The sequence below is a fragment of the Ruditapes philippinarum genome, unplaced genomic scaffold, assembly GCF_026571515.1.
Source record: "Ruditapes philippinarum isolate M1 unplaced genomic scaffold, ASM2657151v2 ctg3605_1_1_1_1, whole genome shotgun sequence".
NCBI classification, from domain to species: Eukaryota; Metazoa; Mollusca; class Bivalvia; order Venerida; family Veneridae; genus Ruditapes; species Ruditapes philippinarum.
This window is the reverse complement of record NW_026862108.1, coordinates 115,001-180,114: the sequence shown is the minus strand read 5'-3', so window position 1 is coordinate 180,114 and position 65,114 is coordinate 115,001. Positions and strand designations below refer to the sequence as shown.

General features: G+C 33.0%; 1 protein-coding gene across 16 annotated transcripts; it reads left to right on the top strand.

Moving 5' to 3' along the window:
- The first annotated feature begins 19,916 nt into the window (after positions 1-19,916).
- Positions 19,917-53,465, top strand: LOC132717962 (uncharacterized). Of its 16 annotated transcripts, none has more exons than XM_060701558.1 (17): positions 19,917-20,698; positions 28,471-28,506; positions 30,596-30,692; positions 31,334-31,403; positions 32,815-32,898; positions 33,057-33,140; positions 33,299-33,382; positions 33,541-33,624; positions 35,738-35,821; positions 35,980-36,063; positions 36,222-36,305; positions 36,464-36,547; positions 38,456-38,515; positions 39,630-39,672; positions 48,063-48,083; positions 49,382-50,924; positions 52,723-53,457. In XM_060701558.1, exons 1-17 carry the CDS (start codon positions 20,666-20,668, stop codon positions 52,998-53,000), a joined length of 2,853 nt encoding a protein of 950 aa, XP_060557541.1. In that variant the 5' UTR covers positions 19,917-20,665; the 3' UTR covers positions 53,001-53,457. The 16 variants fall into 16 exon arrangements, with proteins under 16 accessions (XP_060557541.1, XP_060557547.1, XP_060557546.1 ...); XM_060701557.1 differs by lacking the exon at positions 19,917-20,698 and adding an exon at positions 21,704-23,280 and having other exon boundaries at positions 52,723-53,460; XM_060701564.1 differs by lacking the exons at positions 19,917-20,698; positions 33,057-33,140 and adding an exon at positions 21,702-23,280 and having other exon boundaries at positions 52,723-53,465.
- The last annotated feature ends 11,649 nt before the right edge of the window (positions 53,466-65,114 follow it).

Here is a 65,114-nt window from a genome sequence, read left to right as displayed (position 1 = left end):
TGGCGAATGTGAAGGCAGCTAGTACCGGCAAACTCCAGGAATGATACGGTGGCTGAACCATGTTCTGTTAAATTTACTGAGGCTTACTGCCGTGATCCGGGATAAAACTACCATCGCCACCATGATCCTTGACGTTAATGTGAAACTGTCAAAAACGTACAATCCTTATCAGCATATATATTAATTCTTACATTTCAAGCATTTATTTTATCTAATTCAGTTCTGGAAGTATATAATTAGAGGATATGTTATATGTATTTGACTTTCAATTTTGATATCAATTTAAAAGCTGCACGTTGTTTGGCTATATATACTGTAACGATCGCACCTAAATGTAAAACAAATATTTACATTACCCCACCCACTTTCTTTTCCTTAGAAATATTGTTATGTATTTTAAATGTACTATGTATAATATTGTAGTACTATAATACTGTTCATGATGTATATTTGTAATATGTGTTGACAATTCATGTTGTTTTCAGGAAATAATTACTGTGCACCCTAATCTACGCTTTAAAAGTGACGTATTTTTACGCTTGAATTCGCCGCTATTTATTTCAGCAGATAATCGTGTCTTATTCATATATTCTTAAATGGTATTAAAAATTATTGATAAATATCAATAATATAACTGTTATTTTCACAAAGTGTACCTTTCAAAACATTCAAAGTGCTTTTATAAGTTCAAAATCCAGAAAAGAATAGTGAATTTTGAGTTACTTCCTGGTTTATGTCCGCCATTACATTTCCTACTACGTCATCGCTGATGACGTCACATCTGACGAAATTTTCATATAAATACAGCGGCATTGTTATTTTTGTCGGAATACCATTGACGAGGGTATTCCGTGTGTCGCTCACCAACGAGAAAATAAATTCAATTGGTAAAATAACTATGGGCACAGAAGAGGTAAAGTTCCCTAAATCAACCAAATAAATAAAAATGTGGTAATTCCTAAGTGTCTCCATCTCCAGTGTTTCAAAGTGTTTAAGTCTTGTGTTTACCAATATAACCATTCTTTTTAAAGTGTAAAGTTCGTTAAATTTACCTTGTTAGTTGGTGAAAATTATAAACCATTGAACCAACGTGTACTTCTCATAACTAATCTCTATCATGCGTATATTTCAAGTGCTAATTTATTAATGTGTACAATTGGTCAAAGATGTTGATAAACTGTGACGAGGATTTTCGAAGTTGCTAACATTTACCAACTGGTAAAATTCACCAACTGGTAAAAGCTACAAAAGGGTAAATCTTACGGCGTAGTCTAACTAAATTTGATACTAGTTTCTTTATGGTATAAAACCACTAAATCGGTGAATATAATAGTTAAGTGTATTTGTTTCTCGGTGATAACATATTAAAGTGTGAACTTCCTTAGAAGACTCCTTACATTAAAAACTTGGAACAAATATCTTAGGAACAATTTGACATTTTGTGTTCGAAAAGTATTCGTTCTATTTAATTCAGATGAATTAAAAGAATTAGGAGTGCACAATTATTACTAATTTGTCGTAAATACAAATAAACATTTTTTAAAATAACTATATGATGTAATATATTAGCTGTTCGTTATAAAACTGTTAAAATTCCTTTAATAAAGTTAATCGTTAAACTTTATATTGCTTCCGTTTTTTCCTTACCAGACAGGCAGTAAATGTCAATTTACCAAAAAGCCGGGCCCAGGCGAACTCATGTAGTTTGCCCCCATGTGTTCTTTGTAACTCTTATAAATTATCGCTACCTAAACGGGGGGTAACGCTACAAATTATTTATTTATTTTTTTATTTATGAAAAATGATTTGCAATTAATTTGTTCGTAAAGCATATGAAATATCTCAATTCTGACTCACGTTCCTACTCAATGAGAAGAGATAAATAGAAAACGTAAAGTGCTATATATTATAATTTCCCTTGCATGATCATGACCTTGATATATAGCTATATATATGGGTTACAGTAGTACGTATTTAAAAATTAAATTGGTCGCACGGCCGAACCACACATGACCTATTTAATTTTGTTAATTTATACGTACTAATAACCTATATTAAGTCCCGCGGCCGCGCCGCACCTGACCAATTTATTAGTACGCATATTTACAAAATTAAATTGGTCTTTACAAAATTAAATTCAATTTTGTAAATACGTACTAATAAACTTATCATAACCTATACTTCGCAAGTGTGTTGGGGGATGTTGCACTTATTCATTGTCTCTCATGTACAGGCTCAATCAAACCGAGTCTGCAGTTCTTATGTAATTTTGTTGTGATTAATGCTTCCGAGAGATCACTTTGTTTTCAGAATTTTGTTTATTGATATGTTGATGACGTCATTTCATGACGTCAAACTTTTACAAAGACATAAACGTGTGAAGTTTTGAGGTCATAAATGTCATTAAACGATCAGAAGCGCTCTGACAATCATTGCGGTAAGCCGTTGTTTTTATTTCTCGGATTTTACCAATCTCTTTTTCCCACTTTATTAATTTTATATGTATGTTCTGTACATTAAACTATTTAAATGTAATGGCTCACTGTTAATAGTTAATACAATTAAACTAATAATCTAGTCTAGATAACATTTACATAGGTGTTTTTTTTTTTTTTTTTTTTTTTTGCATTTTAGTAATCAGTCAGTCATGCTTATGAAAAAAATACATTATGGAGAAATGTTTGAGGTAAAACAACTTAAAATTGTTTTTTATATTCAATAGTTTAGAATTATTCCACAGATTGGTTGTTTGCCGAGATATTAAACTTTTAATTATATTTTAATGCGTATAGTAGGCAATTATCAGTACTTATAAAACTTATATCCAACTGATCGGAATAGATAAGCAATGCTAAAAATGGAAATAGTCAGATAAAAGATATGTTATAAGCATGGTAAAAGTTTCTCTCCGGATCCTTGCAGCAACCTCATTGAATTTACCAGAGCACAGTTAAGCCGCCACAACGTTACTGGGCAGATTGTCAAGCAGTTACCAATACAAATTGTCTTCATATTCCTAGGAACTGATTACATCAGTACATGCAAGAGTTAAGGTAAACTGCGAATAACCGTAGAAAGGATTTCATGATCAAGCACAACGAAAATAACTTGCACTGTCCAATAGCCAAACAAGTACAAATAATAACCTTTTTTGTTCAATACTTTCCAAGAATCATTTTGTTTCCAGTCTCAACGAAAACTTCTTAATGATTTCAATCATTTGGAAAACAATGTTGTACTTTAAGGTCTTGAAAACAACATGATCCTTTTCAAACCTTTTCAAGACATGTTAAAAGATCAAAGGAAAAGTATTTTTGTTAAGTTATACCAAAGTCTGTCCAATTGTTAATTACCAGATGTTGTTAAAATGATAGTTTCAATTTGCAGGATCTTTAATTTAGCAGAACAAAACGACTATACCTATTTGTTGTAAACAAATCTCTAATGATATTTCCTTTTAAGCTTTATAAGACTGCCAAGTATTATAACAAAAACAACCTATGTCGGCTGGAGGTTTTTCTTATCATTATTTTGCTAATGCAGCCATCTTGTTTTTATTCTAATTATTTTGAGTATGATCCCCAATAATTATTCCTAATGAGTTTAAGTAAAACTAGAAGGGTTTCTGTCACAAAAACATATGCCAACCAAAACTATGTATGGTCACTCATGTGAAGTTTCATTGAAATCCCACTAGTATCTTGACCAGTGAAAGCCGGACAAGGTTTTTCTAGTTATAACTGTGATGGCCATTTTGTGCAGCGAAGCGTCACCTGATGGTGATGTGCACAACTTAGGATAGTACTGATAACACAAGTAATTTGACAGGTGAAGGCCGGACAAGATTTTTCTTTTTTTAGCTCTGGCGCCCATTTTGTGCAGCAAAGCGAATGTACGATAACAAGGGATGGTACTGATCACTCCTGTAAAGTTTGGTTGAAATCCCACAAGTAGTCTGACCTGTGAAGGGCGGACAAGCCTAATTTGGACGGACAGACACACGGCGAAGGCAAAAACAATATGTCTTCCAAAAATTTTGGGAGACATAATTAATTTAAGTATGACAAACAAATCATATTGTTTGTTTATAAGCTTAAAAGGAAAATTATTACACATTTAAGGAGAATTATTACAGAAAAGTTTATATAACATATTCCTTTTCGTGGTAAAACGTAGAGTTTAAATATAAAAATCGATTGAAAGCTTAAATATATTTTATATAATGTTAACTAATTTTATATCGTCCACTCAAAGATTGTTTCTTACTGAGTTCGATTAGATTCTACCAACTAGATTTGAGCGCAGATTAAGGTGTAAAACTTTAAGTCAGTTTTCTTGTTGCATGGTAAAAACAACTAGCTATGAATAAAGAAGCAAATAGAGTGATGATTTTTTTAGTTTGGTTACAAGTGTAAACAAGGCAGTTTGAAAATCTTAAAATAGAATGACCATACAGCTCCCATGACACCTGAACATGCGTTTTAGTCTTTTCTTCAAAACAGTGTACTTTGTCTTAACAACTTCATTGCATATCATTATTATATGTTTCAGGGGGAAAACATCATATAAGTAACTACAAAATTCAAATGGTCATTATAGCAGCAATATTCTCCTCATTATTTACATGAATTAACTTTCATGGTAAAATCTATACAGTAAATGAAATAGACAAATGCAAATCCTAAAGTAAATCATGTACACAAATATAGAAATCTTATTCATGTAGTAAAACTTATAGAATATGAAAAACAAGATCAACAAGGAAAGGCGGCGTTCAATGAACGCAACCCCCACACGACCCAGCAACAAGAACCAACGGCAAGGAGCCCAGGCGGACCCCAAACATAAAAAGGACAGGGCAACGACACGTTAATCATTAAATTATAAATAATTTGTAACTGATTAGGAATTCAAAGAAAAATAATAATAGGCCCACAAAGGGGAAGGTGACAGAGGACCGGGGAAGGGGGGGGGGGGGTAATCAAAGAAATAAAAACTAGAGGCAATGGGGAAGATACTTACCGTAGACGAGAAAACAACAAGGGACACAAGCAAGTGTCACCAAAACAGTATGAAACAACAAAAACACACATATAACTATTATAGATAGTCACGTAAACAAATACAAAACTGAGAGTTAATCATGTACATAATATAAAAGTTTTATAGTAAAAAATGTTTGTTTGCTTGTTTGGGTTTTACGGCACACCAACTCAGTATATGTCCAGTCTTACTGGTAGAGCATAAACATCAGGTGCCCCCTTCTATTAATTGAATCAGGCATAAACAGGCACCTGAGTAAGCTAGCTTGATACCTTTCTCATATAATGTAGAAAAAACTTATCTAATTGTAAGCTATGTACAAAAATACGAATCATATAGAAGATCAGAAATTCGAGCACAAAAACAAATCTTCTATAACTCATGTACTCAATAATCTTAAAAATTATGTACATTAATACAAATTTAACATTTATTTATGTACACAAATACAAATCTTAAATAAAATCAAGCAAACAAATACACATCTTCTTTAACTCGTGTACACAAATACAAATCTTATACAATGTGATAAATAATATGTACACAAATACAAATCTTGTTGAAAATTATGTACATAAATACAAATCTTACATTTATCTATGTACATGATGTACACAAATACAAATCTTAAAGAAAATCAAGCAAAGAAATACACATCTTCTATGACTCATGTACACAATACAAATCTTATACAATGTGATAAATAATATGTACACAAATACAAATCTTGTTGAAAGTTATGTACACAAATAATAATCTTACATTTATCTATGTACACAAATACAAATATTGCATTAAACTATGCCAACAAATATAAGTCTTGTAATAAATCATGTACCAAAATGCAAATCTTCTAAAACATAAATTTCTTTTTTTTTCTTAGTTCAAAAATGATAACTTATCGCATCAAATTAAAAAAATTAACTTGACTTGTATTTTCTTGTTTAATACCTGCACATGCGATTTCAACATTATAAATACAAACTTGACCTGCATTTCCTGTGATTATCTGTAAGTCAAATTTGAGTCGAATGTGACCAACTGTTTGGGAGAATTAATGAACGGAAATTAACAACTTCTTCCTTTTTCTTCAAAAGTTCAAGGGGCATAACTCTGTCAAAAACTATCGAACCATGACCAAATACGAAATTGACCTGAGTATACCTATGACATATCAATATGTTAAATTTAGGCTCAATGTGTACAAATTGGTAGATAATAAACAAAAACCGAAAATATGTTATTTTTTTCACAGTTTAAGGGGCATATCTTTTCCAAAAATCAACAAGGCATGACCAAATTCAAACTTCACCTGAGCATTCTCTTAACGTAACCGTATGGAAAATTTCATTTGAATTTGTAAAAATGTTGGGAAGATAATGAAGGGCAACTAAAATATCTTATTTTTACAAAGTTCAAGACAGATAACTCTGTCAAAAATCATCAAATCATGACCTATGTCGAACTTGACCTGAGTATTTCTATGACATATGGCAAATTTGAGTTAAGTGTGAACAACCATTAGAGAGATAATGAAAATAAAATTTAAAATTTATCGGGCCGGCATTACCCTGCAAAAAATTATTCAACAATAATAAACAGGGTAACACTATATGCCCGGCCATTTTGTGGCGGGGCATGAAAATCTATTTACAGCAACTTACCAGAGCCACTTCCGGGCAGGGACAACGCTCGACCTTTTTACTGTTTCTAAAAGCAAACAAATAAACGGCTTAAACTAATCTCGAGTCTTAAAGAAAAAAGTTTAGTTTTCCTTTTTATATTTTTATAGGTCTGTCTAGTCATGCTAAGTATGAATCCTTTCCAATAAAAATGACAATGTTAAGAATATATAACATTATAACCTAACATAACCTTAATGTCAAGGTCATATGTAAATCAATCAACTTAATAATCTAATAATATGTGGATTAATTACAAAAAAACAGGTAATTATAGCTATAATCAGTTAGCCTTAAAGGTCAATGTCATTAAAGACCCAAGGTCAATTTGAGTTTGATATACATGAAGGCCTTATCCTAAAAAAATGTTCTGTTATAATATGAAGTCATTCCATCCAATAGTAACAAAGTTGCAGCCAGTTACAGCAAAAAATAATTAATTTGACCTTCAAAGTCAAGGTCATTCATAAGTGATGGTCAGAGTATGTCTTGTTAACTTAAAGGGCTATCTTAAAAGATTATTATGTTCAAGTTTGAAGTTATAGCCACTATATATATCTAGCTAGCTTATAGCAAGATACAAGCAAAATTTTAACATTTGACCTTGAAGGTCAAGGTCATATATGAACGAAGGTCAAAGTCAGTCTAGTCTACTAAAAGGTCTTGTATCAAGGGTTGTTGTGGCAAAGTATGAAGACAATAAACTAAGAACTTAACAAGTTCTGTTCAAGGTACAAGTTTGAAGAAGGCAACGCCAACATGTTTGTAACAGTACCTCTCTTTTCTAAAAAAAAAGTTGAGTTAAAAACATATTAGAAAACAATACTTTTGTAACTTTGAAAAGAAACATAACTTGATAAGCTGTTGTGTAATACTACTCACAAATCTATATTAAAATCTTCAACATATGAATGAAAATAAATCTTAATTCACTTTTTCTAAACAATTTGATATACATAAATTATATATAAGTTATTTGTAATCATAACACTGATTTTTCCCCATTAACAAGTAATAATCCTACCACTTTTCCATACTAAAGAAAACTTTATAGCTGGTAAAATAGCAAAACATTACAATCAATGGTGCTCAATCACAAAAGATAAATTAAGCATTAGCTATTATTTCAAAAATAACACAAAAATATAATTTATCACATTAAGTGGACATTCATGTACATTTTTTCAGTGACAGTGACATAATATTTTTCATTGTCAATTTGAGCTGAAATGACTGTATATTTTTTAAAAATAAAACGTACTCATTAACTCACTACATACACTTGGTTGGGCAAAATGTTTTTTTTTAACAATCTAACTTAAAAATAAGACACTTTTAACATTTTTAATTTGTGATATCATATTTTTCACCATTCAGAGAAAAGCTATAACAGCAGATTCTAGGGAGAATTGTGACAGGTTTTGAAAAGTCAAATTCTATATTAGCCATATTATATGAAAATCAAGAGCCACCGCCGGGCGGGGGCAACGCTCGACTTTTTTCTTTCTCTAAAAGCAAACAAAGAAATGTTTGAACAAAATCTTAACGTTTCCTTTTTATAAAATTAATCATTCTGTCTTGTCAAATTAGGTTTGTCTATATATTTTTTATGTATAAGTATACTAATTAATATATATATAAATAGAAACACACAATTCTATAAATAGATACACGTGATGGAGTCACTTGGTGAAGTCACGTGTTGGATTCACGTGGTGAAGTCACGTGGTGATGTCAGGTGGTGGAGTCACGTCGTTAAAATCACGTGGTAAAGTCACGTGGTGGAGTCACGTGATAAAGTTACGTGGTAAAGTCACGTGGTGCAGTCACATGGTAGAATCACGATTTAAAGTCATGTGGTGCAGTCACATGGTGCAGTCACGTGGTAAAGTCATGTGGTGGAGTCACGTAGTGGTGTCATGTGGTAGAGTCATGTGGTGGAGTCACATGGTAAAGTAACGTGGTAGAGTCACGTGGTAAAATCACGTGGTAAAGTCACATGGTTGAGTCTCGTGGTAAAGTCACGTGGCGAGGTCACGTGGTAGAGTCACTTGGTATAGTCACGTGGTTAAGTCACGTGGTGGAGTCACGTGGTAAAATCATGTGGTGGAGTCATGTGGTGAAGTCAAGTGGTGGTGTCACGTGGTAGAGTAACGTGGTGGAGTCACGTGGTAAAGTCATGTGGTGGAGTCACGTGATAAAATCACATGGTGGAGTCACGTGGTGAAGTCACGTGGTGTATCACGTGGTAAAGTCACGTGGTGGAGTCACGTGGTAAAGTCACGTGGTGCAGTCATGTGGTGAAGTCACGTGGTGCATACACGTGGTAAAGTCATGTGGTGCAGTTACGTGGTAAAGTCACGTGGTGCAGTCACGTGGTGATGTCACAACAAGGTCTTGTCCTTAAGTTTGTTCTGTTATAATATGAAGTTGATCCCCTTCAATTATAGCAAAGTTACAGCCAGTTTCAGCCAAAACAATGAAAATTTCAATAATTTTAACTTCAAAGTCAAGGTCATTAATAAGTGAAAGTCAAGGTCTGTCTGGTTATTTTTAAGGTATATCCTTGAAGATTATTATGTTCAAGTTTGAAGACAATCCATTCAAAAATAACAAAGTTACAGCCAATAACAGCATGAACAAGCAAAATTTGGACTTTTAACCTTGAAGGTCAAGGTCATTTATGATTGAAGGTCAAGGTTAGTGTGATCTACTGAAAGGTCTTGTCCCAAGGGTTGTTGTGGCCAAGTATGAAGACAATACACCAAGAAATAAGAAGTTATGATCCAGGTACAAGTTTGTGGACGGCAACGCCGCCGCGACTATAACAATACCTCTACTTTTTTTTCAAAAAAAAAAAAAAAAAAAAAAAGGGGCATATCTTTGTCAAAATGCAATACAGAGTTATAAAACTTGACCTGCATATCTTATTTGTGACACCTCATATATCTTTTAAGTTTCAAGCAAATACCTTTTCTTGTTTCAGAAAAATTCAAGTACATGTGAAAATTTCAGTACATTTTCAAAGTCATTTTTTTCCCCTTCAAGTGTGACCTTGACCTTTAGCCGGCACATGACAAAGGTGACATTGATTCTGCACATAACCTTGTTGAGGTGAACATTTGAGTAAAGTTTGAAGAAAATTTTCAATTAGTATAGGATTTATAGAGTGATCACAACATATTGTCTAATATTTGATTGTATGTAAATTTAAGACGTAAAAAGGGGCATAACTTTGTTAAAATGCAATACAGAGTTATGAAACTTGACAAGCATATCTAAATTGTGACACTTCATATATATTTTAAGTTTCAAGCAAATACCTTTTCTAGTTTCAGATATATTCAAATAATTACATGTTAAAATTTAAGAATATTTTCTAAGTCAATTTTTGACCTTCAAGTGTGACCTTTTCCTTAAGCCGGCAATAGGGTGACATGGGTTCTGCATATAACCTTGTTGAGGTGAACATTTGAGCCAAGATTGAAGCAAACAATTTAATTACAGAGCGGACACGATATATTGTGTAATATTTGATTGTTTGATATTTGACCTTCAATTGTGACCTTGACCTTGAGCTGACACATAGGCAACATGGGTTCTGCACATCCCCTTGTTGAGGTGAACATTTGAGCCAAGTTTGAAGAAAAACTTTTAATTAGTGTAGGACTTACAGAGCGGACACGACATACTGTCTAATATTTGATTGTGTTTGATATAATTTGACCTTCAATTGTGACCTTGACCTTGAGCTGACACATGGGCAACATGGGTTCTGCACATCCCCTTGTTGAGGTGAACATTTGAGCCAAGTTTGAAGAAAATCCTTAAATTGGTATAGGATCTATAGAGCGGACACGAAAATGGAGACAGATGGAGTGACCGACCGACGCGACAAAGCGAATCCATTATAGCCCCCTCCCACATTTTGTGGTGAGGGTACAATTAGCTTATGACACTGAATCATAATGACATCTTTGGATTATGCTGCTTATATTCCACATTATTTTACTTAAAATTTCATCAAATCGATAAGCAATGATCTTATTTATCCAAACGTTTCAAAGTTCATTCAAATGTAAGATAACTGGAAGACAACTAACGCAATGCATCTTTTCATTGTGAAACGCAAAAAGTAAGAAACTCCGTAATTGTCAGGTATATTTCTACATTTTTCTCAAAATTTGTTCAATTATTATACATTTATTGTACTATACAAAGCATAATACTCTTAGAATTTTTATTACTTTATAATAAAACCAAAAGAAAGTATTAACTATCAGCTTTAAACATCTAGTGTAACATCCCCCCCCCAAAAAAAAAAAAAAATAATGTAACATCCACCCCCTGATACAATTCATTTCTGGATTATCTGGCAAGAAATATACATAAGAAAGTCCTATAATTTTAAATGTTTTAAAAAAATGTGTTTGCATTTTTAATTTAAGTATGGTTTGATGTACCTAGCCTTGTTGTTTTTACTACAAACATGTTTCTAACATGTTTGAAGATTTAATTTTGCGGGGGAAAAATGCTGACAATTTGAAAGCAAGTATTTTTATATCTAAGATGAATTTTCTGAAAAAATTTTGTGACAGACTTTTCAGAATACATACTATATTAATAAAATAAAGAGAAACAATACAATTTTTATTATAAATTTTAAGATATTCAGACTTTTTTAAGTTTTAGTATATATATTTGTAACATCCGTCCCCTACCAACACTGCATAAGATTTAATATTTTGAAAAAAGTATTTAAAAACTTATCCTTTCATCCAAAAATATTGTTACAGACATCCTAAGGTTCTTAAAAAGAGCAAATATTTCCTTGTATGTTTAACTTTATTTGTTGACTAAGATGCTTACACAATTGGCCCATTTACTGTGCAGCAGGCAATATGTTAATGGACTTTGAAATATTTGAGGTGGTACACAAACTTGGTGAAAATTATAAGTAGAAAAGGGAGCATTATTCTGTCAAAATACTTGATAGAGCTACCTCCTCTTATTTACAGGTTGGGACAGAATGGTGAACACGTGTGCAAACTTTAGCATAACTGGTTATGCCGACGCAGACCCCAAGCTATAGGTACTAGGATAACTCTTCTTCTTCAAATAATCATGCTACGAGTTGCCCAAAAGGTAACAACAAGTTGGTCACAGGATGAGCTGACCAAGGCTGATTTTGCATGACATGCTTTATAGTAATGCTAATTAATGCTTCCAGGCCCAGGAGCATCAATGTATATGCCACATATTACTGTTATAAAGTAGATGTAAAAAATAAACAACACTTACTTGGGTAAAGTACATCTAAAATTAATCCACATTTGTTGTCCCAGTAAGAAAATCCTCAGTTTCCATTCACATCACATTGTTATGAACTGCAAAGTATTGATTAAATCTCAGACTCAAAACAAAAAAAAATGATGTCTATTTCACCTGTCACTTAAATGTCTCATAATCTATTTATAGATTGTTTCTCACAAGTTCATGTAAGGTTACTCAGTACTTGTTGTTGTTTTTTTAAACTCAAACCCATACTCTCTAGACTTCCCGGTGTCATCACAGGTGACCACAAAATTGTCTGATTGTTTTATAAATGTTTTAAAGTTTTCAAATTCTGTTTCTGGTTTTATATCACAACCTGCTATACCTACTGTCACAGTATGTGGTAGTTTGTTTATAACAGTAATGAGATCATGTAACACTGAACAAGACATTGTTATACACAACAAGTAAACAAGTTCAATATTGATCATTTGAGGTGACAGTGTTAATGATCTTTCACCTAGATTGATATTATACAACATAACAACTTTCACATGATGTAACAATGATAATGTTTGTAACATTGTTTCTATGTCACTGGAAGATTCTAGATCACTACACCTAAATGTTTGTAGTTTACTGGCTGCTGGTAGTTGACTGAGATAAGATGACACAACACCAGGTTTATATAATTCACCTACAGCACAGTCCTCTAACAACGATACATCCATGTTTAATTGTGACACAGGTATCCTGACCAATCCTAAATATCTTAGTTGTGAATGTTGAGACAGGTCAAGGTTGAATCCCCTACATGAAGTATCATGATCACTACAGTATAAACCATACAATGATATTTCTTTCATTGATTTTTTACTAGTGAGGAAATTTAACAATGTCTCCATTACCTCGTGAGTCATAGTGAAACAGCCTATATGTAAACACTCCAGGTGTTGTAATTTTACCAGTCGTCCATTTATCTCTGCAGACAGCTGGCAAGTTTTATCTACAAATTGATGATTTTTCCATGTATTTGATCTCACAGTTAAACATTTTAATGGCTTCAATAACAAGCTCATTATTTCCTCTTCTACAATTTCACCTCTATAGAATAATTTCTCTATATGTGGAAGGTCAGAGAGTGTTAACAAATTGATAATTTCTTGTAGACTACAAATACCTTCATTTTTTATCATTATTGATTTTATGTTTTCTTTATTATGTTGACACAGATGTTGTAATTGTTTGAAGTAGTTTTCTTGTTGACATTTTTCATTAATGAAGAAATCTTGTAAACACAATTTGAGGTCTTTGTTTTCCTGGCTTGCTTTGGCACAAGAAATGTACATGTCTTGTATGTCTTGTATTGGATCAATGTACATGGGATCATAATCTGTCAAAGTTCTGTATTTGCTTGTTCTTTCATCATTGTTTATCACAGGCATCAAATCACGTGATATTGTAGACATTAATTTAGGGTTCATGTTACTAATAAAGACAAACACTTTTGACATGTCTAGAATATTTCGTACACAGTTGCACTCTTCAAAAATGATTTTTTGAACTTCATTAAATTTTGTATTTTGAAAACTTATAAATATTGCTGAAAAGTATTCCTGCACTGTTTTATGTGAAAATGAGATTTTAAAACTTTCATTTATTAATGTTTTCACTTTACTTTTTGATAATATTCCTGATAGACAGCTTGATTTCAAATCTTCTTGGCTAAGATATTTTTCTGCAACATTTTCATTAAAAACTAATGTGTGCTCTTTTTTCTTACTGAACAATGTATTAAAAGCTAGTTTCCCAATGGTCTTCAGAAACATGTAGTAACGACAGAAATGTTTATGTTTTCTGAAACATTCAGGAACATAACTAGGGGATATTTTACACAATGAATGAAACTTTCCATGTAACTCTTCTGTTCTAGATAGAAGGAGCTGAATAATACCTGTATATAATTCTGCTGCTGAATTTCCTTTTGGAATTTTATTAACCCATAAGCATATAAGATAGAGTAATAGGAGAGGGGTAGATTCCATATCCTCAAGGTCATGGTTTCTAATTTCCTCTTCAAATCTACAAACTTCATTGATCAGATTTTCTTCTCCAGTTGGGCCTTTCAATATTTTCAATGCGTTTAGGTTAAACTGCCTAACATTGTGTTTATCTAGTTTAACTAGCTCCACAGTTTTGTCTACTTGATTAGTCTTCAAGTTTGAGACTCCAAGCTTCCATGGCCGTGTCGTTGTTAGGATTACACACTTTTCACGTGCATACCGATGAGGAATACTTTTTGGAAGTCTTGAACAATCGTTTTCAGGATGGAACCATTCATCAAGTCCATCTAGTATTACAAGACATTTTTCATTGCGTAAAATGTCATTTAAAAAAGTTTTTGGTATTTCAGATTTACAAGGAAGATTATTTATGATTTGTTGTTCAATCATGTTGTCAACATCACATTCTGTATCTACGTCTCTCAATAGCACTAGAAATAAAAACTCAAAGCCAGATATCGCCTCCAATTCTTCTTTTTTAAAATGGTTATAATTTTCATCCATTTTATGAGCTTGACACCATGTTATAGCGAGATATTTTGAAAATGCTGTTTTCCCAAATCCAGCGACCGCTGATAAATATATTTCCCCTTGAAACTTTTCTACCCGATGTAAACAGGTCATGTAACGACTTGACTCTAGTTGTTTCTATCCTTCCACTTGGAAGATTCGTCTGTATGTCAATTCCTGGCATAATGTAGAACCCAGCTAGAGGGGTATGGTCATCATCTGTGAGTGGTGAAAGAGGAACAGTACTCTGATAGGTGTTGTACCATGCAATTAGTTCATCCTTCAGATCTGAAATGGAAATAATTGACATATTAGTATTATTCATTCAGGTGATGAAATAAAAACAAACAAACACTGATATGATTAATTAATTATAAAGGTGTACATATATATTATAATACATGTATATAAAAACACAATTAGCGAACAAAAATCGTTCAAAAACAAAATGTCAAAAAATGTTGTTTTTTTTAAACTATTCCTTAACATTACTTTATATTAGTTTCTTAAATAAACAGGACATACAAAAATGTTGAAATTGATACAAATTGTATTCGTCTGCCTTTTTTTAACTAAAATAGCAGACGAACACACTTTTTTAATAATTTGTACGAAATATATAGAGAGATCTAACTGAAATTCATACAAAATGTCTCAAGTGTATACCTTTTTTACAGTTTCACTGAGCATCTCACTTTATATTATTCTCTATGCAATCTAAAAGTCAACTTTTGGTTGCCTCGGTCATTACTAAATTTGAAATGCACTGACTTAACTGTAATGAACATTAAACTATAAATAGTTACCAGGTGTCATGGACTGGCAAAATATATGGAGCGCAATAACTGCCTTATAGCCCGGATTTATCGGATAAAAGTTATATATAACAAGAGCCACCGCCGGGCGGGGGCAACGCTCGACTTTTTACTTTTTCTAAACGCAAACATAGAAAGGTTTAAACATATACTGACGTTTCCTTTTTATAAATTTAGTTGGTCTGTCTTGTCACATTAGTTTTGTTTATATATTTTGTATATATATGAATAGAAACATTAAGCATATTTCTAAAAATAGCAACAGTACGCAATTTCTTAAAATAGCAACATGACGCAATTTCTAAAAATAGAAAAAAATGACGCAATTTCTAAAAATAGAAAAAAATGACATAACTTCTAAAAATAAAAAAATGACGCAATTTCTAAAAATAGCAACAATGACGCAATTTCTAAAAATAGAAAAAACGACGCAATTTCTAAAAATAGAAAAAATGACGCAATTTCTAAAAATAGCAAAAATGCAGCAATTTCTAAGAATAGAAAAAATGACGCAATTTCTAAAAATAGAAACAATGACGCAATTTATATATATATATATGTGTGTGTATATATATATACATGCATATATATATATATATGCATGTATATATATATATATATATATATATATATATATATATATATATATATATCTATATATATATATATCTATATATATATATCTATATATATATATATATCTATAATATATATATACATGTATATATATATATATATATATATATATATATACATGTATATATATATTTGATATATATATACATATATGTGTGTGTATGTATATATGCATATAAATATATATATATATATATATATATATATATATATATATCAAACATGCATTAGGGACACCGATCGTGCTTATATATACTGCCTAGGTGGACCGATGGATTAGGGGGACATTTGGTGGTCCACTTAATAATTCATAGCACTATCTTAATAAAACCAGGCAAAATGTCGTAAGATACACATAAGTGTTAACAAAAGTACTACTGTATCTGTTATAGTTGTGCTTGTTATTGGTTTCTATCGAAACATAATTATAAAAAACGAAATTGAAAATAAGACAGTGTATATACCCACATCCTTTTTCTTATGGCTTAGGGGGACAGGTTGTTTTTATTATTTATTACAAATTTTGTGTATATATAATCGATTTGAACTTGGATTATCCTAATTGTATCATAAACGAAACTTTATCGACCATTTCCGAAACTGAAAACACAATAATAAAAAACTCGAAAAAATACGCTTAGAAAAATTCAAAATTTTCCATTAGGCTACCAAATCAATACTGATGACGTCATCTGTAAGGTGCGCTTTTGTCTTGTGTGCCCTTGAAACAAATGGTGGACAACAATGTGTTCGCTGTCGCACGGAAAGAGAATGGTTAGTTGTTTTCGTGATTTTATTGTAGATCTAATGTATTTGTACACAACACTTAAATCAATCTTCAGTAGATCTATATAGATATATACTATCTAGCTCTGAACCACTATCAATGCTGGATTGTTGAAAAGGGTATTCAAAGGTCGGATTCGGACATTTTTATTTTCGGATGAGTCTCATATTGAGAGAATCTAAGATTGGAAACATCATTTTAAACAATTTAATAAACATGAATCGAGACAGAGAGACAGAGAGAGAATATGCTTCTGTTAGAGAAATAACGTCAGGGGCGTAACTAGGCGTACTCCTTTACGCCCGTGCGTACAAATAAATCCTGTATTCCAAAAAATCACATGCGCTAAAAGTTCTAAAAAAGTGATAAAAACGGAGGGGTAGTGTGGTCTAGGCAACATATATTCATATAGGCCTGCTAATTTTTCTATCATAAAAAATCATAACATATACTGTAAATACATTAATATCTTTTATTTAAAATGATCTAAATAGAGTGTAAAATTCCATCTCAATTGTATGCATTTATTTGAAAGATTCTTGAATAAGTTGGTGAGATAATTATTCTTTGTGGTCAGCAAAACATTGCGATGAGTCATCAAGCAAGTTCCATGTGCAATTATATCATTATTAAAGTCACATATCTACTAAAGAATTTACTTTATCACAAAATATCTAAAATGAATCCTTTAATGTATTCACGTGAGTTTTATGGTTAACTCAACATAATCTACATGTATGTTATACGTAACGAATTTTAATTAATTTAGTGACATTTCTGAAAGGAGATTTTAAAATATCTTTGCGTTTACTTTTTGATATATTAGCGGCGATGTCTATACGCCGTATAAGAGGGGGAAATAGCCAATTTTATGCTATATTATACGGTTAGCGCACGTTTTTCCATGTTATAACGTCTGCAGATTTACGAGTAACGGTGGTTGGTGCCCGAGCCAGGTAGTATTATTTGGATAAATACTGGCCAAGCACAAGGATTAAATGTATGTGTTTTGTATTAAATATACATCATGAATCGATTTTAATATTTTATGTTATAATAGCGTGTCATAAAGTCTTCAGAATAAACCCATGTTTGTCCGAGAATCTCACTGTTAGCTGTGGCGTATGTGCTGGACTAACGTAAATTCCAGCAGCCCCGGCTTTACTGAAGGAAGCAAGGCTCTGTACCCAAACTTGAGGCATTGTTTGACCCTTTTAGTGGTCATGTCAGTTCTCGGAAACAACTGAACTAAAACGTCAGAAATACGTACTATAGACACTGGGCGTATGTCTTGTCTAGGTCTCATAAATGTTTAAAAAGGGCGAGTAGGCAACTTTGCAGACGTCTAGTGTTTGTTTTTGTTTGTTTGTTTGTTTGTTTATTTTTACTTTCAAATTTATTGAATACGGGAGATTTGTTGCTATAACATCAGTTCGAAGGTTGCAAAATAACAAATTTGTGCTGTAAAAATATCAATTATAAATATAAGAAAAGTTTTATGGTATAAATACGTACTTGTTCATTTTACATAATAATTATGTTAAAATTAATAAAAAGAGTTTGAAATCATCTCCAATATGTTGTCAATAAAGCCTCTAGATAGTCACGAAATGCCAGGATATCGCTTCTCCTTTCAAAAATTTTCACGGGGGAGCATGCCCCCGAACCCACCTAGTTAAGGAGTACATTTCAAAATAGCTCAGTTACGCCCCTGAACGTTTCTGTTTTCCATTTCCATGTATTGACTTACTGTTACAACAAAACATTGCTCCAAACAAGTCTAGACTAAAACCCTTTTGGGCTATTTAAATAAAATTTTCTATAGCTCAACTGAAATTTAAAAGCCTAAAAAATTGGTTGTGGTCATAATTCATAATAAACAAACGGATATATGCATTATTAACAAGAACAACATCACACCGTATTACCGGAGGCAGTGATGGCAGATCACTGCAGTGATGGCAGATAGCTGAAATTTACCGCTCGGTACAGGTAGGTTATAAATTTGGTTGGTATTATTATATTACACAAATACGACCCATTTCATTGCTATGAAACTATTGTCCATTGACTGTAGATACTATTAGGTAATTTTGACTTGTTTTTCCTGTTTTTAGACTATTTTGAGCAGGTTAAAAAGTGACAGCTTCGGAAAAATCCATGAAAATGTCTGTTTTATGTTCAAAATAACTCTAGTTTTAACTAAATGGCAGGAGTTCGTGTTATTAATATAGACATTCATCCATTGGGGTCACGCAAGCCAAATATCTATCCCGTGAGTCTTTTCTTGAAAGTTTTACAGACGTTCAATCTGGTCCGGTCGAAGAAAAAATGCTGCCGTTGTAGGCAGATAAATATTTTAAATGCTGCCGTCGATGGCAAAAAATACCATGAAAGTGGCTAACATTCTGACAGAAAATCAAGGTCAATCTTTTATCAATTCCTCTATTCTTTGCGCCCTTTTAGTCGGAATTGAGACGTTAAACTATCATTTCTAATCTTTTCTCAAGATAGAAAAGTTATAAATGCGGTATGTGCATCGAAAAAGATTTTTAGCAACACGCAGATACAATACAAAATGTGATGATTCAGTACGACCAAATTGCACTATAAATACAGCAATTAAGATGAAGAAATACATTTTTCTATGTTCATATGTGTGCTTGATCTGTTGTGTCTGTCAGTTACATGCATACAATACCATATGTATCTTAAGTCCAGCAGCGTATAATTCACTGCCTTTTCAAGACATAAGCTTAAGACACACCTGATTTGACCATACGGCTTGAACCCACTACCATCCCCACCTCGATAAATTATCAGTTTAATGGATATCTGTAGAAACATGTTGTTTATAATGTAATTAAAGCTTATTAACTATAACAATTAGCACATTATTAATTATTGTTCAATATTACTTATACAATTATACGAACAACAAATAAGCAAACAGAAATCACTTTATTTCATATTTGCACTAAATACGACATAATAATTATATTTTGTTAAAATATACATTACATATGTACATGTATATATTTTAACCTATGATGCATAGTTTTATACATACTTGAAACAAATTATGATTTTTCGTACATCATATTTTGACTCCATTTTTAAAATTTTAACCAATATATATAACACATAGAAGAAAATTCATTAAGGTACTTAAATAAAATATTATATCAAAAGAAATTGAGAAATATACAGTATATATCAATTGAAATTTTTATAATTAATATGTATCATTTGTAATATTGACATCTTGAAAAAACATTTTATCAAGTATTTCTCGACCTCGCCTGTTATATCACCAACGGCAATTTGACACTTTCATTGTTTTCCCTTCTTTATCTAACTGGTCAGCAGTTTTCGATAATCCTTCTTTGTTTAACTGGTCAGCAGTTTCCTATATATTCTATATCGTCAGCTAATTCGTCAGCAGTTTAGTATCGCCCCTGTTTTTATTGTATTTTTGGGACTTTTTAAAATGTCAATTTATTGACCAACTTGTAAGCCCGGGCCTACATGGCCTTATAGTAGCTACGGCACTGAAAATATGGTCGTGTACATGTTGATCAGGAGATTTTTTTCACCCAGTCCCAGAAGAATATCTTTTCACATCATGCAAAAATAATAACATTCATTTAAACGTATAAAAGCTGGGTGTAAAGACGATTTGACTGTCATTTTTAAGTTATGATTTTAGAACTTAAATAGAATTATAGTTATTAAGCGTTGTAATGAGGTGCGATGGTTCGTGAACTTGTTAATCACTTGTCCAAAATTCAGCACAGGTGACGCAGTGGTTAGTGGGTAAAATCTAATTTTAGAATAGGCCAAGCGGTAGACAAGATGGCGACGAGTTCTACCTACGGGAAACGCATGGTGAGCAAATATTTTATTTGATATAGTATATACCTATTGTTATTATTAAGAATAACAACATCTACATGTTAAAAAATCCCCGCAATTGCTTGTGGAATGTCAGAGATTCGCTGGTATATGGGTATATGATGACGTCAGGCATGGCTTTCTTGGCGCCCAAATTTTAACGGCAACATTTTTCATTTTTGAAACGTTTGAAATAGACATTAAAATATTACTATATACGGAGGTTGAAATTAATATACTTAAAGTGACATTATGCTCATATTTTCATAGTCAAGTTGAGCTGAATTTGCTTTATATTTCTAAAGATTGACTGTCAAAATGATGGTGTTTGACCAACAGTTGATATTGGAAAATGTTTAGGATGAAATTATAAATCTACCTAAAATTTTAAAAGACTGTCCCACTCTTTTTATAAACTAAGCGTTATACGTAAATTCTAACGGATATTTACAGAAATTTCATTTGGATCTGTGTGTTATTTATTTTTTATGTGAAGTTAATTATTAAATTAAAAGGGATTATGACAAAATGAAAACATATTTTGATCTTCACCCATTTACTCACTATATACCCTTGGATGTGCATAACGTCACTAGAAGAAACATGCATTTTTGTTGATTAAAAAGTGACTGACAAGCAATGAACAAAGAAAATACTAAATGAAGCATTTCGGGCCGTCTGCGGTTTCCGGTTTTGGTGGTCCCGAACCAGTATATGAATGGGTAGTTCTGAAGTTATGTTTGCGAAATCAGTGTATTGTAAAACAATATATCACAATCAAGATGCCCTTATGTTTAATTATATGTCAATAACAGGCTGGTGAAAATGGCCGAATTATCTTATAATGACAAAGAATCATATTTCTAGAAAAATGATGAAGATATTTCTTTTAAACTTTGTTTATTGAGCATGATATAGATGACATAAACGGAAAGAAAATATTTGGTAATTGTCACTTTTGTGAGAATTATTTCCCCTTTTTATGTTTATATAATACATAATTTTCCAAGTCCTTAAAAAATATGTTACATGTAAAAAGTATAAAACAAAATAAGTTAAATAACTTCTTTATGAATCAATTTATTGCGCCAACACCTGTCAACATTCATTTCATACATTTTTCAAAAAAAACTTCAAAGTATACTGGCATGCGAGCAGTTCCCGTACAAAAATCGTATTTACTTAAACATTATTTTTTATTACGCTCACTCCCCAAAATTTGAATGTTACACATCACTATTCGGCTCGTCACACAAATCATGGAAATTCCATCATGTTCTAAACATAGAATAACCCTTAGTTATGAGGCCTCATATGGGGTACCGAAATTATCCATTATTTTGTATGAAGAGAAGTAGTTCCCGTACATAAAATTTAACCCATTATAATTATACAATTTTGTTATATCGGACCTATTTTTCAATTATAATTGTTGAACAGACCATTTTCTAAGAGATGAATAGATGTAATTCAGGAAATAGAGCGTAGACTAAACGCTGGTATCTATTACCCGGTACCGTTACCCCAACGCATTCTCATACAATGGCATGCTTGAATGCATGATATTTTACGCATCAAAGCCATAAAATTATTTAATATAGTAATATTGATCAAAATTCTGATAATTAAACTAGTTTTCATCACATTGCCTACTTACCTGTAAACAGGTGGTATTAGTGGAAAACCCTTTAACATGCCTCACGTGTAAGTATTTTAGCGCATGCGCGCAAGGACGGAATCCCCCAGAGAAAACAAGGTCACGTTTTGACAAAGCACAGGTGAAAGTGATTTAAAATGAGACTTTTATACGTACTGCCGAACTGACACTTAGATTTTGTCTCTTTTATGCATCTGCTTGATTTGAAATGAATTTTTGAAGATTGCAAGTAAAAATCAAGCGTTTAAATGAAAAATACGGGTACTGCTTCTGTACGGGAACTGCTTGCATGCCAGTACTGTTCAGTGTCAAAGAATTGTCAAAGTATTTATGCCAGGAATAGAATATTAATTCCAAATACAGGGGTTTTTTTTAGGAAAAGGGGAAGACGCTGGACGCTGGTAGGGAGGGGAAAAAATATACGAAAAAAGTCAATTTGGGGAAACTTTATTATGACGTTATTTATACTATATACTTAACTACACAGTAGAGAGTTACAACTATATCTTTTTCCCCTTAAAAACTTTATCATCATGCAAAATATTCTTTGCAGTATAACATATTTTCTTAATATGTATGGTGGTGAATGGTTTTTATACTTCTATTTTTATATGAAAGTTAATACAGTATAGGTATAATAGTGTATTTGTGACACACTTTAGCTCCATATAAGTCATTTTCATAATAAGAAGTACAAAATATATTACTTTACTAAAAATAACCAAGAAAATGACAATATTTTGATAGCAACTGATTTCCAGAAATAGTACCGTTCAGTACGGGATATAGCCAAGAAAAAAAAATGGCTGCCTCCATGTTGAGACAGTACTTGCAGTTTCCTGCAATGTTTTTGGTTATTTTGGACAACAATTGGTGGTTTATCCTGCATAAAATGAAGAAAAATAATATTTTAAACCATGTAATTATTAAATCTGATCCAGTTTAAAGGAAAATAGAATTTTTTGGGGGAAAAAACTTGGCTATTTACCGAGGGGAAGACGCCGACTATCGGTGTCAATTTGTTAGTAAAAAAAAACCCTGAAATATATAGAGTAAAGTTAGTGGCGCAATAATTTTGAGCAAAGTGAAGATGTTGGACATATTTCTGTTAAGAATTTTAAATTGCAACATATTTTTTAAGGACTTCAAAAATTATATGCCATATAAACATGAAAAAGGGGAAATAGTTCTCACAAAAGTGACAGTAACCAATTATCTTCTTTCTGTTTATGTCATATATTATGCTCAATAAACAAACAAAGTTTAAAAGAAATATCTTTATTAATTTTTTTTTAAATATTATTTTTTATCTCATAAGCCCAATCGGGCATTTTCACCAGCCTGAATAATTGACATTATAGAGACTATAATTGTCACTGGGTGAGAAAAATGTGCAGCCTGACCGGGACATTCTGAAAACCATTCCGTGGCTCTACTGACTAAGCTATCCAGCAGCATACACACTTTCTCCCATAAATAGTGAACAGTTCTAGACCGTGACTTAATAAGTTAATTATCCAACATTTTTATGCCCCCACAAAGTGCATCTGTCCGTACATCTCGAAATCTTGTGAACACAACTCCTATTAAACCGGATGGCAGATTTTGCTTAAACTCCAGGGATGAAGAACCTTAATGTGTAGATGGTAGTAAAGAAAGGAATTTTCGCTGGGACCAAATTTAACAGAATTATGGCCCTTTGTTGATTTTTTCATTATATACTATGTAGAAATTTTGTGAATGCAACTCCTCTTAAACCGGATGGAAGATTTTGCTTAAACTTGCAGGGATGAACAACCTTTATGTGTAGATGGTAGTAAAGGAAGACATTTTTGCTGCAACCACATTTTACAGAATAATGGCCCTTTGTTGATTTTTAGTTTTCAACTTGTGGCACATGTAGTCTTAAAAACATTTGACCTAGAGTTATTTAAGATTGACAGAACAGTGGTGTGTGGGGGCATCCGTGTCCTATGGACACATTTCTAGTTTTTTTATACTTTTGAGCAATGAGATGTGTAATTGTTTCTTGACGAAAAAGATGACAACTTTTTTATTTGATATATATATGATCTGGTTGTCGGCATTTCTTTTATGATTCGGCAGGGACTATACAAATGTAAATATCAAAGATTGACAGATTCTTTTCAAGAGTCGACTAGTCATATTTCAGATGTCATCTAGTGTGTAAATTTTGACACAAATTATGTATATTATTGGCGACGCCGGTGAGCGGCGTCGTCTATTATGGAACGCTTTTTATTTTTGCCTATGGAAGGAGCTGTTATAATTAGCAGTTAATTTCATGTTGTGTAAATTAGTTTTATTTTGATTCGTAAAAATCAAGTAAACAAATGTGTTGTTATATTTGTATTCAATAACTTTATGTAAAAAGCATGTGCATTGTGATATTATTTTCACGAAATTGCGGGTTAAGTTTAACAGCTTGTCCCTTAGTTTTAATGACAATACTAAAACCCGGATTTCGAATATCGTTGTGGTCTAGATTGAGGCCGTATCATTTATACATTTTTCAAAATTTTCCTACAAGAAGAAAGTTCAACCTGCAATTGAGTATAAGGATAGGTAATGAAACTGTTGTAAACGATTATCCCTATTGATTTTATCCTTATTACATTTATCTGTTGCGCAGAATGGTTGTTTTTACAAAGTGTACCAGTATCCGGATGTTGAAAGCTATCCAATTTTCTGCAATTACTGCTGACACATGGCCATCTATTTTTTTTATGAATACTTTACCATTAATTTGCATGGCTTGATAAAATTGAACCTGCAACATTTCATAATTTTGCTGTTTATCGTGTTCTTTTGGGTTTCAGGTTTTCTTTATTTTAAGGGGAAGTAACTTATGTTTACTAAATTATTTGTTCTTTTCTGTCTATCTTAGGTATTACTTATAATACTATTTTTGTTGTATATAATTCACCAGTTGTAAGGTCATCAAAAGCATGTTAATGTTTATGTTAGGATTACATATTTATTTAATATAAACTGGGAATTATTAATGTTATGTGCATGTACATGTATATCTTAGACAGTAGTATATTGATATGTTGAGACTTATAATTTTTCTGCATTTAAAGAGATACAGTTATGTCATTATTATTAAAGGGATGAGACTTTCATTTAAAGTTATAAATGATAAAACATGTATTGATTGAAAATGTCCTTAAACTTGGATCAAGCAATATAATTAATAAAGTCTCAAAAAATCATATTCTGAATTCTAACATGTGCATAGTTTGAAAAGGACAGCTTCTGTCTTATCTATTTGTAATGAAGAGACACCGGTCTCAACCTCCAGGTCTCCTGAGTCAACGCGACAACAGACTGTACATAGAGTAGATTGTTACTTGCCCTTGAATAAATTTGTGCACTAAAATTTATAGTGGTGATTTGTGCCACATGAAAACCAAACATAGTACAAAAAGTAACTGGGCGCCAGATGAAAACATGAAAATACAATCTACCACAAAGTGGTTTGTTTGTTGCATTTTCATGTTTTTGCCCGGTGCCCTTGATGCAAAATACAAATCAGCCTTCATAAAATTTCTTCTTATGTTGGTCACAGGTTAATGAGTTCTGGTCAAGCTCAAAGTTTTTCTCATCCTATGACTGCATATAAGCATGAGTTCAATTTCCTATGCTCTGTAACATAAGAAATTCACGAACACAAATCGATATAGTGAGGAAATATGTTGTGGTTTAGAACTGTTTCATTATAAAGAGAAAATGTGTAGCAGGACGGATAGCTCAGTTGGTCTTCTGAAAGTCATGGGTTTGAGTCATGGTCAGGCTGTTTCAGTCAGGGTTTAGAAGTGGTTTTTCAATTGACACATGTTTGATTCATTTAACAGATTGCATTATTTGAAATGGACAAAGGCAGTATTGCATGATACTTTTAGATCTACAAAGGGCATTTGATACAGTTGAACACACTATCCTGCACATGAAGAAGTTGTTTTTCTTCTTCTTCATGAAACTTCAAGCATCTGCCATATATAATGACATTCTTACATGGTTTAAGTCTTATCTCTGATAGTAGCTGGTTGATGTGGCTGGTACTTATTCTACTACTGCTCTGAGTACCTATGCTGTCCCCCCTTATGTTCATTTTAGGTCCTCTTTTATGTCTAATATATGTCAATTACATGTCTTCAACCCTAAGCAATAAGCTTTTATTATAATGCACAGGCACGAGTATCAGACCTTGGATGAAAAAATATGGCCAGATTGATAAAAAAACCTGTGTTCATCTTAAAAGTGTCAACAACCAAAATAAAATGTAAATAATGACCCCCTTTAAAAATATACTTCAAGTTGAAAGTATATTTTTAAAGGGGATCATTATTTACATTTTTTATTTTGGTTTTTATAAACACAGTTTTTTTTTATCAATCTGGTCATCTGGTCATATTTTTTCTTCCCAGGTCCGATACTCGTGCCAGTGATTATATGCTGATGACTCAGGAATCCTTGTGTCTCATAAATTAAATCTGAAGAAATTCTTTCTTATAACATGAGTCTAAACTCTTATAAGATTGCTTAATTGACTATAAATTGCCTTTGCATCTTGGCAAGACAGAGTCTATTCTTTTTTGGTTTAAGTTTCAACTTAACCTGGCCCTAGCCTCCAGGTCACATGTAATGGTACTGCTATAAAGTACACATCTTTTGTTAAGTATTTAGGTGCAAATCTGGATCAAATTCTTTTGGCGTCGCCCTTTGATGCTTTGCATCAATGCTTTTCTTGTTTAACAATGGTAACATTATTTTTCATTTATTTATTGATGCTACTTTATGTGCGAGTGGTTTTTGACACCTTTTAGGCGACATAATTATAGGGGTTTCCTTTGTTGGCGTCGTTGTCGGCATTGGCAGGACCTGCGTCCCCTTAGGTTTGTCCGGAGCATGACTCAGTCACTATAAATCAGATTGACTCCAATCTTGGTATGCATGCTTGCAGGGTAATATTTTAGGAAAAGGGGAAGATGCTGGTATATATGTGAAAAGACAATTTGGGGAAATTATGACGTTAACAGAAACTATTTTATTCATACTAAATACTAAACTACTTAGTAGAGAGTCACAAAGTTATGTATTTTTTTCCCTTAAAAACTTTGTCATCATCAAACACTTCCATTTTTGTATGAATTCAATAAGTATAGCTGTGGCACACTTGCCTATAGAAGTCATTTTGAAATAAAAATGATCTTATTTCACTTAAAACAATAACCCAGATAATGACAACATTTTGATGGCATTTAATTTCAAGAAATAGTACCGTTCAATACGGGATATAGCCAAGAAACAAAATGTCAGCCTCCATGGTGAGAAACTACTTGCAGTTTCCTGCAAATTTGTTTTTGGTTATTTTGGACTACAATTGGTGGGTTTTATTTGCTGAAATGGAAAAAAATAATATTTTTAATCACATTAAAATTTAATCTGATCCAGTTTAACTGGAAAATAAAATTTTTGGGGAAAAAACTTAGCAATTTACCAAGGCAAAGACGCCAACTTCAGGTGTCAATTTGTTAGTAAAAAAACCCTGGCTTCTTTCAATGACCCTAAGTGCAGTGCACGAGAATCGTTACTGTTACTCTGCACTTCTAAATATTTAAGGTATTATATGCCCTTTGTTAATTTTCATACAAGGTGACACATCCCTTTTGCGGAGTTCTAGTGTGTATTTTAGCACTTTGGAATTTTAACAATTGGCCATGAATGTTGGTAACTGACAATTACATACTTTAACAATTTTTAAAAACATGTGTGCAAATATCCACTGGAGACAAATGATGTATGTGTTATTTTTACAGACGCAGGTAAATATGTGTAATGAATTAATAAATGGTCACCAGAGAGAGCGAAATGTCCCTGCAATATTTCAGTGATCCACAATGATGATAATTCCCAAAGCGCAAATTTCACCTGATCGGGTGATGAGCATAAAGTCAGAACTCTTGCAGGGATGTCACAGTGACAATCCACCAGTAGAAAATTTGCGGGGATTGGCAGAATTTGGAAAGTACTGTATACAAAAGTTGTAAATTAACAAAAAACATTTTTTTCCATTCCTTTTCAGTTGAAGGCAAGTTTGAAGCTCTCAGGATCTCTGCAGGTAATATTTTTCTGGCTGTCAATTATATACATGTGTACTTAGATCCTTTATATTAACCAGGCAATCAAATTACTGGATGAAATATATTCCTATCGAATAGGTGCTTGAACAATGAACAATCTTGTTGAAGTCCACAAGAAAATGTTTCTTGTAAAAATATCTTAGTTCTAACCATTGTTGTTTTGAAGAAGAATTTTTTTATGCCCCCGGGCATATAGTAATTGAACCGGCTGTCGGTCTGTCCGTACGAGGTTAACCTAGAACGGCAAGTTGGATTTTTGTTAAGTTCTACCTTTACCAATGGCTTCATAATTTACACACTTACTAATCCATACAAAGTATATGATCTGGGCAAGTTACATAACTATGGCTTTCATTTGCACCAAGTTATGGCCCTTTTCAGCACTTGGAAAATGAATAATGGTTAACCTAAACCGGCAAGTTGGAAATATCTTATGTTTCTCTCTGAACTAATGGCTTAATAATTTTCACACTTACTTATCAATACAATGTACATGATATTGCCAAGTTATATAAATGTGCCATCCATTTTCCCAGTAATTTCCCTTTTCATCACTTTGAAAAAAATCACCTAATTACTTAATTTATTTAATGATATATATTTCATATTTGTAAGGTGGATACCTTGAACGGTCCTCTAATTTTTTGTGGCACTAGGTGTCTCTAGGTCAAGGTCAAGGTCACTTGTGTAAAAAAATAAATCTAAAAATTAATTTTAAGTTAATGTCTTTCATGTTTATAATAGTCATACCAAGGGAGGTCCTCTTCGGTTTTTTTTAATAAGGGGTCATTTGGGTCAACTTGGTCACCAATGTCAAAAATAGATTTTTTACACTTTTACAGGTGTATTAACCTTATTCTATCGACAGATGTCTTGTATATTTTGTAGATGTACATAAAATTGAGGTATTCTCATTTATGGATGGAGGTAGGGGTCAGTTGGGTCATGGTCACCAGTGCTAAAAATAGATTTTTACTTTTTTTGCCCATACAGCCTTTATATATTGACAGATTTATTTCATATTTGGTAGGAAAATAAGTTGCATGAAATTCTTCCTTTGGGTGGAGTTACCGGGGGTCAGTTGGTCAAGGTCAAGGGTGCCAAGTACAGATTTCTACACATGATTGGTTTTCTTCCATACAAATTAGCTACTTCACTCTCTAAAGTTTAATTACTTACAACAGTGAGCGCGGGGGCATTTGTGTTTATCAAACACAGATTCTTGTTTACTTTTCACTATATATGTAATATAACAAATAAATAAATAACAATATTGTCCATGTGGCAATGTCTTGTGCAAATTATTTTTAGCTGTTAGTCTCGTGTTTCTTTTGCTGATTTTTTCAAAATTTCTGTACATGTGTAGAACTACATAATCAAATATTTTACATCATCGGCCTATATATGTATATTAAGATATAAGGCCCCCAACAGAACAAAAACATCATGCGGAATAAACAAGAACATTGCTGAAAGAAGCGACCAGATCACGGTTATCTGTTTTTGTCGCCATTTAAAAGCATCAATCCAAGTGCTAACGCTTTTTATTTCATTAAAATCCCTCAAATACTTGTTTGTTGAACATGATGTTTTTGTTTTGTTGGTGACCTTATATCTTATTTTAATATTATAGTACTGTATATAGCGGCCCATATGTGTAGAACAAGATATCTGCAATATCAGTCAGCTGTCAGGAAAAACTTACTCATTTCTTCCTTCACTTGAACTGATGTGGAGTTTGAACCTACACAAGTAGGGGACAAAATAACCATATCCCTGCTACTCATGGGCCCATATTGAAACTAGAGCTAGAAATCATGAAAGCAAACTTTCTTAAAAAATTGTCTTCATAATAGTACTGAAAATATAACCTTGAAAGACCTACAGCTTTTTGTCCATATTTCAATTTGGGCGGTGTGAACTATGTTTTAGACTTCAGAAGACCCATATTCAAACTGAAGATAAAAATCATCTAAATACAATGCATGTTTTTCTCTGCTGTTTCTAAAGAATTTTATGTCACTAATCTTATAATTAATTAATGCGAAACTTGTTTTCCTTTTCCAGAAAAAAAGATTTTCACCCGATGATGATGCAAAATTTTTTTGCAAAGCTGGAGTTGACAAAGAAGGGTTTAATGTCCGGTATATATCTGACATAAAAGGTACTTAATTGTATGCTTCTTTAAGGCACTCTGAATGAGCATACGCAAGAAATAGACAATGATTTCCCCCCCTGTATTTTTCCTATGTATCCATTTGCCCATAAAATCTCTTTGTTCACATATAAATACATATTTTCCAGTTTTAAACAATTTATCATTTTGATTTGATTAAAGAGTGAGATATATATGTTTTACAAACTTTTAAGTGGTTCTTTGTTCAAATGACCATTTTAAATACCTCCATCAATAAACCATTTATAATTAAGTTGTATTCAATAACATTTGTCTTGTGCTACCAGTGGCCATTCAAAGACAGTAAACTGATGAGCCTTTAGGATCAGTGAATGTCTGTTGTCTGCCATACGTCCACAATTTCTTGTGAATACTAGTTGTCACATTTATGACTCAATCATCAATAAACTTTGTGAGGATGCTTTTCTAGATAATTGCTCGGATGAGATTGAACATGGGTCATCTTGGAGGAAAAAATAAGGCACAGGAGCTTTAAATAGAAAAATCTTGCGAACACTCTAGTCACATTTTTGACTCAATCATCATCAAACTTTGCCTGGATGCTTGTGTAGATAAATGCTTGGAGGTATTCGAACCTGGGTCATCTCATATAATATCTTTTTTCATAGTTCCACTACAGTGCACGGTAGAGAAAACAGATGCATTATCAAGCACATCATCTATTGCCCAGGATATGAGGTATGTATCATAAGTTAGAGGTCCTCTAAATAATGTCCGAAAGGTCAAATTAAGCCCCACCCACCTGTTCACTTATTTAAATTGAAGCTTACAAATTGTTGTATAAATTAAGCAGTCAATGAATTTAAAGATTTTGAATTTACTAGCCCGAATTCCAGTTCTGAATTTATTCTACTAAATATTTAACTAAATTTTCTTAAAATTTTCACTGGCCAGAAATAATTTTCACTGGCCATGGGCCACCGGACGATGACTGATTAAGCATAAACTGGTCAAAACAATTTGGACACTAATATTACTTTAAACCAACATTTTTAGCCCGACTTTTCGATAAGAATAAGTCGAGCTATTGTAGTCACCCGAGCGTCGCCGTTTGGTCGGCGTAACCACTTATGTTAAAGTTTTTGTAATAGTTCAAATATTTTCAAAGTCCATTGACATATGGCTTTGAAACTTTGCACACTTGTTCACCATCATGACCCCAACCTGTAAACAGGAGGAGGTTACTGTATCAAGCATTTTTTTTTACTATCAAGCACTAAAAATAGTGGAGCGTTGCTCTTGTTTCCATTGCAGGGCTTCTGTAAGTGGAAGTTTGGTAGTTTTTTCCTCCTAATTAGGGTTTCAAAATTAGACAATACTCATAATTGAGCCTCGAAATTAATGGAGGAACCTTTTTACTTCAATCATCAAGTATCAATCAAATGCAGTTTTTCCTAAAAATCTGTTTGATTTCTTACAACCATGACCTGCTAGGCTCTTTATACACATGCTTGTTTTCTTGTATTACTTCTTACATGTCTTTACCTATATACTGTGACTCACAGTTTCACAGACTTTGCAGTCTGACTTTCCAAACACAGCTTGAACCATCATTACTAGGATGTATGAAAATTCAGATTAGTTCCTGAATGTTGTCCTGGTTGTATTTTCAAGAGTACTGCATATATCATTTACAGTAATAAAAAAAAACTAATCAAGAGCTGTACCATGGTCTTCTATAGTTTCTGGCTCTATTTGGCATTTATGTTAATTTAGACATTGATTTATGCATTGACGTTCAGGAAAGAAAATAATATCCTTTAATCTTAAACTAAAGTAGACCTCACAAAGGTTGGCCATGTGTTCTATATTTAAGTAATATAAATTACGCCAAACACCGAACTGTAGGCTTCTTATTCAACTTAGACTTCGAAAAAATCATATGAATTAACATTTAAACATTGTCAAAAATCTTGTTTATAAAAGAGAGAATTTAAATTATACAATTAAATTAAATCGCTTAATAGTCATTTACAAAAATTAATTTATCATGCTCATTGCTCAAAAGGGCCCATTTAGGCCCAATATATTGTTTAACGTAGATTTGAAAAAAAAAATGTTTTAAATAAGATACAATATGTTGTTTCAGAGAAGACAGTGATACTGGAGAACTTGATGGTCAAGCCACTGATATATATGTAGAACATGCAAACAACACCCAACCTTTAATCAGGTAAATAACCTTTAATTTATACAACTTAGATCAATCTTTAATCATATAGTATCACTAAAAGAGTCATTTACAAAGCTCATTGCTCAAAAGGGTCCAATGTTTACATAGATTTGAAAAAAAAAATAATGTTTTAAATAAGATGCAATATCTTGTTTCAGAGAAGACAATGATACTGGAGAACTTGATGGTCAAGCCACTGATATATATGTAGAACATGAAAACAACACCCAACCTTTAATCAGGTAAATAACCTTTAATTTATACAACTTAGATCAATCTTTAATCATATAGTATCACTAAAAGAGTCATTTACAAAGCTCATTGCTCAAAAGGGCCCAATGTTTACATAGATTTGAAAAAAAAAATAATGTTTTAAATAAGATGCAATATGTTGTTTCAGAGAAGACAGTGATACTGGAGAACTTGATGGTCAAGCCACTGATATACATGTAGAACATGCAAACAACACTCAACCTTTAATCAGGTAAATAACCTTTAATTTATACAACTTAGATCAATCTTTAATCATATAGTATCACTAAAAGAATCATTTACAAAGCTCATTGCTCAAAAAGGCCCAATGTTTACATAGATTTGAAAAAAAAAATAATGTTTTAAATCAGATGCAATATCTTGTTTCAGAGAAGACAGTGATACTGGAGAACTTGATGGTCAAGCCACTGATATACATGTAGAACATGAAAACAACACCCAACCTTTAATCAGGTAAATAACCTTTAATTTATACAACTTAGATCAATCTTTAATCATATAGTATCACTAAAAGAGTCATTTACAAAGCTCATTGCTCAAAAGGGCCCAACGTTTACATAGATTTGAAAAAAAAAATGTTTTACAGGGCTATCGATTGACACGGGGATCCGGGTTTTGACTTGTGAAAATGGGGAAATGCACAAATTTGACACGTGATAAAATCTGCTCAAGAGTCAATTTGCTAGGGCTGGGTATTGATCAGAAATTTCCGATACGATACGCATTGCGATACAGACCAACGATACACAATACGTATTGACGATACAGTACAATGATGCTTCATTGTTAGGATGTACTTATTAAAAGTACTATTTACATTTTATAGATGCCCTGGTGAAATATTATTGAATCTTTCTTATATCTGTTTTAGATTTTGACTTTGTTAATGATGATATATAATACAGAGCAGGTGCATAGGTACCTTAATTAGTACATTTGAGGTAATATTTTGAAAATGACATGATGGTCCCTTTTTTAGATAAAACAATTATTTTGAAAAAAAAATTAAAAAGCTTTGTAGAGAAATAATTCAATGCAAAAATATAATTATGTAAATACTAGGAAAAGTTAACGCAGAAAATAATTAAAACATCACTATTTATTATGACAGGAGTCTAGTACTGTCTACAAGTCAACTGTTCTAAATTATAAGATCTTTATAATAAAATCAAATTTTTGTAGAATTTGAAATATATACGCTGAGAAAGTATTGGAACATTGAAAATTTTCTAACAAATCATGTTTTTTCTATCTTAAACGGTAAAATTACAATAAAAATATAAATATCATGTCATGATGTTGTGGTGTCGTAATCCGTAACGTACCGGGAAACGGTGTTTAGCTACATCTTCGCGCAGTCACATTTATTTAGTTAGCAAACTACATCTTGGAAAATCAATAAATTTGTTGGATTTATGTGTTCACAATATGTGTTTAAAAAATTACAAGTAAATGTTTGGTCTAATACAAACTACTGCTGACCTGAAAGTAATTTTTACCAGTGTTAGAAATAGGAGATTGAATGGCCGGATTAATTTTGACACGGATTTATCCGTCATTTTGTGTTTTGACATATTCGTTGTTCCATCTGAACTAATCAATGCAGCCTTTCAAATATTGATGAGGGCCTTCTTAACATTTACTTTAGAGAAAATTCCACACTTTTGACTTTTGTGCGGACATTTTAAAGACGATAGTTTTAATGTAAAGCCATCATGTTTATAAGTGTTATTAGGTTGTCTCCCTTTGTATCGGTATAGCTAAAACCCGATAACCGTACCGTATTGAAAAACGGAAAATCGATAAATACCGATTTACCGGTATATTGATCCAGCCCTACAATTTGCCACATGGGATTTTCAGCTATGCAATAATAATTACCTTTAATCCACCCCTAATTACCTATCAAATCCTACTTATGTTCAAATCTCACTCATTAAAAATGTCAACAGGCAGTATAAGCCGTGTATAAAATGCTTTACACACGGCAATTGTTTATACCCTGTGCACTGAAGCGCGACAATTCCGTGGCTGCAATTTGACAGTGCTAAAAATAGCTCTACACAACTGATAAGAATTACATACTTGAGGTGTCAATTATTGATTGCTTTTAAAAGTTTATAATACGTCTTTGATTTACTTGGAGTACCTGTGCATTTGTTATTTCTTTTTCCATTAAATATTCCAAGGTACATTTTGGTATTTAAAATTAATATGATATAGCATACCAGTAAAGATAAAATTTTTATATTTTATACATTTAATCAGAAAAGCTGCTGCTTATTTTATTCTTTCACAGAAAATCATTCTTTTTGTTTTATTTGGTTTTTTTAGGTGGAGGAGGGGGGGGGGGTATAGATTTTTTCTGTCAATTTAGACTTTGGAATCTCCAAAACTGACATCCAATACAGTCATTTTTGTAACATAAAGATGATTCATGTAGTCAAATGACACTAGAAAAAAATGATTTGACTCATGAATATTTTGGCCAAAGAGTCTTTGACTCGTAAAATTCTGACCCTACTGAGAGCCCTGGTTTTAAATAAGATGCAATATGTTGTTTCAGAGAAGACAGTGATACTGGAGAACTTGATGGTCAAGCCACTGATATATATGTAGAACATGCAAACAACACCCAACCTTTAATCAGGTAAATAACCTTTAATTTATACAACTTAGATCAATCTTTAATCATATAGTATCACTAAAAGAGTCATTTACAAAGCTCATTGCTCAAAAGGGTCCAATGTTTACATAGATTTGAAAAAAAAAATAATGTTTTAAATAAGATGCAATATCTTGTTTCAGAGAAGACAATGATACTGGAGAACTTGATGGTCAAGCCACTGATATACATGTAGAACATGCAAACAACACCCAACCTTTAATCAGGTAAATAACCTTTAATTTATACAACTTAGATCAATCTTAAATCATATAGTATCACTAAAAGAATCATTTACAAAGCTCATTGCTCAAAAGGGCCCAATGTTTACATAGATTTGAAAAAAAAAATAATGTTTTAAATAAGATGCAATATGTTGTTTCAGAGAAGACAGTGATACTGGAGAACTTGATGGTCAAGCCACTGATATATATGTAGAACATGAAAACAACACCCAACCTTTAATCAGGTAAATAACCTTTAATTTATACAACTTAGATCAATCTTAAATCATATAGTATCACTAAAAGAATCATTTACAAAGCTCATTGCTCAAAAGGGCCCAATGTTTACATAGATTTGAAAAAAAAAATAATGTTTTAAATCAGATACAATATCTTGTTTCAGAGAAGACAGTGATACTGGAGAACTTGATGGTCAAGCCACTGATATATATGTAGAACATGAAAACAACACCCAACCTTTAATCAGGTATACTTTTTTTCTTTTAAAGTAAATAAAATAGTCCTGGGGCCTTCATCTGAGAAGTTGGTCATTTTCTATTTTGTTAATTTTATGGTCAAAGACAGTCCTGAGTCTTATTGCTGATATGTTTATATATAACAAAATTGACAGAGGGGGATAAATCACTCCTTTATGACAGAACAGAGTATCTTTATATCTTTACACCAGCTAGGGCATAAAAATTGTTATTCAATTGTGTTTTTACACAGAGTGTTAAATTTATACAGATAGGATCAGATCAAAGTTGAATAGTATCACTTGTTGGTATAAAAGTAACACAAATCATGCTCAATAGGCTACATTTTATCAGATCAATAGTTACACACCTCCTCTATTGTTTGTGACAGGTCTATATTTTTCGGATAGACCTGTTTAAACAAAGGAAAGTCCGTTATGAGGTCTATCTTTTGCTCATGCACAGGTCTGTTCTAGTCAGACAGACCCAGTCATGAAATACACGTGGAAAAATAGACCTGCCGATGCGCCGGCAAAGAAAACATGAAAATTAAAAATTGAAATAAAATGTAAATGATTATCATAATGTTCCTGTTTTACAAAATCGTGATACATTTTCTAAACAAGATAATGTTTATTGAAGGCACTAAGCAATTATTCCAGCATCCCTATATCAAATCTTTGAATAAATATAATGGATAGCATATCAAAGTTAGGACACATTTAACATTTATTTAATCGCGTCATTTTTTTAAAGTAATAGTAATCTAAGTGGTTTTTCTGTCATTAAGTTCACAATAAAACAAAATGGACGCTTCAAGTTCATATTTATGAAACTATATAGCAGTTATCTCGGAATACTTATTACAATTTAAAAATGTTAATGTGGTTATAAGTAATTTAGTATAAAAAATTATGATGACGATCATATTCTATGCTAAAACATTTTATAATCTGCTTCTATATAAAATATAGTTTCACTTCATGTATCTCACACTTGCTAACAATGCTTATATGTAAGTCTTTCGTGGTCTGCTGGGTATCCGGACATTGCCCTTCGGACAGTTGCCCACTCGGAAGTTTGCCCTTTTTTGCAGTGTCGGTCATTTGCCCCCTCATATCTTTGAAAGGGGCGGATATTTGCCCCTCCCCCTCCCTGTTTTAATAATGTTAAAATATTTTATTGTTGAATTGTTTGCTACCAAAATTCATCCCTATTGTTGAAATTTCATTGTGCTTAAATACACAAAAACTCTCGTGCAAATTTGTGAAAGTCAAAATAGCATCCATAAATAAATTAACTATAATGTCTCCATTGGCATACACAGATCTATACTCAAGTTAACAAGTGACAAGACTTAGTCACAACAGCAAAAAAAAAAAGAGGACAAACGTCCGGGGTGGCAGCTGTCCGGGGACAAATGTCCTTGAATCTGCATTGTCTTATACCAAATACTATAAACATACTTATTCATTTTTAACAAACCTTCCATTACAGACCTATTCACTTTATTATTGACAAATTGCACATTAAGCTTTTTTGATTATTGTTTTGAAGGGAAAAGCAAAGTTAAATGCAAAATATATATTGTATTTCAGCAGAACGTTGATAAAGCTTACCTGTATATGCGTTGTGTTAAAAATAACATTTGTGCATTACATCAAATGCTTCTGATCACCCATTGCTCATGCCAATATAGTTTTACGGTGTGTAAGTTGGATATCGGCCTCGTACATCGATCTTTCTGTTTAGGAAAGACCTGGTCACGAATTTCATGAAAAACCTCGAGCGCTGCGGGCTCTCGGTGTCACATGAAATTCGTGACCAGATCTTCCCTGAACAGAAAGACCTCGTACTCGGTCGATATCCTATACTTAACCCATTAAACACTTGCTTAGAAATATTTTTATGTATTATAGAGACGACAACACAACAGAAATAGAGGAGGAAATTTCAGACAATGCTCAGCCTATAATCAGGTAATACAATAGTTCAGTGCAGTAAAAAGAATTTAGAAGATTTTTGATTGTTTCTGTGTATTATAAAAATATTTCATTGAGTGAACACCAGATGCATTATTTTCACAAATGAAGGGGTTGTTATTTTGGTCATTTCAATGTGAATAGACTGGAATATAATTCTCTGTTATATTTTATGAAAAAGTATGTAATGAATGCAGGGTTCGCACAGGTCTTGAAAAGTGCTTGAAAACTATCACTATCTTGAAAAGTGCTGGAATTGAGGTTGTCCTTGAAAAAGTGCTTAAAGAGGGCTTGATCTTGGAAAAAAATCCTTGAAAATCTCTGATTCTTGTAAAAATAACAGTGATCATGAATTAAATAAGAAAATTAAACCATTTTTGTTAAAAATGCAAAGGAAAACTTTACTGAAAATTTTTATTTACCCATACTTATTACTTATGTTATAAATGTTAATGAGTGAAAATCCTGGTTAAAATTTCCTTATAATGAAAAAAATGTAGATGCTTTTCCAAGTTGCTTCAAAGGTATCCATCAGTTATCATAATATGAAAAAGGCAAAGCCTCAAATATAAAGCCATCATGGCCCTCTTGTTTTGAATTTTGAAAATAATCATTAATATTTATGCATAACTAAGATGACCCATATTTAAACTTGAGGTAGAAACATCTTAACATTTTTTCTGACAAGCCTCAGTGATATTTTGTGTGAAAATGTTACCTCTTGAGTTTTAACATGTTTTTTTTTTATATTTGGGTGCGGTGACCAAGTTTTTGAGCCATAATGACCGAATTGCAAATAACTAAGCTCTAACACCTATATAAATTTATATACAGTAAGTGAACCTCAAGTTGGACCCAAAGTTGACCCAGAGGTCACTTTTGTATTTGGCCACAAGAGGATAATTTCTATGACCTACAAAACTGGGTTGGAGGACATATTGATAAAGAAATCTTGGAGAAAGATGCAGGACTCCCGCTGCACAAGAGACGTGCTACCATTTGTGCTCTGATGATGAGCTAAAAAGACTGAAATGGGTTTTTTTTAATATGCAGGTCTGTATCAACTAAGTAACCATTGTTTTATTGACTAATCTTACTTTTTTTGTTTCAGTGCTAGAGAAACTGATAACAGACAGAAAAATGTGAAAACAAAGGTAAGTTTATTTCCTTCAATTTTGTGTATAAGCATCTTCATGTAGACATCACAAAAATAGCCCTCAATGCAGTCATCTTTTTAAATAGATTTTATTTCATAAAAATTAGACTTTAAGAAAAATATATATTGTCTCTGATCACGGTTCTGATCCTATAATTTTCTTCCAAACAACATATTTTCTTTTTAAGCCATTCGTTTTAGCTCACCTGTCACAAAGTGACATGGGGAGCTTTTGGTATCGCTTTTTGTCCGGCGTCCATCCGCAAACTTTTACTTTAAACAACATCTCCTCGAACAGCTAAGCCAATTTCATTTTAACTTCACAGGAATGTTCCTTTGGTAGTGAACTTTAAAAATTGTTCTCATGCAGAACTGGTTGCCATGACAACGGAATAAAAAAAATCTTCTTTAAAAAATCACTAAAGAGCTAGGGCTTAAATATTTGACATCTAGAGTTTTGGTAGACAAGCGTCATTTACTTAAATTCTGGTGAAAATTGAAATAAGCTGATAAAATGGGATTTATGTCGTTTTTATGAGGTTACGCCGATGAACGTGAATTGTGCGTCGCGGTACCGCTGGAAAATGTGATTTTTTTTTTCTTATATGGTAAAGAATTATTACACAGGTTTTAAATGCCTTTTATTGGCGAATATTATCAAGTTATTTGTGACCCATAGTCAATGTATTTTCTTTGTGACTTATTAAGAAATATATAATAATTTGATATTGACAAACTTTCAGCATTTTGATTGCATATTGTAACTTAGTACAATCTGACAAGTGTTTCCTGATATAAAATTATTATTCGTGAACATGCTGCCCACGTCTGATCTTCTTAGAAAAATAAGAACAATAAACTTAGTTTACAAATAAATTGAAAACAATGGTAAAAAATTAACATAGTCTGTTAAAGGGTATATATTGTGTCTGATCATAATTCAAGGGATTTTAAAATAATTCAGAGCTCCAGATAATTTTTTTCGCCAAGGGGTTTTTACCCCTCAAAATTTAGAGTGAGGGGTAAAATGCAAATTCAGAAAAACTTAAGGGGTAAAATCTGTCAAAAAAGCATTTTGCATTTTTTATAAACAAATTAAACTTATTGTTGTGTTTGTTTGTTTGTTTATTTTCTTTTTTTAGAAAAACCTTTACAAATTAAATACTGATTTAATGTGAAACAATACAAAACATGCCATGTAAAGTCAGACTTCCAGAGTATACTGGAACTCAAGTTTAGGATACACAGCAAAATTATCAGGGCTTCCATTTTCAAAATTTGGAAGTCAAAGACTTCAAAATCTCTGATATTGGAAGTCACATTATATAGGTAAAGAAGGAAAGTATTGATTTTTGGAAGTCACAGGCCACTTGAAGGAGTAAAAGACTCCCAAACTTCCACTAGTGGAAGCCCTCAAGTTATTTTATTTTCTAGGAGTCAATATTTTTCATTCTTTATTTTTGTTGGCATGTACCTTATCATGTACTCCAGTTTGAACAATTATAGTTGAAATTAGAATTAAAGAAACATAAACAAGATTTTTTTTATCTTTCCTTAAAAAAAATTATTGGTCTGAGAGAAAATTGTCCGTAACTGTAGACTGGGTACGAAAATATTGAGTACAAAACTGCAGGTGAATAACATGTTATTTTGTTAAAGTTAAAGAAATTTTATTAAAATATATTTTTGTTTATATTGAGTATGTCAATAGATGCCTAAACAAACTTAATACTGTGTTAACTCCTACGATGATTATCTGGCACAAATTTCATCAATAATTTCACAGGTTGATAAATCTACGGGAGTTACCTCCCTTCTGTATTTCCTGCTACTTTCGTTTTTAACATGCGTTGTTGACAACAGAATTTTTTGTTTTCAATGCAATTAAGGTAGCTCGCTACTTTCCGACCGAAATTTGACAACATCTCAGATCTTGATGATTTTTTGTATGCAAACATATAGATATGTGAGCTTTACTTCTGCAGTATTATTTTATAAATAAACAGCGTTACTATGACGTCAAAGCGCCCTCTATCGGTGGCGGCGAAACTGCGTCTTTTTTTCAGTAAACCAATCTGTTCTTATCAATTTTCATCCGATTTCCTTCGTTTTAATTTTATAGTGTTCAGTAAATGTATGTCTTTGTAATGATATCTTTCTTTAACATTTGCTTAATTGTCTGCGATTCTACGTCATTTTTCTCTACATTCTGACGTCCATATCTGATGCAAATACCGCGCGATATCGCAATAAAGATTGTGTAATAAAAAAAAATCAACACGGTGAACTTTGCTATAATTTTTCGAGCGTGTAGTGAGAAAGTGAAGGAAAATATTTATGCAATAAAAATATAGGGTCAACGCGTAAGATATTTTGCTATTACTGTTTTAAAATAAAGGGAATGTAACGTAATGGTTTTGGTGGCGTTAATAGACGTTGGAGTTCAAAAAATAATACCAAATAACAATTTTCTTACGTCAAACATTACGATTGTAAGTATAAACAACACAGGAACTTGATGAAATGTATATTTTTTAAATTGTTGATTATTTTCTCATTGAAAGCATGCGCTAGAACAGCAAATTTACAATGTTTAATCTTAAATACGTTTCTAATTTGCAGGACGCAGTCTCATACATCTTTTAATTTTTATTTTATATTTTGATGTTTGTCATGAAAGAGTGAAAAGTGTTATATTATTATGCCACCGCAGCATCTGCGATGCGGTGGCATATAGCGATTCACCTGTGTGTGCGTGTGTTTGTGTGTGTGTTTGTGTGTGTGTTATATAGATTATATAGTGAACTTAAAAAATCTTCTTGTGAAAAACCACTAGTCCAATTTCAACCAAACTTGGCAGGATTGTTCCTTTGGTGAAGGGCTTCCAAAGTTGTTCAAAGAATTTCATTCCATGCAGAAATCTGGTTGCCATGGCAACCAAAAGGAATTATAAGAATTAATTAAAAAAATCTTCTTGTAAAGACCCAAAAGGCCTAGAGCTTAGATATTTTGCATAAGGCATTGTCTGGTAGACCTCTAACAAGATTGTTCAAATTAAAGCCCTGGGGTCAAAATTGGCCCCGCCCGAGGGTCATTGATTTTCACAATGTACATATAGTAAAAACTTAAAATACCTTCTTGTAAAAACCCAAAAGGCCTAGAGCTTAGATATTTTGCATAAGGCATCTTCTGGTAGACCCTTACCAAGATTGTTCAAATTATAGCCCTTGGGTCAAAATCGGCCCCGCCCCGGGTCATTGATTTTCACTATATGTACATATTAAACTTAAAACACCTTCTTGTAAAGACCCAAAAGGCCTAGAGCTTATATATTTTGCATAAGGGATTGCCTGGTATACCTCTACCCAGATTGTTCAAATTATAGCCCTGGGTCAAAATCAGCCCCGCCCCGGGGGTCATTGGTTTTCCTTTTATGTATATAGTAAAAACTTTTAGTAAAAAACTTCAAAAACAATTCTTCTAGCAATTGACAAATGCTAGAGGTTAGATATTTGCATGAAACATTGTGTAGTAAACCTCTAGCAAGATTGTTCAATTATAGCCCTGGGGTCAAAATTGGCCCCGCCCCCGAGGGTCATTGATTTCAATATATACATATAGTAAAAAATAAAATAAATCTTATTGTCTTAAGGTACAAGGCTAAGAGCTTTAATATTTGTTAAATTATATCATCTGAAGGTACTCTACAAAAGTTATTCAAAGTTTGCCTCTTGTGTCAAAATTAGCCCCGCCCCCTGGTGGCCATAGGTTTTCCGTATATGTATATAGTACAAACTTAAAAAATCATCTTCTCTAAATTTACAAAGGCTAGAGTTAAGATATTTTGCATGAAACATTGTGTAGTGAACCTCTGGCAAGATTGTTCCAATTATAGCCCTGGGGTCAATATTGGTTCCGCCCCGGGGGTCATTGATTTTCATTATGTACATAATAGTGAAAAAATAAAAAATATTTTTGTCTGAAGGTACAAGGCATAGAGCTTTGATGTATGATATATAATATTATTTATAGGTCCTCTACCAAAGTTGTTCAAAATTTTCCCCTGGTGTCAAATTTGGCCCTGTCTGGGGGGCAGTGATTCTCATTATGTACACATAGTAAAAACAGAAAATAAAACAAATGTTTTCTGAATGGGAGAAAGCTATAGCTTAGATATTTGACTTGAAATGTTGTTTGGTGGACCTGTATCAAAATTGTTTTAAATTAAACCCTTGGGTCAAAATTATGCCTTGCCCAAGGGGACAGTGACCTACTTTCTTGTCCTTTAATGTACAGCAATGACATTTTGACCATGTGCACAGTTTTAGTTGTAAAATTGAACTTTGATATCAGGTGACCTAGATTTTGATGATGTGACCTACTTTCTTGTCCTTTGGTGTACAGCTATGAAATTTGAACCATGCGGTGGCATAGCATTTTTCTCAAATGCAATCTTGTTATATGAATTAACTAGTTTCAGCGCAAAAAAATAAGATTCACATATTGCTGTATGAATGAAGTAAGAATATTAGGTCGCTTAGCTTATACCCGTTAGAATATTTATTTTACGTTACATTCAGCTTTTAAACACTTTCATAAAATCACATAAAGGCAGACGAAACTCGGTCAAAACACATCGTAAAAATGCAATTAAAATAGATATGCATACAAATGTGAAATAAGTGATAAATTAAATTCAGAAATAATATTCAAATATACAAGAAACAAAAACATTTATTTTTGCTTACCATTTTTAAGTATGTGCAATACATATATTATATAATTATAATCTAATTTAAATGTCATAATTAGTAAATGACAAACTATAAAACTTTTTGGAACTCGGATTTACGTATACCTACTTACCGCTTTTTCATTACAGTATAACAAAGCGGCCCCCAAAATATTATTTATTTCTAAAGGGCTCCACTACATTTTACCTCTGTAGAGCAACCGCTCTAGGCAACAAAGGTCATTTCTCTGTAGATGTTATACTGTATATTTTAATTAAATACAAAATATAATTATTAACTAACTTGTGCAACTTCTGTTACCACTGAATACGAATAATGTATTATGTTGACGTTATCGTGTTCATTTTTAATACAATACAGTTTGCTTTAAAACAAAAATAGAAAAAAAAAACACACACAAAAAAACACACAAAAAAACGAAAGCACACACCAAAAACACGTGTTTATTATGTAAACAATAAAGTGGACTTCTGCCTTATTAAGGGAGATCATAATCAGGTTTTTAACTTTGAATATTCTGTAATCGGAAAGTGGTCTTACGCTGAATTCGGAGGGCATGAATTCGAGACACGATTGCGTATTGTACTAATAGATTATCCTTTAGAATTGTTTACTGTGTATGAAATGTTTCAAGGTCCACCTCGGACTCCTGTCATTTATTTCCGTAGAGAAGTTGATACTGTGAGAAACACTGGTTTTGTTAAATTCCCTCGGCTATAATTGAAATACTGTTGAAACCCAATATTAAAAAAATAAGAAGATATAAAACATAAAATGCATAGTTCATTATTTTCATAGGCTCTACATAGCTCTGTATTATGTGCAGACAAAAACGAGCTTCTCCGAAAACCATATTCACACAAATTGAGGATCCTACATGATCGTCTTCAATACAAGGGAATCTGTATTAATTTTAATATGCAAAATTATCCGCTTATGAACATACAAAATAAATCAACGGATCTTTTGCCTCGAATCGAGAAATGATCGCGGCTTCAGGTCGCCTCAAAGATGCGCTAGTAAACGCATACCGCGAGTCAGGAGTTTTAAATAAATAAGAATATCTGTAATTATGTGAAATGCGTGAGAAATTCAAGCCATAGCATGATAAATCTGAGTCTCACGCTTAGTGCAGGGATATTATTTACTAGTATTTAGCTGCGAGAGAAAATAGAATAACTGATGGCTGTTAATAAATGAGCCGTGTCACGACAAAACCAACATAATGGGTTTGCGACCAGCATGGATCCAGACCAGCCTGCGCATCCGCGCAGTCTGATCAGGATCCATACTGTTCGCTTTTAAACATTTTAATAAGTAGAGAAACTGATAGCGAACAGAATGGATCCTGATCAGACTGCGCGGATGCGCAGGCTGGTCTGGATCCATGCTGGTCGCAAACGCACTGTGTTGGTTTTGTCGTGACGCGGCTCAAATAAATTTTTATACGAGTAGAAAAGTTTTAAAATAAATGTCTGCTAGATTTATATAATTAAGACTACCAGTGAAACATGACTTACCTACAAATCTTTGTTACTTCGAGTTAATCATACATTTTTAAAACGTAAATTTGATTCATTTCCTACTAACTGATATATACAATTCGAAATTGTTACATACGTATGATAACATGGAAGTTTATATAGTACCGAGATACTATGGAGGCTATTCGTTGCCAAAATTCCAGCCTTGTTGATCTGAGTTGAACAGTTTGTTAATGGAAAAAATACAATTGTATTTCTTTGTATGTAAACTCCAATGTTGACATGATGACACCGCGACTGCACCAGCCTTTTCATTCTTTTTTTTCTGACATTCTTTGCAAAATTTATGTTTGTATTATTTCCACTTAGGTGGCCTTTTAATTATATCTTTCAATATTCTGAATTGTCTTTCAGTCCTCGAGGTATTTATAACATTCGTTTCAGTTTTTTAGAGATTGATACACACTTTTGCAGACAGTCATACCCTGATTTGTTGTACATGTATATAATTGAAGTTGTTCATCGAAATGCGGGCACCTGACAGGACTTTTAAAAGAACATTTTACGGAATATGTCTAAATACAATTGTTGTTGATGGTTTTTACACATTTTAATTCCAGTCAGTATACTATTCATCGGAAAAGTCGTGACAATTTCCTTGAGAAAATATTTGACGTCACCAAAATCATTACGTTTTACTCATCCTTTATCTTATATTAAAATAGTAATAGCAAAATATCTTACGCGTTGACCCTATATTTTTATTGCATAAATATTTTCTTTCATGACTTCACTACATGTTAAAAAAATTATAGCAAAATTCACCGTGTGGATTTTTTGTTATTTTACAATCTTTATTGCGATATCGCGCGATATTTGTATTATAAATGGACGTCAGAATGTAGAGAAAAATGACGTAGAATCGCAGAGTATTAAGCAAATGTTAAAGAAAGACATTATTTCAAAGACATACATTTACTGAACATTATAAAATTAAAACGAAGGAAATCGGATGAAAATTAATAAGAACAGACCGGTTTATTGATAAAAAAGACGCAATTTCGCCGCCATCGATAGAGGGCGCTTTGACGTCATAGTAACGCTGTTTATTTGTAAAATAATGCTGCAGAAGTAAAGCCTACATATCTATATTTATATACACCAAAAATCATCAAGATCTGAAATATTGTCAAATTTCGGTCGGAAAGTAGCGACCCTAAATGGAAATATACTGTATTTTATGCTCAAAACATTTTCTTTCTACATATCAAATGTTTACACTTCTATTCTTTTACGCATAAATTTTGACATACGAGCGTATTTTCATTTTGTTGTGCATAACTGTGACGCACGAATTTTGAAAGTGATGCGTATTTTAGATTTTCTATGCGTATTTTACGCTTATACGCACGCTATCTGGAGCTCTGATAACTTGGCGCAAATAGTCACAATAATAAGACGATATGTCAAGTACAACACCTGCACCCCTACCTCCAAGGTCAAACTTAGAGGTCAAAAGTTAACAGAGTCTGTTATATTGTATATTTTGTGTACTGTCCATTACTTCTTCATAGATCAAGGGATTTTGAAAATACTTGGCACAAATAGTCACAATGATAAGATGATATGTCATGTGTAACACCAGTGTCCCTACCTCCTAGGTCAAGGTCACATGTAGAGGTCAAAGATTAACATAGTCTGTTGGAGGGTATATTTTGTGTCCCATCTATAACTTCTTCATAGTTCAAGGGATTTCGATCCATACCTCAATCTTTTAAAATAGCACAATTTTATGCTTCATATGAAACTTCCCCTAGGCAGGGACGTTGGTAACTCTGTTACAAATTCTTGTTAATCCTACCCCAGGGGCCTATGTACAGGTGAGCAATTTCAGGGCCATCATGGCCCTCTTGTTTAAATATAATACAATTTTATACTATTTTGATTTGAATTTAAAGACAAGTAGTCAGATATTAATTATGTAGATATTTAGTCAATTTGAGTAATTTTTGTAGAGGACCTCTATCTGATGACCTACTGACAGGATTATAGTGTTTATATATATTGATTATAAATGTATGCCACTGCAACTGATTTAAATGTGTATAATTGAATAAGCTTTTATCAAAACTGTATGTTATTTATTTCAGAAACCTGACCGCTTCTGTATTCAGGGCACTCGTTTGGCCATTTTTGGGGCCGAATATCGGCCCCATTCCCCTCTCAAAATCATATGGTTTTTTCCCCTATTTCAGTAAAAAATTCCCCTAAAAAAAAAATTGTAGTGTTAATGTTTGATATTTAAGAAAAAGGTGATGTTTTGATTTCATTCAAATAAAATATATTTCTGTTTAACTTTCAATGGATTGAATTTGTCAACAACGCTGTATGTTAAAACCGAAAGTAGCAGGAAGTGAAAAATGTACTGTACAGAAGGGAGGTAACTCCCGTAAAATTATTGACAAAATTAATTTGGCAGATTATCATCGTAAGAGTTTACCTTATATTCAATTTGTTTAGAGAATAGATATACATTGTCTTACTTCTGCTAGAAAATAAACAAAACTGTTTTAATTTCTGTCAGTAATTGTTGGAAAAAACGTATTTCTCTTGCAGTTTTGTACTCAAATATTTTCGTACCAAATATTTTCATACCCAGTTTTACAGTTACATAAAATTTCCTCTGAAACCAATACCTTTCTTAGAAAAGGCATAAAGCTTTCTTGTTTGTTTTAATTCTTATTTCCATTCTCATTGTTATAATTGTTACATTCTAAAGAACAGGCAAAAATATGTAGAAAATAGTTTAAGAACTGACCAGTGCACATTGCAAAATAGTGTGATACATTTTTACATTAAAAATTAAGAAATCATTAATGACTATAATAGGAAATAACTTTGCTGTGTTTCCATAACTTGGGTACATACCCTTGCCAAGGAAAGTCTGCCTTTCCAGAGCTTGTTGCACTGAATCAATATTTTTTGTACAAGTTTAAAAAAACAACAAAACAACAAAAGCAACTGTCAGTTTTAATTTTTTATTATAAAAAATGCATTATGCTTGTTATAGATTTTAATTTAACCCTTATGTTTATCAGAATTTGCATTTTACCCCTCACTCTAGAATTTGAGGGGTATAAAACCCTTGGCCAAAAACATATATCTGGAGCTCTGATTGATGTCTGAGTCAGTCAAGTGCAATAAGAAAACAATAAAGAAAACAGTGTCAGAGATAGCCTACTTCAAGAATAACTTCATGTTATATGTTTTATTTGTTAGGTCTATGGTAATAAATTAACTAGCTATTGTAAGTAATGGTAGGAAATAGTGCCAAGAGTTAGTGTAAAACCTAAATTTAAAGAACTAATATATGACTTAAAATTCCCCTTTTTGTCATAAAATGACGCAAAATTCCCCTTCCTGAGGGTATGGGTACCTGTCCCCAAAAGTTGTCTAGTGCCCTGGTATTTATTGTAAGGAAATAGTAAAAAATGGCAAGCTAAAAAGACATATCACAAGAAAACATGCGAAAGTCCCAGAAGTTATGAACATATTACAGAAGGAAAATAGAATTCAGAATCAGTTTTTTGATGAAAAGAAAAAGGAAGGAATATCAGAGTATAATCTCAAGTTAATGTCAGAAAACAAGAACCCAGCAATGCGAGAAAGAAAACCGGTCTCTGAAGATAAACTCAGAACATGTGCTGAGTGTAAAGGGTATTACTCAAACAAATACTTTTACAAACACAAGTGCAAAAGTGATAAACCTTATGCAATCAAACCAGCCTTGCTTCAGAAAGTAAAAAAAAGCAAAATGGACAATGACAGTGAATTCCAGAATATCTTGAACAGATTTGTTGATGGAGAGGTGGGCAATCTAATTCGAAACAATAATATACTACAGATTATAGGCTACAAGCATTTTAATATGCGAAGACATGAAGAAGGGAAGGGTGATGAAGTTAGGAAAGTCGTCATGTCTGATATGAGAGAACTTGCAAGACTGTACTTAACATTTTCAGAGATTATTGGTGAGCAAAAAGCAATTGAAGAAATGTTTACCAGAGAACATTTACAAGACCTTGCTGATGCCATTGAAAAAATGGTTACAAGAAAAGACAAGACTGAAAAGTATGGATTAAAATTGCTATTAGATGCAGTCATTTTAAGATCAATAAAAACTTTGATGGGCTATTTTTCAGAAACAATGCAGGATGAAAAGAAGAAAATACTCAAAGTGTATCTAGAAGCATACAGATACAAATCCAGTGAACTTTATCCAAAGGCGCGACAAACATGTGTCAAACAGTCTATGAAAAAGTCAAGAAGACCAGAAAACTTGCCATGTGAGAAAAATCTCCAAAAGCTTCAAGACTATATTCACATCAACATTGAAAAAACTGTGCAAAACTTTCATATAAAAGACTATAAACTTTTAAGAACATTAGTAGTGTCAAGGCTAACATTGTTTAATGCTAGACGCGGAGAGGAGGCCCCTCGTATGTTGTTAAATGAATGGGAGGCTGCTGAAAACAATGTGTGGCTTCCCGATGAGCAGATACAGAAGATCACTGATGATGCAGAAAAATTTCTTGTAGGACAATATAAACTTTGCTACATTTTAGGCAAGGGTAAGAAGTTTGTGCCAGTGTTGATCCCAAATGATATTGTTCTTGGTATTAGATTGCTGGTGAAAGAAAGGGCAAACTACAACATTTGTGAGAACAACAATTTTGTGTTTGCAACTGCAAAAAGAACTTCTCATTGTTCTGGGTGGCATGCACTCAGTGAAGTTTGCTCTGCAGCTGGGGTGGAAATACCAATAACTGCAACAGGGATGAGACACAGACTGTCTACGATATATGCTTCTCTCAATATGCCAGCAGACCAGAAGAAAATCTTCCTGGAGCATATGGGCCATGAGGAACATATTAACAGGGACAACTACCAATGCCCCCGTGGTGTCCAAGCAGTGAAGGTGATGGGCAGAATTTTGAAGACTGTAGAGCAAGGTACATTAACATTTCACCATAACTTTACAAGGGTTACTTGGAAAGTTTGTAGACTCGTCAAATAGAATCAAAACTTGAAGCAGAATACATGCTTATAGATTTAAATTAAAACCCAACATTCTAAAATCAGATAAGTCATATGAACATAGCAAAAAATATTTATGGAACAAATATCAGTTCTAACTGTTAATCTATTGTTGTCCATTTTTCAATTTTTGATTAAAATTAGGGTTGCATACTTTTTGGTATGATTGTGATACTGATGAAACATTGCGGTTTTTGTAACGAGTCTCATCGGACTACTTTTTCTGGTCTTTATATTTATTTTTATTAAAATATATGTCATAGCCAAGTCAATTCTTTTGCTGCAAAAAACATTTAAATCTATGTCAATATGAAAAGTATTCCAATATGACAGTCTACAAACTTTCCTGACAGCCTTCCTAACTACAGTCCGACCCGGTTATTCAACAACCCTTTATTGGAATACCCGGCATTATCCGAAGTAGATCGGCGGTCCCGTTTTTATCTCTATATAAATACGAGCGTATTATTCGAAATGCATTATCTGAATACCTCCTATTTTTCGAAGTAAAATTTCGGTCCCGATTATACAATTATGACAGAATTTCACACCTATTATTCTAAGCTAGCCTAATTATTATTCCAAGTCAGACTAATTTGCGCAGATCCACTCGCTGACTGGTCGACTTGTGAAAAACATCAATAGTCATGCATGTATTTAGACAATCGTGATAATAGCTCTTTTTGTGTTCTTTAATCAACTTTAATTACCGAAAATGAAAAGCAATGCTCCGTGACCGATTTTGTAACTGTTGTTGCTTGAAGATGACAGCAATATTTTTCATACATACCGTATATGTTAATTTGTCAAAACATCCAAAACACTACATAAGAGCCTTTTTCCTAATGGAAAATACCAGAGTTTAGCTGTAAATACCGTAGCGACAACACGGCCATTATCAAGGTTTGCGCGAAACGAAACTATACATAATGTAGAATAAAATGCAAGTATTTATGTCTTCAATGTCAATACAATAATTTTTACGCATGTTTTCTTTAATATTTATTTTTCTCAATTGATTACAGGATGTAAATGTGTTGTAAACTGTAGTTTTGCTACGATTTGTCAAAGTGGAGTAGTTTTCGTCTATCACAATATATGGATTTTGATTATTCGAACCCATCGATTATTCGAAGTAGATATTCAGTCCTAGGCACTTCGAATAAAAGGGGTTGGACTGTATTTCATTATAAATTGAAATGGGCCTTTTGGTGTTGCTTCTTTGTTATTCAGAAAATAATTAGAAAACAAACCAAACTTGAGTGTTCAGCGTCTGTGTATATACCGTGTTTATAGAATGTAAAACAACAAGACACACTGTTTTTCACTTATGCAAATCCAGAACAGTTTCTACTTGGCATAGCACTTATTATTTTCACATTTGCTATATTGTCTCTATGTTTTATTTTATGTGTTAGAGGTGAGCTTTTGTGGTGGCCATTGTCTGTCCATCCATCAGTGGGTCAACAAGTTCTTTGAACTTCTTCTTCTAAACCATCTGGCCAATATTTTTTTAAATTTTGCAAGGCTGTTCCTTCCTTAGTGAAATCTTCAAAAGTATTTGCCTAAAAGCTCAAGGCTTTTGTATTTGTATTAAAGGTATGGGTTAGCCCCACTGTGACTGTTTGAGCTTTTTTCGGGTGAGCGATTAGGAGCCCTGAATTACCTCGTACTTTTCTCAAAGTATTATTTTGAATTGATTTATTTATGAAGGCTCGTCTTCTACCCTCCTTGTGGATGATCTGTCTTCCAACCCCCTTATGGATGATCTGTCTTCCACCCTCCTTGTTGATGATTCATCTTCCACTGCCCTTGTAGATGATCCTGTTGACATGGAGCAAGCAGATGCCCAAGATGGAGACAAAGACCAAAGTAAGGCATTGAAGCATATTTTATATATATTTGTGTGTGTTGGGTTTATTTACCCTCGCCACCGGTATAAAACAATATGGGCGAGCATATGCTTCATTTATTACAGGGAAAAAACTTAATTTAGTTAATATCTGCGTATATGACTAGTGAGTACAATATTTCCTGTCCCAAATATGCAAATAATTGCAGTAGATGGAGCCGGAAAAAGGTGGGATTATATCCCACACTTAGATTAAAAAGCTGTATTTAAAATTTAAACTTAAATTAAAAAGTGGGGAAGACGTTTATACATGTACGCCTTTTATATTTGGAACAAAAAAAACCCTTATAACTATGTTTATTGACTGCTTAATTTATTGCAAATCATATTTAAAGTGTTTAAACTAGTTTTGAAGGGGGGAAGACGCTTATACGCGTACGCCTTCCTATAACAGGCCAACGCAGTAAATCACTGTAAATCTTTGTTTTTAAAACTTTATTTCAGACACGAAAAGGTTTAATAATATAAACCTTAGCAATACGCCTGAGAACATAGCCTGTACCTTTCAATTCGGCCATCATATAATATAACTTCTTCTCCTTAGGGAGAACAATGCAGAAACGAATTTTGACAGATAGCGCCGAACCACGTTTAATAGGTGAATTTTGATTGGCCGAAAAATTATGCAATTTGTATAGCTGATTTAGAAGAAATGAAAAGATATGATTGGTCGTTACTAAACAGATTTCATTGGCACATTTACTATCCGATTTTGCTGTTTAGCTTGAAGAATTTTGTGATCTAAACCAAGTTGTCTGTGTATTGACATTTCTGCACTGTCTCCCGTAAAGTAGGGGTAAATAAGTATAACAGTCTATATATTTATGTCAGAGGGGAAGAAAATTAGGAATTTACATCATTATGACCAGTCATGACTTCTTGTATTAATATCATTACTGGGATCAAGGTCACAGTTATATATAATTTTGTAGATCAATCATGAAACCAAAAAGCAGTGAAGAATTAGTAATGATTGACCTATAAATTAATAAACAAATATATGAAATAAGTTAAATTTAACTATAAGTACTACTTAAATTTAAAAATACTGAATAATTTAGAAACAAGAACAATATAAATGGAGGAAGGTACGGGCTGGTGTAGAACTGGTTAGAACGTGACGTCTTAAAGGTAGGGTGGGTGGGGAACCGCTTGGCTGATATATTTAAGTATTAATGAAGCCTTATGTACACCAGTGTATATTACATATGCACTGGTCTCCGTAGTGATTGGTTAATACTTAAAATATTCACAGACTGGTCTCCCTAATGATTGGTTAATACTTAAAATATTCACACACTGGTCTCCATAATGATTGGTTAATACTTGATAATGATTGGTTAATACTTGCATAATGATAGTTTTATAAATAAATATGGATTAATTATTGATGAATGTCATTTATTAACAATAGAGTGGTTTTTCACTGTGCCCCTCTGTTTTTTAATCATTTAAAGACCTGTAGGTGCTAGCAAAACAGTTAAATTTGGGCACATGGTACAAAAATGTACTTAATCTTGTGTCCGTCCACCTGCCCAAACTTCATATGTAGAATGCCCATGACCAGTAAAGGATTTTTTTGGGGTATTCAGTACAATTGTGATGGCTCTAGATAGTATCTGTATCTACGAAAATTGTAAAGTACTAAATATCATTTGATGTAATACTTTTAACTGTATGCTGTCACTTCAGCCCTTTATATGTAATAGAAATAGAAACAATAGGTTGCAAAAGAGCCAATACTTCTTATACAAACTTTACATATTTAAAGCATGTGGTATTCTCGCACTTGTTGTTCTATAATTTATTGGTAAACTCATCCTAAAAGCTTGTGCAAAGAGCTCACAAAAGGCTCACTATAACTATTTATTAATTCTTATTCAGTTTCACACTTTTTATAAATGATTCTCAGAATATTTGCAGGTCTTCTGGAGATTCCCTAGTTTTCCTAGTTTTTACTTGCATTTTGACATGTTTTGTTTTGCTTAAGATGTACCTTCTGTGCCTATTTTTATGCCACCGCACTATTTGCGATGCGTTGGCATATAGCGATTCACCTGTGTGTTTGTTTGTGTGTGTGTTCTATAGATTATATAGTGAACTTTAAAAATCTTCTTGTGAAAAACCACTTGTCCAATTTCGACCAAACTTGGCAGGATTGATCCTTGGGTGAAGGGCTTCCAAAGTTGTTCAAAGAATTTCATTCCATGCAGAAATTTGGTTGCCATGGCAACCGTAAGGAATCATAAGAATAAATTTAAAAAATCTTCTTGTAAAGACCAGAAAGGCCTAGAGCTTAGATATTTTGCATAAGGTATTGTCTGGTAAACCTCTACCAAGATTGTTCAAATTTTAGCCCTTTGGTCAAAATTTGCCCCACCCTGTGGGTCATTGATTTTCACTATATGTACATATAGTAAAAATTTAAATTACCTTCTTGTAAAGATCCAAAAGGCCTAGAGCTTAGATATTATGCATAAGGCATTGTCTGGTAGATACTTACCAAGATTGTTCAAATCAAGCCCTGGGGCCCCGCCCCGGAGGTCATTGATTTTCACTATATGCACATATAGTAAAAACTTAAAATACCTTCTTGTAAAGACGCAAAAGGCCTAGAGCTTAGATATTTCGCATAAGGTATTGTCTGGTAGACCTCTACCCAGATTGTTCAAATTATAGCCCTGGGGTAAAAATTGGCCCGCCCCAGGGGTCATTGGTTTTTCTTTTATGTATATAGTAAAAACTTCAAGTATAAACTTTAAAAAAACTTCTTCTAGCAATTGACAAATGCTAGAGGTTACATATTTTGCATGAAACATTGTGTAGTGAACCTCTAGCAAGATTGTTCAAGTTATAGCCCTGGGGTCAAAATCGCCACGCCCCAGGAGTCATTGATTTTCAATATCTACATATAGTAAAAAATAAAAAAATCTTATTTTCTGAAGGTACAAGGCTTAGAGCTTTAATATTTGTTAAATGATATCATCTATAGGTACTATACCAAAGTTGTTCAAATTTTGCCTCTAGTGTCAAAATTAGCTCCACCCCAGGGTTCATAGGTTTTCCTAATATGTTTATAGTAAAAACTTTAAAAATTATCTTCTCTATATTTACTAAGGCTAGAGTTAAGATATTTTGCATGAAACATTGTGTAGTGAACCTCTAGCACGACTGTACAAATTTTAGCCCTGGGGTCAAAAATTGGCCCCACCCCCAGGAGTCATTGATTTTCATTATGTACATATAGTAAAAAATTAAAAACTCTTCAGTTCTGTAATAATTTGTTTTCGTTTAAAAATTAAGGGGGGACAACTTCTGCTGCCTTAAATAAATATTGTCGTTTTAATTATTTCATCGGTTGAACGCCTCAGTGTAAACTTAATGCAGACGATTTAACATTGGCAGTTTATATTGGCACCCTTTGATTTTGAAAATCGCCCCCTTTTTTGATATAGAGGGGGGAAAATCACCCCTATTTTTCAATTCCTAGAATAGACACTGAAGGCATTGCTATATAATATCATCTATAGGTCCTGTACCAAAGTTGTTCAAATTTTTCCCCTGGTGTCAAAATTGGCCCTGCCCGGGGGCAGTGATTCTCATTATGTACACATAGTAAAAACAGAAAATAAAACAAATGTTTTCTGAATAGGAGAAAGCTACAGCTTAGATGTTTGACTTGAAATGTTGTTTGGTGGACCTGTATCAAGATTGTTTTGAATTAAACCTTTGGGTCGCCAATAATGTAAACAATAATGTGATATAAAAAAGAATATCAGCATCAGAATAAAATTTCTGGCATGTTTAAATAACTCATAAGTATCTGTGGATATTATTCCCATGCAATTCATTTTAGGCAACTGTTTGTTAAAATTCCTACGAAAAGATATATAGTCAAATGTGTATTAAGCGACCGCGCAAGGGAAACACCCAAAACGGTCGCTGAATGAAATGGTCTCCTAAGACAGCATAATATAAAAGTCAAAATTTATAAATGACATCTTTCTTTAATATGTGATAGGAATGTTTTTCAACTTCATTTTTATATAAATTATGAATAATTAATACGCTCCGATAATCTAAATGAATGCAAGTGTAAAAGATAACTTTCTGATATTTATTGACAAAACAGCTTTGATTTGTAACGTAGATGTTTGACATTTTTTCCCGAATTTTTTAACTTCTCCGTTGTTTTTCCTTGTCTCCAACACGAAAACCCTATTAGTAAAGATGTTTTCTGTTGTGCATCTTTTCATTTGAAATAAACAAACTACATCTAATTGTTACGATTAATTTAATTGTTGACCAAGTTCAAGGTCAATTCAATGCAGTCTAAATGTCAACAAGCGAAGCATATACACCATCTCAGTAGGGGCGGAGCGTAGCATTGTTTATCCGATATTATTGGATTATACACGCCACACTTAACTTCATTTGCATACGCTAAAACGGTTTGGGAAATAGAGTTTTTGGCCGGGTTGCACTGGTGCAAACCCGGGTTATAGTATGGTGGGCGGCAGGGAAAAACTTTTGTAACGGTTTTCTCAGCAACTACTTACCACAGCTCCTTGATATTTGGCATATGGCATTGACACCTGGTCCCATACAGAGGGATTCGATTTCAGGTCTGTCACTCATCCACTTCCTGTTTATCGACTTAGTTAAATTTTCAACATTAATGGTCAATGGTAGGAAATTTTCGTAACAGTTTTCTCATCAACTACTTATCACAGCTCCTTTATATTTGGCATATAGCATTTACACCTGGTCCCATACAGAGGGATTTGATTTCAGGTCTGTCGCTCATCCACTTCCTGTTTGCCAACTTAGTTAAATTTTCACCATTAATTGTCAATGGTAGGAAATTTTCGTAACAGTTTCCTCAGGAACTACTTATCAAAGCCTCTTGATATTTGGCATACAGCATCAACACATGGTCCCATACTGTCGGAATTGATTTCATTCACATGTCTTTTTGTTGTGTTTTAATTGTTGACACTTGTGACATTACTAGGTGGCGCTCTCTAAAAACACAATTACTTGACAGGTAAAAGTGGTCGTTTAATGAAATAATTGATCTCAATTAGGTGACTAATTAGTGGTCGCTGGTCGCGTTGAGCGAAAGTAGCTTATTACATTAAAGATAATGAGAGGAAATGATCGGGTGGTATTTACAGTGGTCGTTTAAGACAAAATTCGCTTAATACATGTGGTCGCATGGGCAAGTTAGACTGTATTTGTTTTCCTTGTTTCAGAAAATAGTTCCTTGTATTTCCTGGTATTTTTTCCAATGTTTCTATTGTAAAATTCATGTTCTTATTTTTTCCTAGTTTTCAAAAAAACTCAGCCAGAAGACCAGCATTAGTTGTGTAACTGTAAATTAAATCCAAGAATGGTTCTATTTCAGGCAAGTCAGAATGCAGAGGAATGTCAGAGAGCAATGGCAGAAAACGCAAGCATAGAGGTACCCTTTTTTTTTTAGAGAATCCAAGCTTTTCATTTATTGTAGGTTGCAAGCTCATGCTAAAAGTTCATTTCATATTTTCTGAAAATAAATATTGGATATATGTCTTAACTTGAATGTTTTATATATTAAACTAAAAACTTTTTTATGTCAAAAATGTTTACCAAGAATATATCATTTGTCACAGTTAACATCCAGGGCACTTGTTGTCTAAGCTTTGATTTATTTTGCCTGTTAGATTTAAAGTAATGCAATGAAACTGTTAACAAAAAACAAAATGATTTGTCACACAAATTGTCCTAGTAAAAGGCTCCATTGTCTATACACTATCACACTAAGAGGTCTATTGGTGCCTTACATAATATCCAGCCACTGTGACAGTCTTTGTTCTAATAATGCTAAAATTATTGAGGGCTCTTTAAAAATTAATTTACTCTATACAAAGATAAATGTTTAAATGGTATTAAAGTATATTTATTTATTATGCCCCCACTTCGAAGAAGAGGGGGTATATTGCTTTGCACTTGTCGGTCCGTAGACCAAATGGATTCCGAGTGATAACTAAAGAACCCTTATGCCTAGGAACTTCAAACTTGGTATGGTGATTGGTCATGACCAATAGCTGACCCATATTGATTTTGGGGGTGAAGGGGTCAAAGGTCAAGGTCACATTGACCTTGTAAGCAAAAAGGGTTTCTGATCAATAACTAAAGAACGCTTAGGCCTAGGAACTTCAAACTTGGTATGGTGATTGGTCATGACTAGCAGATGACCCCTATTGATTTTGGCGTCAAGGGGTCAAAGGTCAAGGTCACATTGACCTTGTAAGCAAAAACGGTTTCTGATCAATAACTAAAGAACCCTTAGGCCTAGGAACTTCAAACTTGGTATGGTGATTGATCATCATCAGTAGATGACCCCTATTGATTTTGGGGTCAAGTGGTCAAAGGTCAAGGTCACATTGACCTCCTAGGTAAAAACGGTTTCCGATCAATAACTAAAGAACCCTTAGGCCTAGGGACTTCAAACTTGATATGGTGATTGGTCATGATCAGTAGATGACCCTTATTGATTTTGGGGTCAAGGGATAAAAGGTCAAGGTCACATTGACCTCTTAGGTATAAACGGTTTCCGATCAATAACTAAAGAACCCTTAGGCCTAGGATCTTGAAACTTGGTATGGTGATTGGTCATGACCAGCAGATGACCCCTATTGATTTTGGGGTCAAAGGTCAAGGTCACATTGACCTCGTAAGTAAAATTGGTTTCTGATCAATAACTAAAGAACGCTTAGGCCTAGGAACTTCAAACTTGGCATGGTGATTGGTCATGATCGGCAGATGACCCCTATTGATTTTGGGGTCAAGGGGTCAAAGGTCAAGGTCACATTGACCTTGTAGGTAAAAACGGTTTCCGATCAATAACTGAAGAACGCTTAGGCCTAGAAACTTCAAACTTGGTATGATGATTGGTCATGACCAACAGATGACTCCTATTGATTTTCGGGTCAAGGGGTCAAAGGTCAAGGTCACATTGACCTTGTAGTAAAAAAAAAACGGTTTCCAATCAATAACTAAAGAACGCTTAGGCCTAGAAACTTCAAACTTGGTATGATGATTGGTCATGGCCAGCAGATGACCCGTATTGATTTTGGGGTCAAGGGGTCCAAGGTCAAGGTCGTAAAACGGTTTCCAATCAATAACTAAAGGACGCTTAGGCTTAGGAACTTCAAATTTAGTATGATGATTGGTCATGACCAGTATTGGTTTTGGGGTCAAGGGGTCAATGTTATATTGACCTTGTACTTAAAGATGGTTTCTGACCAATAACTCAACAACTCAAGTTGCCTTGGTTGATATTTTTATATTAAACTAAAAATGTTTTTGGTATACACATTTGAAGGTCTTATGTAATATAACAACTTGGCTGTCATTAATGAGGCCTACATGATTCATAAAATTTAAGCATATATTATTTGGTAAGATTTGTAATAACTTAAATTGCTACACACAACCTATGGGGTCACAATAATTATAACCTTGTGACTAGTCATGACCAGTAGATACTAGATAACCCTTATAAATTGTTTGTTCACTGGGTCAGAAGTCATGCATAATAACCTGATCACATGACTAATTGGCTGCCAATAGGGGGGGGGCATACATGTTTTACAAACATATCTTATTTATACTTCAGGTGACGGAGGTGACCAGGCATCAAAAAAGAGGCGAATATCAGGTATTCTATCCTTCGCAAGTTGATCTTTATTAGTAGGGGTTAGCTTGGCCTTTGTCAGTCTGTCCGTGGATTTATATCTATCAACCCTAGAATTAGTTATGTCATGCTGTATTTGACCAAGAGTCTTGGCACTTCACAGTCGGCTTAAAATTTGTAATTGTTTGTCTGGTGATTTACATGGAGTTCAACCCAATATTGGGGGAGTAATCAGCCTTAACTTTGTTAAAATAAGGCCTAAATGTGTAAGAACGGCCTATTCACACATTTCTAGTTAAGTTTTCTGTCAAAAGTTAGAAGGCAAGGGATTTCACTTGGTCATGGTCAGTGGAGGATGATGACCAGTCTGGTGATGAAGACTGTGTGGCACAGTTGAAATATCTCAAAGTATATATAAGATGGATTCTAACACGACCCGCATTTTTCACTATTGAATATAGAAGAACCGAAAGTGTGTGTTATTATGCAACAGAGTCACAGTTGACGTTCTATATTTAGATATGTGACGTAATGATTATGCATGTGACGTAACCACTAAAAGAATCCGACGCGCTTAAAATAAGTACGGAAACAAATCAGGCGCAATTTTGCTTAATATCAGGTACGGCAGCATTTATTTGTTGATGTCGTGTTAGAATCGAAATAATATATCCAAATCGGTGATTTTATCGCTTGATAACATCACTGTTTGTCGTTCGGATGCGCATCATTATATCACTCGGGCTACGCCCTCGTGATATAATTCCTCGCATCCGAACTCCAAACAGTGATGTTATTGAGCGATAAAATCACTGTTTGGGATATATTATTTCTTAAATATAATTTCTAGTATGCTCCCAGAGAAAGAAAAAAACCTTCATTGATCTAATTTTATCTTGTTTCAACTGTTTACTTTACAGTACACTGGTCAGACATGGATAACAAGAAAATTACAAGCTTCTTCAAGGACTGGATTGTGGCAAGGGTAGCTTGCCTGGTAAGTTGTGTTTTTCTACAAAAAAAATCACCAATCCCTTAAAGGGAGACACAGGCAAAATTTTCATTTCCTAGTTTTGAATTTTTTCATTCCTAATTCTGTAAATGCCCTCAAAATGAATATATTAGACAGTCAAAGAAACAAAACTTTTCTCCATATTAAGACTAAAATGGTGGTTTCCTAACCTGACCCGCGTGGGTCAGGTTAGAGTGCTAGGATTTCACAATAGTTGTCACAGTGAACTCTGGAAACGTTAAAGAACATGTCAAATGAATGATTTTGACTTGTTTCAATCATACAATATCCACAGTATCTGTTAATGTTACTTCAAGGATTTGTTGAAGTCACCTGACTTGTTTTAAAACTATTCGGTGATTCTATTGGCGTCTAAATTTTGTTCAACATAAATAGATGTATTTATGTGTCAAATCCAAAATATATAGAATTTAAAGAGAAATTCATGCTGAAACTTTTAGAAATGTCATTTTAGCGCGAGTTGAGTACAAAAGATCATTTTAATATTTTTGTCATTATTTTGCCGAAATATCCCTTTAAATAAAGATTCGGTAAACTATATTAAATTTCTGCTATAAAATAGTTACTGGGAACAAAGGCCCCATACTTTTATCAACTTTACTACTTTGACTAAAGTAGAAGTATTCAAGGGTAATTTTATTTGTATATCTTGAGCCTGAGGAAAACAGCCTGTGTGTAAAGCAGAAAATCAGGATGGCATGCCATGCTACAATTACATTGTAGGAATTTTAACATAACTCTTGCACATAACTCGCAACGACCAAATGAACTCTCACAATTTCTTTAAACCACATCTCCTCCCATATTACATGTCCAATTTTGACCAAACTTCACAGGAATGATCCTTGGCATGTCCCCTGCCAAAATTGTTGAAATCATTCTGGTTGATGGCAATAGTATGTCATGAGGCCCCAAGAATGGTTTTAAAATGCAATTTTCAAACATCTACTTTGAAACCTCAAGGCCAACAGCTTTCATATTGGTATTTAGTTGCATCTTGGGGTTCTATTTACAACAATGTTCTAATTATGAAAACATGACCTTGAAGATGATATTTCTGTTGTTGTTTTTTTTTTCAGGCAAACAAACCATCATAGACTTCATCAACAGCAATGGAAATTTGGAATCTATAAAAGAGTTGACACTGGAGGAAAAGTACTGGAAATAAGAACAAAACTATTTAACAAGAGAAAAACAATAAGGGAAAAATGCAGTTTGAAGTTAAAGGCAACAACTATGAAAAAATAACAGCCCATAATCTATAACTTAGAACTGTTGATGAATATCATGAAAGGTATTCCCTAGGAATGAGCATATCTGTAGCAATTTTGTAAAATATATGTTTTGTTCTGCCAAGTGTGAAATATGTACATATGCTACATATGTATTGATGCAACTGCTCTTTTGCTTTGACATATACCATACTCTCTGTCAAACACTTATTGCATCATAAACGACAAGTCAAAATGTTTGCAAAAACATCAGCATTTAAGCAATAATTGATGTGCTACAAGATTGTAAGCCTCTCATGTATATTGATATTTAAAATCTCATTCTTACCTCATAAGCAAGTGGAAATGATAAATGTGGAAGCCAAAAAATTGACGAACTTTGACAAACTATGGTGACATTGCTGTAGGATGCATACTTTCGGCATTGTTTTAAACATGATATAAAGTGCATGGAATGATTTGAAAATTGTCATTATTATATGTATGTTCAAAGCTTTGATATACAATTTGTACAGAGAAACATTAAGAAAATAAGAATTTGTTGCAATAAGCTGTGAAGACTTTTAAGTGTTATTTTGTGTAAAAGGAATCTTTTCCAATTTGCTTGTTTTATAACAATATTCTTTTATCATCTTTGTTTTACTGAGGCAAGTGTTTGTTCCATAGGTTTTTTGATGAGATCTTTAAAAATCCTCTTGACTGAAACTGCAAGGCATAGAGCTTTAATATTTGGCATGTAGCTTCATCTGATGATGTTCTACAAATTCAATTTATGTCCCTAGGAACAAACATAGTAACACCCTTGGGTTAGTCCATTAATAGGATAAATCTTTATAAATCTTCTTGTGTGAAACTACAATGCTTAGAGGAAAGAAATTAGGCATATGGCTGTGATGCACTACAAAGACTTTTCTCATTTTTCCTCTGGAGTTAAAGATGGCCATGCCTAGGGATGAGTTCATTTTTCATTAGCTATATAAGGAAAACTTTATTATCTTCTTGCCTTAAACTGTAGATATTTGGCCTGTGTCTTCATCTTGTGGTCCTCTACAAAGATTATTACAAAAATATCAATGGGGTCAAAAATGGCCACCGTGAGGTGGGTCCATTTTTTAAAGTCAATATAGGAATATCTACTTGTTTTTTTGATATTTGGCATGTGATGATGCTCTTCAAAATTTGATCATTTCAACTATACCTCTTGGTCAAACATGGAAAGCCCTGGGTCAATTTTACATAGGCTATGTTATTACTTATTATAATAATTACTTGTGTTTATATGAACCTGACCCTTATTGTTTTGTTATATTTATCTGTTTGCTTTGTAACATTATAGCAATGCACATTTCACAATGCCGTTTGTAATAACTGTTTAATGATATATATAGACATAGATACAGAGAGAGGTAGCGCAAGTGTCTGCTCATTGATATATGTTTATCATATTGTTTAATTTGTATTGTTTCATTTTTAGCTCGACTTTTTTTCTTTCTTTTTTTTTTTTTTTTGAAAATATAGTTACAAATAGCAATTGACATTTAGAACGCTCAACACCAGAACGATTTTACCATGTTTTCGACTTCAACTTTATATATATGCTCAATAGCATGGAATAACTTCTGAATAACAATGCTATTAAAACTCTTATAGGAATGTCAACATTTTCATGAACCTATCTACAATTGGCCCCATGTTTTTCAAATCAAAACATTGATATGTTACCTAGATTTCGTTTATTTTTTAAAACAGTAGAAATAAGATGTAAATCTGTGTTTAATGAACTGTCATTTAACTGTTATTAATACATATAATGTTCCACGTTTGAAGTACGAATAAGTAGAAAATTGTTTTCCCTTGTTTATAATGTAGAAACTGCTAGTATATAAAGATATTTTGTGCAAGAGATTTCGTGTTTAAATTTGGCGGATTAAGGTAGTCAATTTGTAATGGACTTCGAGGGTTACACATTTGTAATTTTTATGAAAATAAAAAAGATTTGTATCTTTAAATTATAATATATATGAGCCGTGTCATGACAAAACCAACAAAGTGCATTTGCGACCAGCATGGATCCAGACCAGCCTGCGCTTCCGCGCAGTCTGATAAGGATCCATGTTGTTCGCTATCAGTTTCTCTATTTGTAATAGGGTTGGTAAGCCAAAAGCATGGATCCTGATCAAACTGCGCGGATGCGCAGGCTGGTCTGGATCAATGCTGGTCGCAAACCCATTATGTTGGTTTTGTCGTGAC

Bases quoted from the DNA above. Each gene is read 5' to 3' on its own strand.
- LOC132717962 (XM_060701557.1), top strand. From the start codon at position 23,164: ATGGCTGCCTCCATGTTGAGACAGTACTTGCAGTTTCCTGCAATGTTT. The intron at 36,548-38,455 runs GTATACTTTTTT...TATGTATTATAG, and splicing joins AACACCCAACCTTTAATCAG to AGACGACAACACAACAGAAA. The intron at 39,673-48,062 runs GTAAGTTTATTT...TATTTATTTCAG, and splicing joins AGAAAAATGTGAAAACAAAG to AAACCTGACCGCTTCTGTAT.